The sequence below is a fragment of the Nannobrachium achirus genome (genome assembly GCF_963921795.1).
Source record: "Nannobrachium achirus genome assembly, chromosome: 15".
Lineage (NCBI taxonomy): Eukaryota > Metazoa > Chordata > Actinopteri > Myctophiformes > Myctophidae > Nannobrachium > Nannobrachium achirus.
Window position 1 is genome coordinate 28,182,869 of NC_137822.1, and position 72,089 is coordinate 28,254,957.

The 72,089-nt window shown below is 44.0% G+C and overlaps 1 protein-coding gene across 1 annotated transcript; it reads right to left on the minus strand.

Annotated features, from left to right (window-relative positions):
* Window positions 1-27,902: 27,902 nt before the first annotated feature.
* On the minus strand, window positions 27,903-35,888 carry LOC308299265 (stalled ribosome sensor GCN1-like; the record flags this gene model as incomplete). Its single annotated transcript, XM_080743007.1, has 1 exon — window positions 27,903-35,888. The coding sequence occupies one exon, from the start codon at window positions 35,886-35,888 to the stop codon at window positions 27,903-27,905; it is 7,986 nt and encodes a 2,661-aa protein (XP_080599133.1).
* Window positions 35,889-72,089: the final 36,201 nt, after the last annotated feature.

Below are 72,089 nucleotides of genomic sequence, written 5' to 3' on the forward strand. Positions count from 1 at the left end.
AAATATTTTGAGATGGTCTGTGGCCATTGGCCAAATACATATCATTTTGGGGGTCCTTCACATGAAAAGGTTTGAGCACCACTGACATAGAAACATGGGTTTTTCAAAAAACCTTGAAAGACTTGCACAAATGTTAATGATTTTTCTACAAGCTCGCAGTGTGAGCTTGTATATCTGCTATTTTTCAATAGTTAAAGCACACAATAACGCAGTGAATCCTTGTACCCAGGACCCAGAATTTGGTGCGACACCCCTGCTTGCATGGCCCTTCCCCCAACCCCCAGCCCATGCTCATTGAGCGAGCGGATTAACGTCACTGTTGGCTCTCCCGTTCTCCCTCAGTGGGGGCCCCAGACATTCTCTTCTCTTCTCCTGCTTCTGGTGGAATCTGCCGTATCATCGGAGCATATGCAGGAGTCACCGTGCGGCCAGCTTCATTGTAGGGATGGGGTCAGGGGCGGGTCAGCTCCCAGGATCTACCCCCAAAAAGGAGAGGCCCTGACTTGGCCTGGCCGCATGCCCTGCGGTCTGCACACACACACCCTCACCCCTCCCAGGGTCTGTCCTCCTCATCTGATGCTCCATGGAGGTCAGCAGCCTATTTGCGAGGACACTTGGCTCTCCACAGGGGGGGGGGTTGAGCTATCCTTTACAAGAGGGCCCCATCATCTGGACAGTGACTAATGAAGCTCCCGCTCGGTGACAAGTACTGATGAGCAGCCCGCGGGCTTGGTTGGGGATCCATCGCACCCCTCTGTCAATGACACCAAGGCCTCTCGGACCGGCTCCCCTGCTTTCTGGTCCACGTCCATGTTTTTCCCAATGACCCTAAGCGCGACGGTGGGGGCGCAGGGGGCTGCAAGGGAAAAGAGCGCTTGTTTTCGGTGATGTGGACGTAGGCGCGCCGTCTCAGGCGACCATGAGCCACGCGAGACACCGCCGAGCGAGCGAGCAGTAGCGAGCGAGTCACGGTAGCGAGCGAGTTGCCGTGTCGAGCGTTGCGACGGTCGCATGAGCCGACTCAGCGCCGTTACCAAGTTATGTGCCGTTATTGACAGAATAGTAAATCTTTCTCCCCTGACTTTCGCCACCTCTGCGTGAACACAGCGAAGCGCTCCCTACCTCCTTGCCCACCACTCGCCCCCACCGTTGTGCTTAGGTTCATTGGGAAACGCCAGGACGCTTCTGGTCCTGTCCAGGCAAATCTCTCCCTCTCTAAGGTCTCATGTGTAGATTCTGGGAACCACAGAGTTTGCTCAACAATACAGTGCATGCGGTCAGAAGCATGCCCGCAGCAGCAGGTATAGCTGGACGTTAGCAGCAGGTACGGTTGTTTCCATGGTCTCGCTGGCATTCCACACAAAGGGGGGGGGCCGATGAATGGACCCAAAAGAGCCTGATGAAACATTAACATGGACCGCTCGGTTTGAAGGAGGAGCGGAGCAGATTAAAAGATGAGTGAATTTGAGCTGACACACACACACACACACGCACACACGCACACACGCACACACACACACACACACACACACACACACACACACACACACACACACACACACACACACACACACACACAAAACCAACGCCCAGGATTACACAGTTTAAAGGGGAAACACTGGGTGAAAAGAGAGATTATCTGACATATACTGGTAGAGTATATGACAGTTTATTTACAGGTATACTGGGCATATACCGACATTATTGGGTATATACTTTTTGAGGGATATTCTGGAATATTCCTCTGTATTCAGTGATAATAGGTGATATACTGCCCCCAGCTAGACAAAGGCACACCAGGGGGTCTGGTTCATTCCTTTGACCTACAAATTGACTATTTGTTTAAAGAAAGGGGAGGAGGGCAAACAGCCCCCCTCCCAAAAAGACACATTTTAGTTTACCTTGGATATCCCAAGTATAAAGGGCTTAATTTGCCTTAACTCACATTTTCAAGTAATTACAATGTTGTAAAAAGTAGAAACTTGCAATCTCATGTACTATAATGACATTCAATGATGACTAATTAGAAACAGTTGTATAAATACATTTGACCTTATACTCTGTACTTAGTCCGTTCTTTCCCCCCTCTACAACAAACCTCTTTGCTGAAAATTGCCGATCTACAAGCTCACAATGTGTTGCATCATGACGCATTGTGAGCTTGTAGATCGGCTATTTATTTCAAAGTCTACTGTACATAAAACAGACGCTGTTTCTGACCTGGGTTCAGACAACAGTTGACGCTTTTAAAAGGGGACTTAAGACATTTCTTTTTAATAAGGCATTTGCCTAGATGGTCCTTTTGGATGCCCTGTGTGCTTTTAATTCTTCTTTTTTTTCACTTAATGTTCTTTTAAATCTTCCTTGAGATGTGTCTAATATGTGCACTGTTCTTAATTCATGGAATTAACAATTTTTACCATGTTAGTTCTTTTTTTTATAAATCTTTTGCTGGCTTTGTTTTGCCATTTTAATGTAGCACTTTGAGATTTGTTTCAAATATAAAGTATGTTACAAATAAAATGTATTATTATTATTATTATTATTATTAACACCATGACAAGTACAGTAGCTCAGACCAGGCTTCCTTTATTCTGTCTTAACCAATCACTTGACTTATCAGTGTGAAAATGTGACCAATCAGGTTTCTTGCCACCACCTTTGAATTCTAAGTGCCTCACAGTCTGGCTCTCTGGCACAGTAGTAACTGCTTGCTGAAGAAGACAGAGAGGAGAAGTGTTACTTAAACGAATGGATCATTTTCAAACTTTTCGGTAAGTTGCAACTACTATAATTCTATGTAAGTAGCCTATGTTAGAGACAGGTAATAGTAGAGACATGTAACCATTTCTCAAAGCATAGCAGCTAACTAAAATAGGTGTTTGTTTTGTTTACTGCCAAATTAAGGGGGACAAACATTGTTGATTAGATTATATTAAATTAGGTTGTATTGCTTGTTGTTCTCACATCATATTGTCTGTATTTATCAGTGACCATGTCTTTCAAACCGTGGACTGGAGGCCTTTATAACCACTTTTATGGGTTTTAACCACTTAAACATTGCATTGCATGCATTGTGGATCCATTTTGTATTGTCCCTCTGCACCAAATCTCTTCAACAAACACTGGGTGAAAAGTAAGTGAAATTATAATTATGTCTGCATATGGCTGTATGTGTCCACCAAATGCAAGAAGGCATTTATGCTTAACTCTATAACTTTGTGAATCATTCTCTTTGTTTATAGGAGGCTGTAAGACATTTTCACAACTCGGAAAACAACAAACACAAACTATCCCCGCAAGAAAGGTAACTATTTGTTCTTTGTTGTTCTTTGCTGTATCACTGTGTTATTAAACCAATTAAATAATATCACATATTGTAGGCTAGTAAAAAGACACGCTATTAAAGTGCATTGGCTATTTGAATTGGGGGGGGAAGGGAAAGTGCATTGGCTGGAAGGGAACTGTGGGGGAGGTGTGAGTTGTTTTAGGGGGTGATTTCTTCACAGGAAATGCCTTTTCTGGAATACAAACTAATGTGTTGCTTCTCTCAACAGTATCAACTCACCACACAATCTTGGTGTCATGACACACGTGCTGGAGCAGGTCAGCATTGCTTTTCCTGACATAGATGGTGACTTAATAAAAGGTAAAAAATATATAATTTCCCCATTAATGTCCTGTGTGTTTGTTGTATTTTTTACTCATTTAGCTTTGAAGTAGTCACGCATGGCATGCTGGACCAGTTCCTGTTTTGACTGAGCCTGTGATGTGATGGGAACGTGTCACTGTTACTGCATGTCATCTTTTCGACACCGACTCTAACCCTCACCCTAACCTTAACCTCTGTGGGTGCATGTGAGTTGTCCCTGCCGACCTTGCGTGGAATAAACCCTGTTACTGACCCATAATATCAGACTGGTTATTCTAAATATCTTAGTAGTCATGATACTACAGTGTTCTATTCCTCATTTTCGTGATAACACCTTTGAACTGGTTTAATTAGATTGTGTTTGTACATAAACAACAAAATAAATCCTAAATGCATTTTCCTTGTATTTTAAGCTGCCTGCAGGACCCATTTTGAGTCTTTGAAAAGGAGCCATCGACTGGACCAGCCAGAAAATGCTCTCCGCAAAAAGAAATTGACTATGTCAATGAAGCACCGACAAGAAAGACCAGGGTAAGTTTGGAACTGTTGCTGTTGTTATTATGTTTTACATGTTGTATCAATGTAATAATGGTAATTAAATACATACAATTAATTGCTATTCTATGTTTTACAGTTGCTGACCACCAGGAGTGCACATCTGGAGATGAAGAAAGAGCTGTGTGGTCGCATGCATGCTGGGAGCTGATGTCAGACAAGGATGTCTATGTTGTCCAGTTTGGACGGAGAGGAAATGGGGACACTGTTCAGCAGCGATACACTGCACAGAACTGCTCATTTTTGTAATTATTGTCCCCTTTGTGGGAGCAGAATTGTTGACAGTCGCTGTTACATTTTCATTTCGAACATTCGAACATTTTTTACGCCACCATTTTACAATTTTTTTCCCTTTTTTTTTACAATTTGTTGTTTCTTCTACAAATGTTTTCTGAATGCTGCATACTGTGAATGAATATTAATCTGTTGCACATAGAACACACTGTGAAGATAAGTTACACACTGTAACAAAAGTTAAGTACAGTAGCCTACAGTACAGTAGCAACTACTGGAAAAAATATGCTGTTGGCGTTTGGAATATGTCAAACTGTTTGCACATGTACATCTGAGGATGCTCTTTTCTTTTCCTGTTGCTCTTTTGCCTTTTGCACTCTATTGCACTCCACTTTATTTTTACGTCTTACTACTATTTACTATTTACACCTTTTTAGATTATTATTATTTTTAGATGTGGTTTGCTGTTATTATTTAGTTTTTTGATATACATGCGTTTTCATGTCAAGGATCCCCACAATTGTAATTGAAAACTGACACCATGTATGCACCATTTAAATATTTTGTAACGTTATGCTTTTCTGTTGTGTTTCTCTCAATAAAAAACAATTTACCTGACTGATGCCTATTCGTTCATAAATTAATTCTATGTGACACAGTGCAACACATTTGAGCTTGTAGATCTGCTATTTTGCTATTTATTTTTAATTGGAATACTGAATAATGATTAACTAGAATATCACTTTGAGCTTGTAGATCTGCTATTTTGCTATTTTAAAAAAAATTGGAATACTGAATAATGATTAACTAGAATATAAATATACAATAATATATAATATATAATGGACCCAATGTGGAAGGGGGGTCCACGAATACCCCCCCCCCCCCCCCCCCAATGTGGAAGGGGGGTCCACGAATACCCCCCCCCCCCCATAAACCCCCCTCCCCCCCATAACCCCCCCCCCCCCCCCCCCAGTGTGGAGAGGTCACAGATCACAGCCAATCACAGCTGGCTCAGTGCACATGCTCAGTGAAAATGCAGGTACAGGGAGGGGGAAAAAAATCCCTCCCACCAGTGAGAAATCCTGGGACCTCCGGAGGTGTGATTTCACAGCAGGGGTTCACGAATACTTAAGTAGTGGTACAAAACGGCTATATACCGAACTGAATATTCCTGATTATCTGGCTGAATACCTCATGTTTATGCCGGTTTATTTACTGAATATACCTGTCATAGAATGTAGTATACCGGTCCGATAATCTATCTTTTCACCCAGTGAAAGTAATTCACAGTAAAAAAAAAGGAAAATAAAAACAACCCAAAAGCAGCTTCTTCAGACTAAGGCGTTAACAGAACAGAAAACTGCACGCTGTCACGATGAGGTCTCATTATTAAGTGTTTATGCGGCATAATCCATGCAAAACGGAGAGAGGGAGAGAGAGAGAGAGAGAGAGAGAGAGAGAGAGAGAGAGAGACACACACAGAGGCAAACCTATGGCGAAAGCCTCAGAGTTAATGAGAGAGGTGCGGAGCACCAGCGCTGTTCTACCACTGGCACTGGATCAAGTAGGGCAGACACACACATTCATTATTCACCATGTTCTGTAGCACTAACTACTGTATGTACTGTGGTCATCTCCCAAACCTTTTGATGTTACTGACCCAACAACAAGCAATGCTTAGTTAGTAGTTACCGTTGCCGTCAGGCCAGAAACCTCACATTTCTCTCCACTTTTTATGTATCGTCGTTGTCGGGCGGAAACCTCGTATCTCCAAGTTTCAAATTTGTACGTTTTTTCGCAAAGTAAAGCCCTGCTTCATCATACAAGGCAGTCGCACAAAAGTAGTGAAAACAGCAGATCTACAAGCACACAACGCCTCGCGGTGCGAGGCGTTGTGTGCTTGTAGATCGGCTGTTTTCACTAGTTTAAATCGTTTTTAAAACGAAAAATGCAAAACGAACGGTTTTGGACATACAAGGTTTTTACCCGACAACATATTGTTTGCATAAATGAATGCCCTCGTTCAAACAAGTGTCACACAATAGTAGTGAAATTGCCTGATCTACATGCTGCATCGTGCTGTGAGCTTGTAGATCGTCTATTTTCACCATTTTATTTATTCATTTAAAATATCGATTAAAAAGCGTTTTGGACATACAAGGTTTCCGCCAAGTTATAACAGAAGTCAGAAGGCAAACGGTTTCCAGGGGATCCAGTAGGCATGAGCTGCATGTTGCTATGAGGAGACTCCTCTAAACTACTGGTGGGGTAGAAATGAATAAATAACACATAACCTCACATAACTTCTCGCTTAAAATAAAAGCTTGAATGGTGTGCTAGTTGAATGCGTGCGTGCGTGCAAGAGCTAATGGCGTGTGCACTCTTAAGAAGACCAGCGCTTCTATGTTATACATCTTTTTAAAACAGACTATTGGTCAGCCAGTGTTAAAGCATTCCTTTAACCACTTAAACCCCATATACATGTACTTTGTTTACAATCTACAAGCCACATTGTGAGCTTGTAGATTGTTATTCTTTTAATAAAATCAGACAATTTGAATTGAAATTGAATTTCTTAAGCATTTAAAAAACACATCCAGTGTGAAGTGAGCTGTGCTATTTATGCGTTAATATCATTAAGCGTCCCGCGAAGCTTGTCCAATGTGACCCTGGGCGACCTTTTATCGGGAAAAAAGTATATTTAAGTAAAAATGTGAGTAGTTTTTCCACCACCGCCAACGGCGATAAAACAATGAATGATCAGAGGGGCATATTAATAGCAGAAGCATGGATCCCCCCCCACCACACACTCGAACCCTGTATAAACCTATAGTTTACCTTCTTCACTTTCCCCCGGTTTGCCGCTTTCTCGTAATGTGATTTATCATGGGGAGGATGTGGCTCTTTAGCAATTCTTTTTCACGCCTTTAGTGTTGGGAGGGCCGTTATTCTTTAATGTCCCTACTTCTAAATATATCCATTTTCCTAAAGAGCTGGTAAGGAAAACTACAGGCTCTCCCCTTTTCTCTTTCCCCACCTCCATCTCCCCCTCCTCCTCCTCCTCCTCCTCCCACCCCGAAGCGCTTAAAGCTCAACGGCAGGGATGAGAGAGAATATTCAATTTTTATAGACGATATACAAAAGAAAAAAAAAGGGGAAAAAAATCGTGCGTACAACCAGGGAGGCCGTGGCACGCTGTTGTTGCGCGCTTGTGCTTTGTAGCTGAGTGCGCGAAGAACGGCGGGAAGTGTATTCCTACCCCCCCCCCCCCCACCACTTCTTTTCTCTTCGTTTCTTCTCTTTTTCTTTTTCTTCCTTCTTTGACGACAATGAGATTAGAGAGAAACGGAACAGAAATATTTCTGCAGGAGCCCCGAGTCCTTATTAGTCTTTTTGTTATACCAACAATCCTGTTTGCTTGCTTGATTTATTTCAGGGGTGCCCAAAAGGTAGATCGTGATCTACCAGTAGATCACTAAGGGTGTGCAGGTAGACCACATGACATGCCTCTAAAAATATATAATTAAAATATAAAAAGAATATGTCAATATTACATCAAGAAGGGCCTGTCAGCTCCCTTCATGGCTTCTAAAGTTGGCAAACCTCCAACGCAATACTTTGTTCAAGAGTCAGTAGCATTATAAAGAACCCAAAAACCTACCGCTTCCATACAGAATGGGATGAAGACATTTCCCCCAGTATTTCCCATTTATTTTCCCCCTTACAGTAAGTGTGTTTGTCTAAAATGTAATGCCAGTGCTGCTATTCCAAAGCCCCCCTCAGGCCCTCAGCTAAAACATTTTGGATGGGTAGATCATGTTGAGCCAGTCATTTTAAAAGTAGATCTCATGTCAAAAAAGTGTGGGCACCCCTGATTTATTTCCACTTTTGTTTATAGCTTGTTGGAGATCGCCTGAACTTCATTTATAGCCCGATTTATACACCCCGTCGTATGACGGTGCCCTGCGCCGGGAATAGCCGATCTACAAGCTCGCAGCGCTGCGAGCGTGTAGATCGGCTATTTCCGGCACCCCCTTGGCCCACGTGGAGGCCCCATGTAACATTACTGTAGGCCTACATGTGTGCGGCGCGGTGAATCTGTCTGCTCTTTTACTAGCGATTCGTGGGTTATTTATGACACTGCTGGCATGTCATTCCCAATGCATTGTGGGGTGTGCAGGGGTGTCGCACCAAATTCTGGGCCCTGGTTACAAGGATTCACTTCAATTATTTTGTGCTTTAACTATTGAAAAACTATTGATCTACAAAGCGGCACTCTTGTATATCTTTTTTTTTGAAAAAACTACGTTTCTCTGTCAGTGGTGCTCAAAACCTTTCAAGTGAAGGACCCCCAAAATGATATGTATATGGCCACGGACCCCCATCTCAAAACATTTTGTTCCGGGGACCCCCCAGAAGCAAAATTTGAGTTACAAATGTTCCCTTTAAAAATACATAATATTCAAAGATTTGCACACATTTTCATGAATTTTCAAAAAATAGCAGATCTACAAGCTCGCAGCGCGGCACTCGGTGCCGTGCTGTGAGCTTGTATATCTGCTAAGCCTGGCCTCACACAATGGCCCTCTCAAAAGACTCACCCACATCTACTGTTTCACGCCCATTGCACAACGTGTTTGGCTCGCACTGCGGCATGGGAGAACTCTCCCATCTTGTCCCGGCGCTTCACTTCGATTTTCAAACCTGTCTTTTTTTTTTACACTTTTTTTTTTAAGTCTGCGGACTTCACCCTCTATAGCCAGTGGCTAGATTCTGAAATAAACAAGCGAGCGCGTCAGTTTCTGACATCTCAATCCCTTTGTTCTTACTTCTTCAAAAAAGAGAGAGGAGAGAAAAAAAAGAAGAGGGATAAATAGAATGGTGTCAAATGGAGATAGAGACACAATTCAGGCGAACAATAACGCAAGCACAAGGATTTTAGGACAAAAAACTAATCACGTTTTCCACAGTGGGATGGAGAGCATAACAGAGGAATTTTAACCATTTTCCCCCCCTTCCCCTCAGATCAGCCTCAGTGTGGGGGTGTATACAGAGAGAGGATGGACCCTATAGGATTGCCCTATTTAGATTCCCATACAGTTTGACTTGAGCCTTTTTCCATCCATTGTTCATGACTGGAGATCTCTGCCACTGCACAGTGTCTGCTCGTTGTGTGCACGGAGCATCCAACAGACTACACGTCATGTGAAAAAGAACAGCCACCGAGAGAGAGAGAGAGACAGGGACGTGCAGAGAATGTTAGAGAGGCAGAGGCCTTTTGGTGAAAACATCGAAAATAGCAGACCTCCAAGCTCACAATGCGTCGCAGCGCAACACGTTGAGCTTGGAGGTCTGCTATTTTCTATACTTGATTTCTACACATTTCTTGATTTCAACCCAAGATGCTGCATTCAAGTTCAGGAGAGTTTGGACAAGGCAATTCTCTTGAATGCTGCCTTCAGGTATGGCATGGAAAGAGGGCATTTGCATTCATGGTCTGGAGAGGGCACTTTTTACAGACTGATAAAAGGGCAGGGGCTCAAGCCCCCTTTGATGTCTATGTGTGCACGTGCCTGGAGAGAGAGAGAGAGAGAGAGAGAGAGAGAGAGAGAGAGAGAGAGAGAGAGAGAGAGAGAGAGAGAGAGAGAGAGAGAGAGATTTTCCATCCATTTTTCTGCCTTCTCTCACACTCCATAGCACCACCACCAAAAATCACACATCAAACATATGGAAAATTCCTCCTAAGTGTGGCAGAAGGCATATAAATTGCCATTAGCTCTGCACCAATGAATAGGCTAACAGACAAGGCAGTATGTGTAAAGGGGTGGAGTCCTGGAGGGCCAGCTCAATGTCTCAGTCTTGTAAAAAGAGTGACGGTCTGGTCCGGGGAGGTTAGAAACTTTAAAAGACTCTCGCCATGTACATTATAAATAGGTGATGGGGGCCAGGGAAGGGGTTCTGCAACCACCACACATACTGTGTCTCTCCATGTGAGTGCTGGTGATTCCCAAGAAGCTAAAGAGGGAATAAGTCACGTGTGTGTTTTTACCTATAGCGCCAGCATCTACTGTAAGCTGCCACTGACTAAAAACATAGGCTACATACTGGGGGTGCCCACCGGCCTACTGGTCCAGGCGCATGCCAGTTCGAATGTTTGTTAGTCCGAATTAAGAATACTATGCCTAACTCTAACCCTAACCCTAACCTTAACCTCAGTAACCCTAACTAAATTCGGACTAATGAACCTTCGGACTAATGAACCTTCTGACTTATGGGCAGTCCCCATGCATGCCACTTGGGCATTGCCACATAGGCATGGATGCCTGGCCGCGTCACCAGTTCGATTACCGATCTGGACGACTTTTGCCGCGTGTCACTCCCCATCTCTCCCCCCATTTCCTGTCGGCCCACTGCCCTATTAATAAAGGCATAAAAGCCCCAAAACAAATCTTAAAAAATAAAATAAAAAAACATTCATAGCCTACTGTAAATAAAATAAAAAGTTCAAATAAAGATGATTGTTTTGCATATGGATAATGGTAAAACTAGGCCCTTAACAGCCAAGATGAATGCTTCATGACACTTTCGGGTGAGCTATTGCTGATCAATCAACATTCGGATGTCACATGTGACGTGTGAGCAATGTGCACGGCTTTACATGACACAGGAACGTTGCTAATCACAGCCGGGATACACAGATACATCCACCAAATCCATTCCTCTCCTGACAGTAACCCACTAAACATGGGGGAGCGAGATCTGGGTGGCAGAGCGAGGGCTCTGGCGACTGGAGTGTCGCGTGCGCGAGCGACGTCTGCCAAAGATAATAAAGTATTTTCAATGGACAACATGCTATTTCCGTCGAGCGACACATGTCGCACGACACCGCAGCCACCGGAGCATAAATCAGGCTCTTGCTCAAGAGTGTCTCTCTCTCAGGTCCCGGCCCCGGCACGGTAGGAAGAGCGACAGCAACAAGAGCTGTCAGCGCCGGCAGGGGGCGTCACACCAAATTCTGGGCCCTGGGTACAAGGATTCACTGTGGGCCCCCCATGAATGTTAACTATTGAAAATAGCAGATATACAAGCTCACAGCGCGGCACCGAGTGCCGCGCTGCGAACTTGTAGATCTGCTATTTTTGAAAAAATCGTGAAAATGTGTGCAAGACAACCTATTTCAAGGACCCCCAAGATGATATGTATTTGGCCACGGACCCCGATCTCAAAATATTTAGTTCCAGGGACCCCCAGAAGCAAAATTTGCGTTAGAAATGTTCGCTCAAAAAATACACATATTCAAAGATTTTCACACATTTTCACAACTTTTCAAAAAATAGCAGATCTACAAGCTCGCAGCGCGGCACTCGGTGCCGCGCTGTGAGCTTGTATATCTGCTATTTTTCAATAGATAAAGTTATAAGGGCCCCCCTCCACCTTGGGCCCCAGTAAACTCAGTCCCACTTTCCTACCCCTTGTGACGCCCCTGAGCGCCGGTGTGCATAATTACCACCCAGATGGATGGTTCACTCCTGTCTGCTCCCCAACCGCTCCTGTCCATTTCTCTCTCTGATGAACGAGGTGAGAGATGGCACCCTGTCATCGGGGGCCGCGTCGCTACCAGCGGGAACAGTAAATCTCCCCAGCTCAAAGTCACCCCCAGTTTGGAGGGGTGGTGGGTGGAGGGAGGGGCTGAGAAGGTGCCCCCTCCCCCATTCCTGCTCAGTCCCACCCAACCCTCAGTGGCGGCCCCTGCCTCAAGCCTCCATAACCCCCACCCCTCAACCTGTAAGTACAGTCAGGTTATTTACTGTACGAACCACTGTGCAAGGTCGTCATCGCCTTCATCATGCATAATTGTAGGCCCATTGCATCTTCGCTCCTACCGTACATCACTTTTTATGTCTTTAAAGTTATGAATTTTTAAATCGGTTTTGTAAAAGTAAACATCAATTTCTCTAGTCCAGACTATTCCTTGTAAATTCCGTATAATAGAGCATATATGTATTACTCCAAAACATTCCTCTATGGGGTGGAGCTGGGATGCTGTAGAGGTGGAAAAACATGCAGTCAAAAAGTGAGGAATTGTAGATCAGTGTTTCTTAATATTTCATTCCAAGAATCCCCAGTTTGATATGCATTAAATAGGCCATGGAACCCCATTTGATACACTAACAATATATGTTTTAATCTCAGAGACCGCAACCTAGACTCTAAAATCCTCTGCGTTCATTTAACTCCAACAGTGTATAAATGGAACCAAATTAAAGGTCCATTTGTACACTGTCGATAATTTGTTTCACCATTTTCAGAGCACTTAACACCAGGGCACAACCGAACACAAAAGGACTTGCCTTTTAGTTCTAATGGAATCTCTTCTCCACTAGTCCTAACATTTTAGTCTAGTTTGTAGTTGTTAGTCAGCATAGCTTAGTTTTTATTTAGTTTTTGTCAGTGAAAAAAGGTAGTCGCCGGAAGTTTTCATGGTAGTTTTAGTCGCCGAAATCAATACAGTGGTCAAGTCAAATCAAATGTCATGATAGTGACAGGCCTACCAACAATGACACCAGCGCGCTCTTGACAAGTGACTTATCACACTGACCACTGCTGACCTACAAGGATTGATACCCTCAATCCATACCAGGGCTGGTCGATATCACTTCAAGTCAATAACACCATTATTTCAAACCTTTGCCTCGATTACAATTAATGACCGAGTTGTAAGCTTGTAGATGGCTATTTTTGCATGCCACCATTGTACAACAAATATAATAGTTTGTTAGTACAAGAAAAAAAAAAGTCAGTTATTGGTTCAAAAAAAGTTTCGATACATTTTCTGGGAATTTCCCACTCCTAATTCATACTGTCTCTAGAGATTCCCCCCAATGATTTGACACCGGGCTAGGACCTGAAGTGAACCCTGCTAGCTCCTCCCACATGCCAGCAAGCATGCCTCAAAAATAAACATATGACATAGGCCTAAGCACAATATGCTTCTGCAGTAAGACGCAAAAGCAGGACGGAATTCGCACAGGATCGAATTCATTTGCAAATGTGACTTGAGTTGCGGTTGGTTGTTTAAGTTGACAATATGTGGACAAAATATTTTCCCAAATATGGATATGAGTGACATCTGACATCATAGATGTCTTATGTTATATAGACCACATGAGACTCACACAATACGTCCATATATGGGCATTCCAAGCTATGGGCTTAATATTGATGACATCAGGGATCTCCATACAGTATATGGGCATATGTCACAATGTGATGTCACAGCAATGTGATGTCATAGTAGGTCATCTAGACATATATCTCCATATATGGGTATACAATGGGTATACAAGGGACAAGGACGGAATGTGATGTCACAATGTGATGTCACGATGATGAACAGGTCAGCAGCTATAGACATTACGTTACTTACTCATGGACGGACAAGATGACAGTTTTCTGCGACCTAACAAAATATCTACTCTCAACAATCAAGATTAAAACAAAACCAACTTATTAATATGAAATACATATTGGATTAAATGTATTTCTTGTATTGGCTACTGGTTAATTTTAGACTTTCTGATTTGTGTACCTTGTTGTACCTTGCTTCTGATTGTTTTATTGATATGCTACCTAAAATCCCCCACATTCACATGGATTCCTCCCACAGCCCGTACCCCTGGCTGCCAGTGCCCTTGACCGTGGCATCAGAGATGGAGCTGGTCCCTCGGTGCCGGACTACAATATGGCTACCCACTGCTCCTAAGATGGGTCAAGTGCAGAGGACGAATTTCCCCACTGGGATCAATGAAGGCTATTTGCTTTTACCTATATCAATACTTCTCAAACTGTGGGCTGTGACCCACAGTTGTGCATGCAAGGATATTGCAAGTGAGCCCCCAAATAATTGGCAAAGAAATGATAAAATAATATTTTCCATGGCGAACACAATGTTCTGGGAACACTGCAATATTCAGCTATCATGTCGGATTAAGAAAACAGAGTAGTGTGCAGAAGTGGATTCCTTGTACGTGCAGTATGAAAATGGAATGCATTATGTTTTTACATGCATTCCTTTGGATGCCAAAAGTAAAAAAAAAACAAAAAAAAAAAGATTCTGTTCAACAAAGATTATTTTTACCAACAGCCAAACATTATCAAAATGTCAGTAAGTCTACAAATCTGAAACTACTTGTTAAGTATCATGAGTCCTTCTCTCAGTATGACCAACATTATTTGGACAAAAAAATATTAAAATTAATTAATTAAAAAAAGTCCTCTCACACATGACTGTCATTTGCCTGGAACACGTGTTCCTAAGAGGGTTCTTACAGTATATCCCATGGAAAACATAGTTCCCACCAATTAATTAATACTATAGCTTAAAAAATGCAAATCATGTCAACCTTACAGTGTTTATATAATATACTTTTGTTGTTGTAACTTTCTTTTTTGGTGAGGCTCTGTTTTTTTTATTGGTTAATTTCTCTTTTTAGTTATTAAACAGTGTTAAGGTGGTTGCACACTGCTGCGTTTTTCGGGCCGAATATCGGAGTGAATTTCGGAGCACGCAAATAAAAAAATCAACCTCACGTTATGTCAGTCACGTTTGCACACTGCCGCCCGTTTCGCGCACCACTCGGTCCCTTGCTCTCTCTATCTCTCTCTCTCTCCTTGCCCTGAAAAACGCATTTCGCAACAAAGAACGCAGCAGTGTGCAACCACCTTTACTCTGATAGGGTTAAGCATGGTTGCTTTGGCTGAGACATGGTTGTTCTACATTGTTTGGGTTAGGCCTTAGGTTAGTTTCATGTCAAAATGCTGTTGGTTAAGTCGATTAGCACATAGAAGAAATTAAAAAACACAGAGCATCACAGATTTTATGATCGTACAGGAGTAGGGGGTGTTGTCCTATTAGTTTAGTTTTGACTGCCTGTTTTAGTTAAGTTTAGTTTTGTTACTTTGTTACTGTATTTTGTATGTCATCATGAGTATTATTTGTTGGGGGGAAAAAACTGTTTATGCATTGAACGGAAGACCTGTATTCAAATCAAGCATTGGCCAACAGGCAGGCTCCATGAAGGCATGCAAGTAATGTATGATCACACTTGACAACTTAAATTCTACTGTATACTGTCGTTGTCGGGTGGAATGCCCAAAACCGGTTGTTTTGCATTGATCATTTAAAAAATTACTTAAACTACTGAAAGGTGCAAGGCGTTGTGTGCTTGTAGATCTGCTGTTTTCAATACTTCTGTGCGACGGCCTTGTATGATGAAGCAGGGCTTCGTCACACAAATCTGAAACTTGGAGATACAAGGTTTCTGCCCGACAGTGACGATATACTTCATTGGCCGGGGTACTCAGGATCCCTTGGTTTCCTTTGGAGCGGTACCTCAGCGCTCCAACGCTTGACTGAATGTGTAGGCATGTCTGTATGCAGTATGCGGCGTATGAGTCTGCTATTTTCGTCAAAAATGTTCTCCTATGCCATGCCCAGAATAGCCATGCCAGGGTTCATTAGTACAAATTGCATTTTATGGCGTAAAATATGCTGTAAACGTTTGATTGACTGTTGGCTGGATTGTTGTGTGGCAATCCATTAATCCACGTATGGAACGTTGTGAGGTGGTCCAGTTGATGGAACGTTGCTGTTTTGAAGCAACTCGTCACTGTTCGGCAGAGACCTTGTATCTCCAAGTTTCAAATGTGCATGTTTTGTTGGTAAATTAAAGCCCAAGCCACACCATGTAAGACTGTTGCAGAAAACTAGTGAAAATAGCAATTCTGCCCCAATAACAGCGAACTGCTTATGTCAGCTTCAATGCTACCCTTCTCTTATATTCAACTACAAGTGACAGCATAATGCAAGTGCGAGGGGAGGAAAAACCTGCCCTGACCCAAATACAGAGCAGGGTCCCCTCACATAGGTGTCCCTTTGATGTTTTTTCTCCTTTCTTCTTTTCTATATCTTTATGCTCTCCTGTTCGACCTCCAAGATGTGGCTTTGCCTTCGCAACTCCCCTTTGATAGCCGTTTGTTCTGCTTGGCTTTGACTGGGGGAAAGGGACCTGTGTGTAGAGGAGGACCCAGGACGTCGACGACTTGAAACGCTGTGTGCACTGCATGCGCGCCGTTTCCACCTAGACTGTCTTTATCGTCACTGTCGGGCAGAAACCTTGTATCTCCAAGTACGTTTTTTCGCAAAGTAAAGCCCTGCTTCGTCGTACAAGGCCGTCACGCAGAAGTAGTGAAAACAGCAGATCTACAAGCACACAACGCCTCGCACCGCTTTCACTAGTTTAAATCATTTTTAAAATGATAAATGGAAAACGAACGGTTTTGGACATACAAGGTTTCCACTCGACAACGACGTTATGTATCTCACTCTCTGTGACTGCAGTGCGGTTGCTTCAGATGCCTCAGAGAGTGTGTGTTTTTGTCATGGAAATGGCGGTGTGAAAAGGCGGGACGGAGGGTTACAGCGAACGAGGACGCATTTTTTGTGTTTGTGTTTTTTTGTTTATTGTTTTGTGTTTGTGCTGCTCTGGGCCGCGCTTGTTCTCGACGTTCACTCCCCCGTCCTTTGCATTCTGGCGAAGTTAGAAACACTACAACCACCCTCCCAGCCTTTTCCCTTTTTCCTCTCCCCCTTTTTCTTACTTTCTCCCGTGCTCCCGTCTTCGCTCTACTTCTCAAGAAATAACCTTCTATTGCCTTTCCCGGTCCCAGAGGACCCAGAGATAAAATCCCTACTCGGTCTAGGGGCTCTGTGAAGACAGCGGAACGCTTCTCTTTTCTCACAGTCACAGCTCCAGGCAGTATGGAAGCCTCTGCCCAGGCCCCCCATCCCCCTTCACCACACCCTCCCTTCCTCCTTCTAACTTTCTTTTCGCTAGATATAGGAGCTTTTCTCAGCAAGCGTTGGTGTTTGTGCGAGGAGGAGGTCCTAGAGGGACGGAGGGATGGATTGTTGAAGTGTGGGATAGTGCTGCGGAATACATCTAAATCTCTCCCCACTCTCGTTGCTTAACGGCAACCTCCATCCTTCAAGTACTAGGGAGTTATGCTGAGGATACTGCTGTTTGGATCACTTTCCCTTTAAACTCACAGGTCTCCTGTGATTGGTCAGGAAATTTGGCATCTCCATCATTCAATTCACCCTTTGTCAAGTCCCGCCCCTTGTCCCGCCCCTCTTCGCACCCATTGGTTTCTGTGCCTTGGTGGGACAAAAGTCATTTCTCTCCATCCACTAACATTGAAATTCAGTTGCTTTTTATTGTTATTCTGTGAATTCAATTCTCATTTTAAACTTGGTTTCAGTAAAAAGGAGCCTCTCGGGTGCAGTATAGTGACTGGGCATGTTTTTAAATGTTTTTATTTCTCCAAAAATGATGTTTTAGCGGGATGTTTTGCTGGTTGGTCAGTCAGGGACCAATCAGAAGGCTGACAAAGGGTGAATTGGTCTCCTCCTACATGTAGTTCCATTCAGGCAGTATTTTGTCAGTGCCGAAAACATAGCTAAACAGAACCGGATTGAATTGTACGAAATCTAAACTAAATGAATTTAACGGAATTGAAAGGAAACAAATGAAAGCTAAACAAAACAGAGCAAACGGAATTGAACCAAAAGATACACTGACATTACTCAAAGAAAACAACCTCAAATAAACAACATTTATTAGTAAATCTTCGTCCCCCCGACTTTCGGCACCTCCGTGCGGTCCAAGTGAACGCAGTGAGCGCTCCTTACCTCTGATTCAAACAAAGACAAAGCTTCGCAAATTAAGCCCATGCATTTGGCAAGCGTGTGCATGCCGCCATCTTTCTACATCCTGTCCTGAAATGGAAATGACACCAGAATTCTATGTGTTGTAACAGAGCGGGGGGTGGGTCAGTAAATGCTATTTGTTGGGAAACTAAAATTACCAACAGAAAACAAACTAAACCAAACCAAACTAAACTAACCTAACCTAAACCAAAGTCATCTAGTGGCAGAGATCGGCCAGATGAATCAGTTGCCGGATCCGGACATGTCTATTTGTTTAATTATGAACCCTCAATTTGTCAACTGCCTGAGGATATACAGTACATGCTGAGACCTGTTGTAATGGTAATGACTATCAGCATAACATGATTTATCGAAGGTGCTACGTGCAAGCAGTGGTAGTAGGAATTACAATAATATCTGCTCATAATGGCCTGGTGTGTGTGTGGGTGAGAGAGAGAGAGAGAGAGAGAGAGAGAGGTTCAGTAGCTCTGGCCTGAAGCAGTTAGGCTCTGCTGTTTGTTTAACCTTATCAGGGGTTGTCGTCCACGCAGGTCGGCATGGAGTGGATTTCAAAAAGGAAACCCCATTTATTACCTTCATGCACAAGCTGACTTCCCCGAGATATGAGCCCTGTGCTATGAAAACAACCGCTCAATACGCAGAGTTATTTGAGTAGATTTTAAGCCTTCTCCAGTTATGTAATTGTGGCTTATCTTAAACTCGTCTGCGTAGACCTATCCTGATGTTACTGCAGCACTGAAGCTGGTACAGGCTGGGATGAGCAGAGAATCATGACCCCATTAAAAAGTTCTGAACCGTTTCTTTTTTTCTTCTTCATTTTTTAGATATTTGGTGTGTTTGGTTATTTTGGAATTCACCAAGGCTTCGGAAAATAAGCATCCCTCGGAAAATGTCAATATAATACACACTTAATAATATGGTCTTATAATTGGCTGAGTATAGGTTTCTGGACTTTAGGTCTTTTGGGTCGTTTAAAAAACCCCACAAAAATAACATTCGAACGATTTCTTGTAAAAGACCCAGAATCTGCAGAGATAAGGAGTTGGTGGCCTATTTGTTTGACCTCCATTCATCATTGTTGATACTTTAGCGTTTCAAAAGACTAGTCTCAACGGTAATGATCTCCAACGAACTGTAGATAAGGGTTTATGTTTACTTGCATACGTTTTATGGTCTGCTGGTTTAAGAAATAAGTATGTTTATGAAATACAATCAGAGCAGAAGAGTAACCTTGGTGAAGACATTCACCCTAAGCACCACACATACCCTTGCAAGATCCGTCCTCATACTTCTACTCCTCGCCTCCCCCTCTGCTTTCTTACAGTCTACTTCACTGAGTAAACATGAATAAGAGCCTAAAAACCCACTAGCCACCCCTAGTGGTTGTTCTGCACTCATCCTCCAAGCAAATCGATGGCTGTGTACAATGCTGGACCATTCTTAGTACATTTACTTAAGTACTGTACAATTTTGAGGCATTTGTACTCTACTTTACTTGAGTATTTCTAATTTCCAATTTCCTTTTACTTCTACTCCACTACATCTCGGATCCAAATATGTCAATTTTACTCCACTAAATGTTTTTGAAAACTTTAGTTACTAGTTACTTTGCAGATTTAAATTATAATATTATAAAACGTAAATTAATCACTTTAGCTCTATTTTATACCTTGGCTATTTTAAAATAGACGATCTACCAGATCACAACCGGTCATGATGCGACGCGTTGTGCCCTTGCAGTATTGCAGTATTGATACTTTCACTTAAAGCTATACTGTGTAAGATGCCCAACTAGTGGTCATTAGCCCTATAGCAAACCGCGGTCGCGTCCGCGTCTTTCGGCCGTTTTTCGTACCTTCAGACCCCCGCGTCTGCCTCCACCTCGCTGAGATCTATCTTTTGAGGGGTCCCTTGTTCCTGTGCGTTCAGTAATTCCAGAGATACGGACTCCTTCACCCTGCCTGGTAGGCGAAATTACCTAGAGAAGGGATGGTACAAACGGGCGACAACAAATATGGCTGCCATAGCGACCCCACTTCAAGATGCGCTGTGATTGGCCGGCAGTTGTATAACCCTCGCTGTGATTGGCCGGTAGTGTGATGACGCAATTTTGGCGCGAGACCCGGTCCCCGGCAAGGATCGCAGTTATAGAGAAGGCTTTACAGGCTGAAATTCACGGAGTGGGTGTTCTAAAACTTTAGCGATTTAACAGTTAGGACAATTTTAACATTTGTTTTATAAAAAAAGTTACATGGTACAACTTTAAGTAAAGAATGTGAGTACTTTTTCCACCACAGTTCTGGCACCTGCCCAGCAAATCGAACGCTATGTGTACAATGCTGGACTGACTGTAACAGAAACAACAACACCACTCCCACGTACTGAGAGAACAGTAGTGGCTCTGGTCCACACATCTCCTACACAGTCCAACACAGTGTCCTCACACATTATAGAGCTGGGTGGGATTACAGTGTCAAAGTACAGTGAGAAGCACAAGATGTTTCTGCGTTCCTTTTACAATGTTGTTATGTCATGCTTCCAGGGGCGTCACACCAAATTCTGGGCCCTGGGTACAAGGATTCACTGTGGGCCCCCCTATGAATTGAAAAATAGCAGATATACAAGCTCACAGCGCGGCACCGAGTGCCGCGCTGCAAGCTTGTAGATCTGCTATTTTTGAAAAGTCATGAAAATGTGTGCAAGAAAACCCATGTTTCCATGTCAGTGATGCTCAAACTTTTTCATGTGAAGGACCCCCAAAATGATATGGATTTGGCCACGGACCCCCCCATCTCAAAATATTTAGTTCCAGGGACTACCCCGGAGTTACAAATGTTCGCTTAAAAAAATACATATTCAAAGACTTGCACACATTTTCACGACTTTTCAAAAATAGCAGATCTACAAGCTTGCAGCGCGGCACTCGGTGCTGCGCTGTGAGCTTGTATATCTGCTATTTTTCAATAGCTAAAGTTACTAGGGCCCCTCCACCTTGGGCCCTAGTAACTCAGTCCCACTTTCCTACCCCTTGTGACGCCCCTGCATGCTTCTGCACCCCCGGCGGCATCACATTCATCCTTATGACCTCCCACAGTCCTCCTCGCAAATTTGACATTCGTGGGACCCGGGCCAGGGCTGCCTTGGCATGTTGCCCGAACAAAACAAAAAAGGAGATGAAATCACGCACTCAACAAACCCAACACTTGTTTTCTTACTTATTTTCATTGTTTTGCCATATAATTCCCACTCCTAGAGGGGTCTATTTTTGTTTATGGAGTATAAATATTATATGACTATTCCAAATGAAAGGGAAAGAAATGCTCGCAGCACAGAACTCATACCAAATGCAAATATCGGATTAATACAATAGCAGGGGGTGCATGAAAGTACTTGTTTCGAATACTAAAGACAATAAATATGTCAAACTTATTTTAAAGATGATTCAAAGGTTTTCCTAGTTACCATATGAAGAGATTTGAAGGCAAATCAACCTAACCTTTACCCTGAACAGATTTCTGCACACCCACAGTGATATCCTCAATGTTCATTTATCCATTTGTAATTCCAAGAGTGTACAAATTGTAGTCTCAAGAGTTAGAATTAGGAGGACTTTACTGCGCACCTGCAGTCCTTGTCCTTGTTTTAGCCACCGTGACATACTGTACAGTAGGAGATATGTACGATGTATTGTTTGTACCTCTGCCACAAAAAGCCAAAAAGCCTTGGTTCAGTGCCTCAGTGTGACTGTTGTCTAGACACTACAAGTTCATGCTGAACTACGTTCATTATAACCTCAGCCTGGGTAAAGGTTACATCTCATGGCTATTGTCAGAGATACTGTATGCGTTTTAGGTACAGGTGCATGCTGGGTCTTCAACCCGTTAGGATAAGGGTTCCCAAACTTTTCAGGCTGTAACCACCCAAAATAATCCCAATAATACCCCCCCCTTTCTGACAAGGAATGGGGGGAATTGCATTTAGTTTGACTCGGTTCCAGATAAATATTGTAAAAATAGCCAAACTTGTATATGGTAGGCCTGTCACAATACCATAATCACCTAATAGTGATTATTCGAGATAAGCACACTTATTTTACATAACTGTCATAATCGTTTCCATGTTGAAAAATGTCCATTATTTGCAAATATTACAAATGCATTTGCTGAATTCGAAGTCGATCTATAAGCTCGCAAGGCATCACTTCACAACATGCTCTGAGCGTGTTGATTGGCCATTTCCACCATTTAAAAAAAGTCTTACGCAGCCAAAAATAACAGAAATTTAATTTTTGTTTATATATTTCCCAATGTTGAATGCCATGGTCTGATGTTCAGTGCCGAAAACTATTAAAATGTTAATCGTAAATTATTTGTATGACAATTAATTACAACTGTCGCAATATAGAACTGTACATTCATGTGCCTAATTTCCCAATACAGTTAATTGGTTAATTCTATATAGTCTTAAAAATATTTTAACAACTTTCAACCTATTTTGGCCATGTAAAGGTAACAAGGTTACAAATGCAGTTTTCTAGTAGAAACAGTAGGATTACTAGTATATTGTTACAGAAGGTTGTCAGATCTCTCAGCAATGTACAGTCCTACAGATGAAAAGCAAACGCTGAAAAGGCTTTTTGTTCCCCACAGTTTCTGTAGAGGAAGCATAGCAGTCATTTACCAAGAATGCAGTAAATATGGGCATTCAACGATGGCTACATCTTCATCGCACAGACCTGGATCAAACAATGTCATTCTTTCTCAGTCAGGAAATACTTTGAATACTACGAATACTTTGTCTGTGGAAGACGGCCAGGAGATTTACCATATCACTGCTTGAGTAGTCCTAATGTATTCAATATAATCCAATAGATTTAGAGCAGAGGTTTTCAACAGGGGGTCCGGGACCCCTGGGGGGTCCTCAGAGTACAGGGAGTCCTCCAAATATTTGTGTGATAGGAACTTGTTTTTTCCCCCCCTTTCTTATATTAACCACTTGAACCCTAGCGTCCATATTCTGATAACTTTAGCCAAAAATAGCAGATCTACAAGCTCACAACGCCTCGCAGCACAATATCTGAAAACACACATTAACATGAATCCAAAATACACTGTTGATTGTACTGTCAAACAATGAAATTATATCAATGAACAGATTGTTGGGGTCCCTGCTTCATCTCTCTCTCAACTAAGGAGTCCTTGGCCTGACAATGTTGAAGACCCCTGATTTAGAGTAAAACAAGCTGAGTGAGTAATTTATTTTATTCTATTTTAGTGTTATATGCAATTGACCACTTTCAACCTATTTTGGGAATGTGATTCACAGTAGGTGAAAAAGATTTTTGTGTTTTGTTTTGAAAACAAAAAAATTGAAATGGCAGATCTACAAACCTACAACACGTTGTGATGAGCCGCGTCGTGAGCTTGTAGATCAGCCATTTCATTTTACCATTTGTCATTAGACAAAGTATATAGGGCTTAAGTGGTTAATCGTCGGTAATGAAGAGAGCTCAAGTCACTTTTAGTGTTTATGTTCTGTGTGGATGGCTTCCTATTGACCTGCTGATCCCATGCCCCCCTGCTGCCCTCTGGCCATACTCGGGGTCCACAAAGTCAACTGGAACAGAATAAACAACAAACATACAGCTTGGCCACAGATTAGAGAGAGTTAAGTCTGATTTAGGACCACTGGTTGGGGCTGGGGCGGCCAAAGCTGAAGGTCCCAGGTTCGATTCCTGGCCCCAACAATGTCGATCGAGGTGTTCCTGAGCAAGACCCTTAACCCCTAACTACCATCCCTCCATGGTCAGCTAGGTCAGTGGTTCTCAACCTGTGGGTCAAGACCCCCAGGGGGGTCCCCACATTATTGTGGGCGGTCCCTAGATGATTAACTTAATGTGTAACATTGTTTTCTCACTCAACAGTGAACAAACCAACATAAGTTTTAAGTGTAGAGAGGGTATCTGCACATTTCTAAAGTGACAATTTAAGGACTTTTAATACATCTAAGGGGGCGTTCTCACCCAAAGTCCGCTTAGAAGGTCCGGATCAGGGACCAAATGTTTACATTGTTGCATTTTGAATTTGGTCCGGTTAGCGTTCACACAGGACTTTTGTTAAAAGAACCAAATATGTAAACAACTGACACGTGGTCATACAGTCGGCTGTTGATCTATTGACAGAATAGGCTATTCCTATGGAAAATTACTATGGCCTATTCCAATTAATTTTGTGTTATTAATCACAGCCGCTTCCTATATATCTTTTTTTAAAGAAGCGAAACTCACGCATTTCAGGCAGTAATTAGCGATGGGTGGGTGGAGGAATCTCTCTCTCTTTCTCTCTCTCTCTCTCTCTCTCTCTCTCTCTCAAAACATAGCCTGTATAAAGCCTTCTCCTTGATTCATTTAACAATAAATAGCGCAAGAACGCGTGAACATAATAAGCATCACCGTTTCCACATCAAATCTCTCTCTGTCTGTCTCTTTCTTTCTTTACAAGCAAGTGAAGCAACGGGTCCATAATGATATTTCCTATCCTTATCAGGTTGGAAATGTGAAGCTAAATGAATAAATAACCTAAATAAAAACAATAAAATAATGTATAATCCCAAATGTTGAATCGTGTGTGAGCCATAACTTTATATGCGGTGGCGCATGCTTAAAAAGAACATATTAATGTAACGGGATGCTAATTGCAGATCTGCTCTTTTTAACTACATGATTCATTTAGCCATGAAACATAACAGCCGTGCATCGGACACTCGGACAGTGTTGTAAGCTTTTAAATCCGTTATTTTTGTGCACCGCACCCGATGACATGGACATACTGCCGTCCCAGCAACAACGTGAAGAGTTTGACTCGTGCACGCCTGTCCTCAGGGAACAGCGAGAGAGCGAAAAGAGAGCGAAAATCCTAATGCCTCGAAAGAAAAGCCAAGTTTGACTTTATTCTGTGTTGTGGTCGTTTGGATGGAGGTTGTGCGCGCAGCGCGCCCGCCGCGCCGCCTCCTCCTCCTGTGTTATACACAAGATGGTGACCTTACTTTTATTTGTGACTGTATTTGTGTCAAAACAAACAATGATCACCGTGTTCACAGGGAGAGGAGATGATACAATTATTAACGTGTAGCCTACTGCAGGTCATGAAGACATATCAGCGGTCGGGTCATATCAATAATGATTCCCGTAAGAAATTCATGCTTTTAGAACTAATTATTAATCCAGCTTCACAACTGCAATTAACAAAGATTGATGAGTGTAGTCTCTTGTAGCCGAAGTTACAATTGCTTCACGAGTAGTCGTTTATTATTTTTTCCATATTGTTTTTCAATGAACAACACACAATGCAGGATGTAGGCTAGTAGGCTGATCAGACTTAAGTTTGGTCCTCTATAAAGTCCGGCTCCGTTCACACCAGCAGAGGACCGGACCATGGTCCGTTTGGAAGGGGACCGAGTCCTGCCTTTTAAAGAGGACCATGGTCCGGACCAAACAAGGGGACCATGGTCCCTTTGCACGTTCACACCAGCGGACCAAAGGAGAAAGAGGACCATGGTCCCTTTTAAGCGGACCAAATAACCCTGGTGTGAACGCCCCCTAAAATGACAAATCATACATTGGTCAAATTGTCAAATACTATAGGCAGAAATTGTGAAGATAGCCGATCTATATGATCCGCTATTTCCTTCAACTCGTGCTCGTCAGGTTGGGGGAGACCCCAGTTAAAATGTGATTATTTTGGGGGTCGCAGCCTGAAAAGGTTGAGAACCATTGACCTAGGTGACGCTGAAAAGGTTCCCCGTGGGATGAAATATGTATAATTTAACAATATTACAACAATATTATTTGTTATGCTTTGGCAGAAATAATGTTGTTTAATTTGTCACGCATTTTCGAACGGAAATACCCATTTTAGTTGAAAATACAATTACGTTATTCTGCACGTCACTTCGTCACTGAAACATAAAACAGACCCCAAGGTCATTTCAGTTAGTTAACTGAAAGAAAAATAACCGAAACTGTAATGTTTACAAAAGTAAATAAAACTAAAATCACAGCGCAAATTTCCTGTCAACATAAACAATAGAGGGTAACAGATGTAACATGCTCAAAACGCACTGGATCCTAGATCTTCTATTTTCGATATTCATACAAAGAGTTTCAGACAATTTCCACCTATATTGACATTGACAATACCGTATGTTGCCATGCTCAAAATAGACAACCCAGGTTGAGAGTGGTTAACTGTCACACGCACACACACGCGCACACGCACACACAAACACACACACACACACACACACACACACACACGCGCGCGCACACACCAGGGACGTGCTGGCCATTGGGAAAAGCAGGACAACTCTCGAATGGACGGTTCATTCCCGGCCAGTCCAGGCCAGCCATTAGGAAAAAATGTAACTGTTTGCACAAAAGTAATAATTAAACTGTTTGCACAAAAGTAGTGAAAACAGCAGATCGTGTGCTTGTAGATCGTCTGCTTTCACTAGTTTAAATCATTTTTAAAATGATAAATACAAAACAAACGGTTTTGGACATACAAGGTTTCCAACGACGAAATATAACTCCTGTAATTGGCCCACTGGCTTGTCACTTGTCATGATCTGAAATGGCAAATCTTTGAGTAGCAGCAGCGCTATAGAGAGAGATCTCTCTCTATAGCGCGCAATGAGGGCCTCTACAACTCTTTTTCCCGGGCTGAATCAGGGGCCCAGCATGTCCCTGGCACACACGCATCCTGCCTGCAGACGACATCCTGTGAGGAATGCGATGGAAGGAACAGAGGATCACAATGCATTTCACACCCCTTGAAATCACAGGTCTGCTGCGGAGCTCTCCCAGGAGCATGACGATCATGTGTGACCGTGACTCCAGTCCATAAACACTGAGAAAATACAAACACAGAACAGACAGGCAGAACTGTGATTTCCCCCCGAGGGAGCTCCAAAGTAAACTGCTGCACATCGTCGCTGTCGGGCATAAACCTGCTCTCCATATTTCAACTTTTTTATGTTTTTTTTTTCTTCTTTTCTTTTTTTAAGTTATGCCCTGCTTCATTGCACACGCTCATAACGACATGTCGTGAGCTTGCATAGTAGATCTATGATTTCTTTTGTAGATGTGCGATTTTTTACATTGCATTTTGCAACCGTATAACTCAGTATATATATACTGTGCGCGCGCGCGCACACACGCACACACACACACACACACACACACACACACACACACACACACACACACACACACACACACACACACACACACACACACACACACACACACACACACACACACACACACACACACACACCTCGTTAATGTTTTTGACAGTAACGAGTTCATTAAGAGCAACCTGCACACTGTGGAATAAAATATACATTACAAACATGAGAACATGGGTTCATATACCATGAAAACATTCTGAAGAGAAACTGACATTTGGGTAAGGAATATAAGGGAAAGCCAGTCCATGCACTATTCTACTCTTATTGGGCCTACTCGATTCCAGGAAAAGTGTAAAAAAAAAAAAAAGTATCTGGGCCTTTGGGTGTTCTCATACCATGATGTATTACATCAGCATGACATCAGTCGAGCTCGGGTTTGTTTGCTGCGGATTTCTTCTTCTAATGATCAGTCCTGTCCCATCACGTTAGGATGGTGTCATCTATTTCTTCATTGGAATCTGGGAGGCCGGCTATCTTCTTCAGAGAGCGGCGGTGACATTCCGACAGCAGGCTGTTACTGGTGGAGTCCAGGATGGCTGCGACAGCCAGCATGGTCTCCTCCCCCTGGCGCAGTCGAAGCATACTGACGATGGCGCGTTCACTCTGGGCTCGGACGACGGAGCTCTTGTCCTTGGTGTTGTCCAGTAGACTCTTCAACAGGGGCTTGACGTGGCTGGCGTCCAGTGCGGGTGTGGCTAGGTCTTTAAACACCCACCAGAGCACCCGTTCTGACACCAGCCTGATGTCACTGGACTGGTTCCGGAGACACTTGACAAACTGGGAAATGACACGCTGTGACACGCCACCGCTCCCCGCCGTCTTGAGCTGATGCCTCATCAGATAGCCCATGGCTCTAATCCCACTGTTGGAGACGGGGTCTCTGTCAGCGGTAGCGCCGGCTAGGCTGGCGTCGCTCACAGCATCGCTGTACTCCTCCACACACAGCCGCTCAGGAGCACACTTGACAGCAACGGCCAGGGCCGTGATGCGACCGTGTTGCACCGTCCAGTCCACACCTGAAATGTCAGCCAGTACGTGCTGAAGTAGCACAGTCCTGAGCTCGTCTTCTGACAGGAAGGCACACAGCTCGCCGACACAGCCAGCTGAGCACATACGAGTTGCGTCCTCATCGTGTCCCAGCATGCCAAGTAGCATGGTGGTGATGTTCTTGCGGATGGTTGGGTCCACCCTTGACCCCGCTCCCCGGATGACAAATCGTAAGGCTTGGAGCATGGTCTCCCTGACTCCTGAATCCCCTGCATTGCGGATGGCAGACAGCTGTTCTGTGAACAGTGGGTCCACCTTGGTGTGGATGGACACCAGCTGGCCCAAGGCCTCAGCTGCTCTCAGCCTCACAGCACAACTGGAGTCCTGCAGGGCCTTCAAGAAGGTGGTCTGGAGCATGGGTAGGAAAGCCTTCAGGCCAACGCCCACCTTTACCAGGAGCAGGGTGAGTGTGTCCAACAGTGCCGTCTTCACTGTCCATGAATAACGGTCTCCTAGGATACGAATAAGCGGTCCAGCAATGTGGACCACTGATGGGCGCAGGGCCTCAGGCGAGGTCAGTTTGATAACTTCTCCCAGTGCTTTAGTGGCCTCCTCCTTCTGCTCGGGGCTACCCATCAGTACACCTTCTCTCAGGACAGGCAGAATGCAGGTCACACCCTTCTTGGGCAGACAGAAGCCAGGCAAGTGTTGGCCTTTGACATCTGCGGCGACCCATCTGAGGTCTTTATGCAGGTCAGTGATCAGAGCCAGTTGGCTACTGGCATCCAGTTTCTTGGTGATAGAGTTGATGGTGTCCCAGCTCTGTATCAAGACCTCTGTGTTGGGGTCACTGAGCAGGCAGATGAGGCCTGACAGCAGTGTGGTTGTGTGGGTGCTGTAGTCAAGACACGTACGGGTGACATAGGTGTTGAGCATGGTGACGGCAGCCTGCCTGAGACTGGGACGTTGTGTGGCCTCCAACAGGTCCTCTATAATGATTTGTTGGCCCACCTCATCTTCCACGGAAAGGATGACAGTTTGGCAACTGCACAGTTCCTGTGCCCCTTCCTCAGTGTTGAGTTTGTCTTTGAGGGAGGAGAGCAGAGCGGGCAGAATGGCCCTGAGGTGGAGCGTCAGTGCGTCTCCAGACAGGAAGGCCAGCACACGCGTGTTGACCGGTGGAGCTGTCAGCTTTGGTATCAAGTAAGACAGCAAAGGCCGGCTCTTCATTGCCATCACCTGTTTCAATCCATCCAAGGCAAACTCGGCTGTCTCCTCTTCATCCAGCTGCTGGAGCAGGGCAGGTACGATGTCTTCCAGAGCCTGGTGGCCGAAGGTAGCGTGGAGCTGCTCAAAGGTTTTGGCTGCTGCCTCTCGTACGTCCATGAGGGGGTCACACAGAGCCTTCCTCACAGTGGGGAGCACGGATTTTGAGAACATCAGCACCGCATCCTTGCTTGTGGACTTCATGATCTCACAGAGGCTGATGCAGACCCCCTGTCTCTCATTAGCCTTGTCAGAGCGGAGCCCTTCCTCGAGAATGGGAATGATCTCTGGGAGAATCCTGTCTCCCACTTTCCTCAGCAGGTCGGTCAGTGCCCGTGCAGCAATCTTTCTCTTGTCAGGGCAGGTGGAGGCCAGGAAACCCAGCAGCAGGTTGACGAGGGTGGGGAGGATTTCTCGGAGGGTCCGGGGAGTGTTAGTCACAACAATCTTCCACACGTGGAGGGAGGCCTGTCTCACCACCAGCTGCGTGTCTGTGCGTCCCATGTACAGACCTGAGAAGACACGGTTACGCCGCTCTGCACCAAGAGCAGCGATGATTGCCTTGTTGGACTGAGCAGTGCCAAAGTTGTCATCCTCGGAGGTGGTATTTGTTGTCATTTTTCCTGTCACTCCTGAGACATGGAATAACAGATCACCCAGTAGCTGTACGGAGCTGAACCTGATTCTCCACATATCATCAAACAGGCCCTTTTCCAGCTCAGGCAGCAGCAGGGCAATGGCCGTCTCGGCATACATGCTGATGATGCGCTGGCCAGCGAGCAGGGCTGTGCCTCTCACATACTCGTTCTCATCAGCCAGAGCCTTGAGAATGCAGGGGATGATGGGTCCAACATAGGGGGTGAACTTGTCTCCAAAGGTTAGGGGCAGGTAGATGAACATCATGATATAACCATCTCTGACATGGGAAGCGATATCCACCTTGCTGGCTGTCTGCACCACATCTGGCATCAACTTGTCCAACTTCTCCAATCCCAGGCCAGCCATCACCTCAGCCAGACCTTGGGCAGCTCCAGAGCGGTCTACAGAGCTCTGCTCAGAAGCCAGGGTTTCCATGAGCCAAGGCAGCAGGTCATCAGAGGCCGTCTCTCCCATGCCCTTCACTATGGCCCCCAGCGCCCTGGCTGAGACTGTACGCACGTCTGGTACTGGGTCCAGTAAAGAGGTCTTGAGTCCAGGAATGACACTAGGCAGATATGGAGACAAGTCCTTATGGTCAGTGAGGGAGGACATGTTGCCAATGATCTGTGCGGCCATCTTGCGAATGTCGGTGGAGCGGTGCTGAAAGGCCCTCTGGACAATGGGCATTATAAAGGCCAGGGAAGGAGCATCGATGAAATGGACAAACTTGGTGTCTAGCAGTGTCTGCAGGCAGTTCTGCGTCTTACGCGATGGGTCAGTGAGGGCTTCCAACAGGATGGGAAATATAGCCAGGATCTCAGGGTTGCGCATGACAGAGCAGATCTGTTGGAAGGCCTGCTTGCCGGCCTTCTGCACCTTCTCATGGGAGTCGGCCAGCACTTGTGTCAGCTTGGGCACGATGCTGGGCAAGCAGGAGGATAGCTGCTTAGGAGCACAGTATGTCATGGCACCTAGGAGCTCCACAGAACCCACTTTAGTTCTCCAGGACTCCTCCTCCAGGGCTGCCAGGAGAGAGGGAAGCACCAGCTTCATACCATGGGCACTTATATTCCTCATTACAGCCTTGGCACAATCATCAGCAGCCTCTCTAACATACTGACTTCCATCCCCGAAGCAGAGCAGGAGGTGAGGAAGCACATGGATGATGTAGGGCTCAAACAACTTCCCCAACACGTTACATAGCATCTCAAAGGCAAATAGGGAACCTTCCCTGCTTCTAAAGTTCTTGTCCTGGATGGCATCAGTCAGAGTGGTCATGATGTTCTGCTGTTTGAGGGACAGAATGCCCATGCCTTTGACTAGGCTGGCCAGCCCGTAGGCCGCGCCCTTCCTCTCAGAATAATTATCACTCTTCAACAGCAGCTGAAGCAGGTTTTGTATGATGCCTGCAGCATCCTCCTTAATGGCAGGGACCAGTGCTGGCAAGCAGCTGGCCACAGACTCTTGAACCTGTTGTGACGGAGTGGAGAGGGTTGTCATAAGCTTGGCCACAATGAGCCGAACCTTTGGATCCATCTTGATGTCCATATGTTTGGCCAGGGAGCCCATAAGGATGACCACACTCTGTCGAACAGAGTCGTTGCTTGCTTCTTGGGGGGTGTTCTTCAGAAACTCCTCAAACACAGGTAGCAGGGAGCTGACATTGTCCTCTCCATGTGTGTTGAGTGCTGACAGGCCAGCGTCTAACATGCAACGCCGCACCTCAGGGTGGCGATCGTTCAGTGCATCTGGCACAAAGAAGTGGAAGAGTGGAGTAATCTGAGCCTCATCCAAGTACTGAGACAGCTTGTTCAGAGCCAGGGCAATACCACACCTGGCCTCCCACTGGTCTGGTGGAGATTCGGAGAGGACTCTGCCCATGGCATCCAGGACTGGAGGTGGTCTGTAGAGCTTCTTATGGTAGAGCTCAGTGAGCTGGCCGAGGACGGCAGCTGACTGGCTTCTATAGTGAGACACAGCGCAGCACAACCCCTCGGCTGTGGCGGAACGCACCACCTCCTCGTGGTGGGTGACATCAACAATCAGCAGGGGTAAGATCTCAGGAACCAGTTCAAGACAAAGAGACTCCCATAGCTTCAAAGCCTGGGCTCTGACCCCCTCCTCAGTGTCAAACCTGGCAACCCACAGTCTGTGAAGCAAAATCAGCCCACTGGCCTCTGAACTATCTGTGGGCAAAACAAACTCCATGTCCAACAGTCCCCGGAGAGCAGCATCTCGTACAGAAAAACAGGGTGACATCAGAGCATCCATGACAACGTCTATCTCTGGCTGCTCAGCCGCAGCACAGCCTTTCTTGCCTCCAGCACTGCAACACAGCGCTGTCAGGCACTGAGACGCAAGCACCTGGATTCTGGGGGTCGCCGTGGAGATGATCCTAGTCAACAGCAACAGCATGCTGACACGAGGCAGCAGCTCTGGGCCGTTCTCGTCTATGAGCGTGTCCGTGCTGTTCTCGCCTGCCCTGAGCTGGGCGTGCACGTTGATGATCTCCAAGGCTCTGATCCTGCCCTCTGCCTCCCCTGTGCTGCCTGAAGACTGCCCGAGCATGGTATTAAGCAGGGGGAAACAGAAGGAGAATGCTGGGGCTGACAGTGGAGCCACAACAGTCCTGCCCTCTCTGGTAGGGACAGTGTGGTTGTGTAGCAGTGCAACCGTGCGCTGGAGGGCTAAGTCCAGGTCCTCCTGCCCCCACTGCTCGTCTAGATCACACTCTGGTTTCAGCATCCGTAGGGTCACCTGACCTATCAGCACAGCTAGACTGTGCAGGTGTTTGGGCATGAGGCACACTCCAATGTCCAAAAACACATGTCGGAGGCGTCGAGCAGCAAGAGGGGATTGGAGAAGGGGTATCAGGACCTGGACAACGCCAGGGAGATGCCAAGGGATCTGTGGCGGTCTCTTCTGCAGAGATCCCTCTAGCAGTCCCACAGCACACTGAAGCTCCGTGTCTAGCCCTTGAAGTTGTTTGCGGATGGAGGCTTCTTTATCAAGTTGGACTTGCACAATCTGCTTCTGTTTGCTGGTGAGCTGCACTTCATCCTTAATGCGTTTCCTCTTGAGCTCCTCTCGCAACTCGAGCTCCATGATTTGGTCCTTGTAGGAGTAGGCTTTGCTCTCTCTTTTAATGTTGCCTTTCTTGGGGATTTCCTGCTGGGCACGCTGGATGATGCTCTTGTCATAGAGCTCTCCCTCGGGGCTCAACATAATGGCATACTCCTCCCTGGTGACCTGACACAGAGCTGGACTGGACAGCCACGTAATCACCTGGTCCATCACCCGGGGTAACAGCTTGGCGGGTGACAAACAAGACAGGGCACCCACCGCATTCTTCACTGCCTTACTATAAGCATTAAACTCCAGAAGACGATGTACAATAGTCTCCAGGTTTCTCTCTATGAACTCCTCTGCCTTGATATTCATAGAGGACAACAGTAGGGGCCAGAGGCCTGGTTGAGCTGCAACTATGGAGGGGTGGTGAGTGACGATGAGGATCTCCATGGCCATGTTCTCAGCCTCTGCTGGGTTGCCCCACTGGCTAGTGGCAGAGCAAACACGCAGCGCCTCCAGCAGCACACGAGGGGGGATGTAGCTGCGACCCACGTCCGTCAGTTCTCCTGACTCGGAAACCAGGGCATCCTGGGGCAGCACTTTGTGTTTGTTGATGACAACACAGACTTCTCCCAGGAGGCTGTGGGCAAAGCTGGATCCTCCCAGCGAGGAGAGCAGCTTTTTAACGGTCTGCTGTGCTCTCTTCCTCACGTGCCACACAGGAGACAGGAGCACGCTGACAGTGGCATGATAATACATCTGTGATTTGCTATTGTTGAGCCTATGGGCATGGTCCAGGAAGAGTCTCTCGCACAGCAACAGCACCGTGCACAGAGTGTCCTCATTTGCCTGGGAGAGGAATTTCTCTGTGGTGAATAGTGGCTTGTTCTCATCCAAGATCATGTTCCAAAAGCCAGTAAATGTACTCTCTGTCTGCCTCTCCAGCAGAGCCAGTCGACTCAGGAGAACAGAAGCTGCCACACCCTCTGAAAGCAGAGCATGTTGGGACCTCTGGGCAACCGCTTTCTCCACTGTTTGAAGGAGCAGGGGCACCAGGACAGATGCCTGTCCAAGCGTGTCATCTTTAAAGGCCCCCAGCATGGCCTGTAGGTAGGCGTGTCGGACAGGGGAGGTGGAAGTCTTGAGGGTGAAGGCTTTCTTGATCCAGTCCAACAGAGTGCTGGGGACTTCCACAGTCAGACGGGCAGTCCACCGGGAAAGCACAGACACGGCATGTAATAAGGTTCCCTCGTGGACTTCTTGTAGCAGATAAGGGATGAACATCACAGCCACATTAGAGCTAAGAGATTGACTGGCGTTTCCCAACAAAGCATGATGGCTGCAGCTGGCGATCCCTGACAAAACGCTTATTTTCTGGGTGAAAGCCGTGAGCTTTCCCTCTGACCCTCCGAGGACTTTAAAGAGGTGTGTGACGATGTCCTGAACAGCGGAGGGGTCGCTGCAATGCTGGCTGAGGTTCTGCATGGCCAGGACTGCCTCCTCCATCAGCTGGGGGTTATTAGCCTTCAGCTGGTTGGCGATGGCCTTTCCTAGATCCATGGCATATTGACTGAGGTCAAGAGTCACTGAGGCAAGCAGGCAGGAGATGATCTGCATGGCGTTCTCTGGGCTGCGGAGCATGCTCTTGTGAAGGGCAGGCAGTAATATCGCCGTAAACTCGGATTGGGACACGTGGCACATTAAGGATCCACATTTGTCCAGTATGTGTTGCTGTGTCCTTGTCTTGCTTGTGACGACCGTCTTCACATACAGATCCAGTAGGGCATTCTTATGCTTTTCGATGGACCCCATGTCTTTCTGCAATGTGCAGAAGTCCAGACACACCCCTAGCATAACCAGAGTGGTGGGACTCTGGTCAAGGCTCAACAAAGTGCTGATGTACAGATCAACCAATCCAGGGCTTTCTTTCCAGAGGTGGTAGAGATTCTTGATGGTTGACTTCAGGGCAGTGACCTGAGCTCCTCCCACCACCTCAGCCAGAAGGCGACTCTGGACCTCCACCATGTTCTTCCACACAAGTCCTTCTCTTTTCTCTGGAGACGAAAACACGGTGCGACACAGAAGGCAGGTCCAAGTCAAGCCAGTAAACGCTGCTGAGGCTGTGCTCTTACTGGGCTCACCATTCTTGGTGATGATCCCACTGTTTACAAGGCAGTGGAGGAGGCTGGTTGCCAGGAGGTCAGGTTGTCTCTTGGCCAGCAGAGAAATGACAGACAGAAGCTCTCTTCGAGATGCAGCATCCCTATATCTGTATGGGGTGAGACAGAAGAGCTTGGATAGGCCTTTCATAGCAGACTCTGGGAGTTCTTTGCCACTTAAACATTGCTTCAGTTCTCCCAGAATCTCTTTGCGCTCATTTACACTGGCTGTAGTCACTTTCACAGCAAATTTCTTTAGTGTATCTGAAAGCGTGTCCGATGCCATCTTGCTGGGTGGGTCTGGATGGGTTTTATAAATATTAGCTAAATATTTAATAAATATTTAGGAAATGCTCTCTCACATTTCCTGGTTTTGGAAGTACAATGTGCTCACCCGACAGTGGCAATATATATTGGGTGAAATGGAAATGGAAAGAGTGCTATTAGGGGAAGGGAATTGGTTGTATGAATACTATTAGGGGAAGGGAATTGGTTGGCTAGGATCACAAAACTAGTGGTGTCCAATCCGAAATTCAGAGATACCTAGCCTGTGTGGTTCAGATCACAGACCCGATGGGCTTGATGATCCTGAATGAAGATTGTTGAGAAAACTGCCAGGATCCTTCAGTGGGATGAGCCAATCTATTCATCTAACTGAGCTAGACTGCTTTTATATTGTTGGGCTGTGTGAACTGAGTGAGGTCACAATGAGCCATCCATGCCCAAGTATGGAGTTCCAGGTTGACCAAAAAGTAGCTGATCTTCAAGTTCATTACACGTCACAACACAACACGTTGTGAGCTTCTAGTAGATCTAATTTGTCCAATGTTCGCTAGGGTTCATGTGGTTATAGGGTGTGCCAAATGTAGTTCTAAGAGCGGCCATTTCTTGGGTAAACACAGCCTTACACAGGTGCTCTGATTAGACTATAGAATTAGTTCTATGCAATCAAACAATTGAAACACCTGTGTTTTGACCCAAGAAATGGCCGCTAAGGACTACAATGACGTAGCCGCTGGCACACACTATAGTGGCAACAATTTAACAACAACATTCTGAAAACTAGAAAAACTGTTCAGACTACAAAACAGTGTGGGCTTGCATGGAACGAAGATCTACCCAACGGGCACTCCAACATATATGGGCAAAAAGATCTGCCTAACGGGCACTCTAACATTACTTCTCCTACATTCAACCCCTCGAAGATTTGTGAGAACAACGATTTCATGTGGGTGGTGTTCTAGAAATACTGTTCCTACAAAACGTATTATTTATATCAGGTCGCACTTGTTGGTGGTGATCTCACCAAGAACGCTGCTCCTTATTGGCTAAAGGCCCTGCCTTTGTACTGTCTGTAATTTTTTGGAGGAGAATAAAATGTGTCTATTAAAGGTGATACACCATGCATTTAAAAAGTATTTATGTCATATTGTTTATGTCCCAAAAACGTTTTTCAAAAGGTTTGAGGCTAAATTACCACTCCTGAATAGAGAGCCTCTCTCATTTTTGAATGGCTCTCAGATCATTTCAGCTGCAGTACCACCTTTGGCCTGAACTGTGCCACCCCCCCCAAAATCCTTTTGAAAAAAAGAATTCTTTTTTGAAAAAAAAAAAAAAAAAGTTTTTTTTTGTGATGACGTCACAATCGGCAGATGACGTCACAATCGGCAGCAAATCTGGACAGCCTGTTTTGAGAACCCGTGGGATACTTTTAACCTTCGCCTTCTCAAAACCAGAGAAAGACACAACGGTCAGAAATGGGACTTTGTGAGGATAGAAGGTGCTAGTGGGACCCCAAAAAAAGGTTTTAAAATAGGAAAAGTGAAATTTCATGGTGTATCACCTTTAAGATTTGAGAGAACATACTGGTCTCGCCTGTCAGCGAGCCCACAATTTACAAATTATGATAATTTTGCGCCAATGTGATCAGCAACAAAGAAAAAAAATCACACCCAGTGAGTGGTGGTATTAGTTAAACCAGCGGAGCATTATGAAAGTCTGACGTCTCATTAGTCTGGCATGCGGTTAGGGTTCTTAAAGATATGTTTTGGGGCTTGTATGCCTTAATTGATAGTAGACTGACAGGAAATGGGGAGAGGGATGGGGAGTGACACGCAGCAAAGGTAGTCGGGATCGGAACTCGAACCAGCGACACGCTGTCATGCTACACTGAGCCTATTGTTAGTCAATGGGGAGAGTTGGACGAACGCAAGACACAGGGACGGCATCCACTGCCTGTATCTATTACAGTATAATAACTATGAAAGGTTAATCTGAAGTACCTATTTTTGTGCAGTATAGGCTACCCTTTTTGTTTGTTTTTGTGAAGGAAATGTGTTCAAACGCAACAGATTGAGAAACCATTCTGAACGCTGCACATGCATGCTCAATGCTCAATGCTCAGATGGTATACATATTCTCACAAACACCTCTCACAAACATAGCCACCACGTCGAACAAACGTGAAAATGTACAACTGTCCACATTTTAAACATGCCACTCTTTGAACCGCATTTATTTCAATTTAACAACATCTCGCCTCACGCAGAGCAGCCAGTCCTGACATAGTATTCTGAACATTCTGGCCAGTGCTGAAACGTCAAAATGATCATCAGGGTATCTAGTTACAGAGGGAGGGAGGGGGAGGGAGGGGGAGAGGAGCTGAGCAGAGTAGAGTATCGAATTACAACAGAGGGGTGTGTGTGTGTGTGTGTGTGTGTGTGCGTGCGTGTGCGTGCGTGCGTGCGTGCGCGTGTGTGTGTGTGCGCAAGCGTTTTTTTTTCTCAAAATTTTTTATTTCAAAAATTTTTTTTTTTCAAAAAAAACCTTTTTTTCTCAAAAAACTTTTTTTTCTCAAAAAACTTTTTTTTCTCAAAAAGCTTTTTTCTCAAAAAAAGAATTACCCATATTTGGCCATTACACACACCACACTGCCGCAACATGGCGGTGAAGGCCGCGCAGCGGCCTGAACTCTAGACTTTTGCGGCCCAAAGGGCCGCAAACTTCTAGTCTATCTATAAATGCGAGAAGTCTCTGCGTGTGTGTGTCTGCGTGTCTGCGTGTAATCCGCGTATCTCGAGAACCGTTCGTCCCACCGGCTTCAGATTCGGCACGCGCGTTCCCCCCCACGGCACGGAGTGCAGTGCCGGGCCTCGACCCGACCCGGCGCGCGGTTTTCCCTAACCGGCGTGAAACGTTCGGAATCTCCTTATTGTTGACATCAGGCTGTTCCGGAGGAAATCGGCGCAAGCGCTGACTCATTGTGACATCACATCATAAAAGGCTCTGACATCACGTACGCCACATGAGTCAACAAAAAATGCTATGGTTACGTATTCTGATGTTCCTATATGGGCATAAAAGGACACAGGCAAACATATGGTCAAAACGGCTCTTATGACAACAGGCATAATGGGGTTTGCATTAAAGGGTGGGGCATTCATTCCCTATTTCAAATTCGGCACGCGCGTTCCCCGCCGCAGCAGGTAGTGCATTGCCCGGCCTCGACCCGATCCGATACGCGATTTTCTGGAACCAGCACGAAAGGTTCGGATTCTGATGTCTGACATCAGGGTTTTCCGGAACCGGCACTGTGTCTGCATAGATCTCCATTTATGGGCATAAAATGGATGCAGACAGACAGATACGGATATCTCCATATATGAGCATAAATGGACACAGGCAAACAGATGGTCAATACAGGTCCTACAGAGATCTCCATATATGGGCATCAAAACGGGTCCTATGACAACAGGTATAATGGGGTTTGCATTAAAGGGGGAACCAGCACTGTGTCTGCAACACAGTCGGAGGCACAGACAGATACAGAGATCTCCATCTCCACACACACACACACACACACACACACACACACACACACACACACACACACACACACACACACACACACACACACACACACACACACACACACACACACACACACACACACACACACACACACACACACACACATCTCCACTGCTCAAAAAGGGTGGAGATGTGAGTATTGCTAAATTGTGTCACTTGAGTCTTGGATTATTGCATGTCTTTTGTAATGTATAGAAAAGCAAACACAAACACAGCTTCTTGAGTCATGTCACCCGAGGTGATGTCCTTCTTCAGAGTATTGTCTATTAGACTGAAAGCTGTTTAGCGCTAAATAGCCATCTGTTTACTAATAGCTCTGACCTTTCAAAGGACCCTTGGCCCCTTCCACACTCTCCCTGGTCCCTGCCTACGTGTGTTTAGAGCAGTGGTTCTCAAACATTTTCACTTCAAGGACCCCCAAATTGATATTTGGCTTCAGACACCCATTTGAAAACACTGTGTGTCAAGACCCCCATGAGAGCTAATTTGTCAACATGTGTCAAACATTTTCAGAAATGGCAGATCTACAACCTCACAACTCGACACATTGTGAGCTTCCTGGTGACCCCTTGGAACCCCGGCATCAAGGACCCCTGGGGGTCCTTAACCAATGTGAGAGAGAGGGAGAGGTGAATGTGCATTCATGTGCGGTCATTTGCCACATCACATCTATATCCTTAAATAGCCCTCGTCGCGTGGATTGTGCATGTGAATCCTGATCATTATGAAGCAAAGAAAAGGGATTTTTTGGGGGAGGGGACTATTAATAAAAATAACCCTACGGCATATTTTACTTCCCATATTCATCAGTTTCCGTTTTAAGCAGTGAGTTCATAAATAAGGCTGCAGTCAAACAGCAGTGTCAGCCCCTCATGGCGCACCGTATGCAGAGGATGTTGGCAGAGGAAACGGGAGCAAAGAGAAAGTAAAAACGTTGCACAAGGCCAAGCGTTCAGAGTGCTGGGGCCAGCGCTTTCAGTTAGGCTCTCATCTTCTTCCATCCGTTTGCTCGGCGACGGAAGAGCGTCTTTTTTAACATGATTATTAAATCACCCAGTAAATCCAGAACATGTTGCGTTGCCGTGGATGAAGGCCGACAATTGTGTTTTTATTGTTGTCTCCGTCGGTCGCGAGGAGACCTTCGCAGATAGCCGCTCGATATTTTCTTTTGCGGAGGGGAAAGAAAAGGGGAGGTTTGTGTCAGATTATAGGATGAATCTGAGGTATAGTGCATCAAGCCAGCCTGGAGGCTGGATATTTTCAAGGGTCTTCGTTCATTGTCTTTCATCAGGCATCAAGGCAGGCACCCGGGGAGAAACACGGCAGATAATATTTGCAGATAAAGACCTGGAGAAGCATACTGAACAGTATATTAGATGTGTCTTCAGGTCCTGTCAACCAATCACCACAGAGAAGTCATGCTGTGTTTCTTCCCATCTATGCCTTGATGCCCAAATGGAGATCCACTGACCGATATGTTGTGAATAAGCACTTTCACCGCTTAACCACATATTTTGAAAATAGACAAGCAGTGTATGGCAGGGGTCTTCAACAGGGGGTCCGGGACCCCTAGGGGGTCCTCAGAGTTACTACAGGGGGTCCTCCAAATCTTCCAATCCTTTTTATATTAACAACTTGAACCCTAGTGTCCATATTCTGATAACTTTAGCCAAAAAGTAGCAGTTCTACAAAAATAGCCGATCTACAAGCTCACAACGCCTCACGCTGCGAGGCGTTGTGAGCTTGTAGATCGGCTATTTTTAGTAAAGAGGTTTGGTGTAGAGGGGAAAAAGAGCAGACTAAGTACAGAGAGAAGTTTATTAAGTATTGACAGTTCAAGTGGTTAAATATCTGAAAACACAAAATGACATGAATCCAAAATACACCTACAGTACGATCGTGCTGTCAAACAATGAAACTATATGGAATCTATGATAAGATCGTGGGGGTCCCTGCTTCATCTCTCTCTCAACTAAGGGGTCCTTGGCCTGAAAACGTTGAAGACCCCTGGTCTATGGCATACCCAAAACTGGTAGGCCAGGGTTAAAGTGGCTCAGTATTGGGGGGATTACTTTTCAGTGCGCAGATACAGTACTGTATATGTTATCCTTTTCTAGTTATTTCTTGATGTGCGGTAATAGTAGCCTAATGCTTTCCATGGTTCTATTTCCGTCTATGGGTTAAAGTGCAGCGCTCACAAAAGGAGCCAACCACTCTTACTTCCTGTTTGTTCAGATGGTGCTTGCTACCTTGCAACGTTGTGGGGAACAGTGTCTGAACAATCACATCTTCTGCGTCAAATTTAACTAAATAGTGTAAAAAAAGGACTCTAATGGGTCCATTTGGATCCTTTGCATTTTTATATATTGTTTTAACCGGTAAGAAATTATAATAATTGAGACTGGTCTCTTTTACAAGTGTAAACTGGCCAAGTTTGTGTTCATTTTACACTGAGAGTTAATGGGCAGCATACAGATAACCAACGTGACCCTTATTGGTCCATTTTGTTACTACATTTCAGCCATTTGAAAATAGCCGATCTACAAGCTCACAATGCATCACGATGCGACTCGTTGTGAGTGTGTAGATTTGCTATTTTCAAAATATTTGTATACACGTCATACATTTGAAAACTTTTGAAATGGGACATTCTGCATAATGATTACTTTCTACTTTCTGTACTTTAAAGGAGTAGTTCACCCCCAAAATGATTTTTTTTCCTATTGATTATTCACACAATGGAGACTTGAGTTCAATAATATCTTTTAGTTTTTTGTCGCATTCCTAAGACAATCATTTGATTACAATAAAACGACCCACATGCATTTGGGTCCCCTTCCGGAATCAATGGGGGTAAATTTACTACAATCAATTTTTTGTCTTTGGAATGCAACAAATACAAAAATATATTATTGAACTCAAGTCTCCATGGCGAGTGTAATCAATAGCAAACAAGTCATTTTGGGGCTGAACTACTCCTTTAAGTAGATTTTGATAACAAGTCAATAGGCTACTTTAGTAATTTGACTCACTATATTTTGAACTGCAGACTTACATACATACATTTACTTAGGTAAAACATTGTAGTACTTTTTCCACCATTGCTGTTTAATGTGTGTATGAATGTGTATTTCCTCACAGGGCAGGGTAGGAGGAACCAGTCATGTGCAACCTGTGTATCCGTTCAGCGCCCACATGTGTGAGTCATGCAGTCAGTCTTATTTGTTGGGCTCTTTCACTTTTCTCACCTACTGCACATGCACGCGCGCACGCGCACACACACACACACACGCACAGGAAACGTGTTACTTTTGTGGGTTTTGCACAGGACTTGGTAGCAGGATGGCACAAGGTCACACACACCTCTCGGAGTCAAGCAAAGATCAAGCAAAGATATTTTCTCTGATGAGTTGTTGATGCATAGCTACCTCCCACGCACGCACGCACGCACGCACGCACGCACGCACGCACGCACGCACGCACATTGACTGTCTCTCATATTTGCATCTCTTTCTTTTTCTCCCCTTACTGTATCTCATCAACAGGGTATTGTTGATTTCGTCAACAAATAAAAAAATATTAGGGAGGGACTAATGGAGAAGACAACTAAAAGACCAGTCATTTTGTGTTTGGTTGTGCTCTGCGGTTGCATGCGCATGTGTATGTGCTGCGACGAGTTGCGACGCCATCAAGGCCCACCAAAATACATTTTGGTCGACAAAATCAACTGTAGATTTAGTCGACTAAAACTAGACTAAAACTAAAACATTTCAGATGACTAAAATATGACTAAAAGTAAATGTAATTTATTCAAAATACTATGACTAAAACTAAATCTAAATCACACCACGTTGTGAGCCTGTAGATCTGCTACTTTTGGTTTTAGTTTACTGTAGATTAAAAAAGAACGCACCACAAGGAAAGTGCAAACTCAACTCTGTTTTATTCTATTCTAGAGGGTCGAAGAGGTTCAACTGAAGTGATATTGATGAAGTGATATTGATGGAATTCCAAATACAAGTATTCTGCGGCACCCTGGGGTGCCACGGCACCCACTTAGAGAAACCCTGGCATACTGTAGCATACTGTAGTGTATACTATTTATTAACCTCTATTAAACTCTTTTCACCTCTCCCTCCACCTGAATACCAAGCAGAATGCCTTATTTGTTCAACTAATGAGTCCCTGGCTTCTCTGTACACTTTGGCCAATAAGACTGCTAATTTTCTGAGTGGAGTTATGAGGGCTTGGAGCCAAAAACGTGTCAACTGACATCTGGGCTGAAAATCAATTAAAAATAAATTATTTGATGAAACCTACCCCCGGTCAATGCAACGCATTCAACGTAGCTGAAATCATTCATTCATTCCTCAGAGCCTGTATAAATAAGTAGCTGAAGATTTAATACCCAAATATTTATTCCAGTTTTGATTTTAAACGGCGGGCCTCAAGTGTGCTTTGGACAGGTATTCGGTCTCTTCTGTGAATGTAGTCGAAATCAGGGCACGGTTAGCCAGGGGCGTCACAAGGGGGGGGGGGGGGGGGGGGGGGGTTGGTTACACCCATGCTGTAACCAAAGGTGGAGGGGCCTGGAATTATTTCATACGTTAGCTATTGAATAATAGCAGATATACAACATGCTTGTAGATCTGCTATTTTTGAAAAGTCAAGAAAATGTGTGAAAATCTTTAAATATATGTATTTTATAAGCGAACATTCGTAACTCAAAATTAGCTTCTGGGGGGGGGGGGGGGGGGGGGGGTCTCTGGAACTAAATATTTTGAGATGGGGTTCCGTGGCCAAATATATGAGCACCCCTGACATAGAAACATAGGTTTTAAAAAAAATAGCAGATCTACAAACTTGCAGCGTGGCACTCGGTGCCGCGCTGTGAGCTTGTATATCTGCTATTTTTCATTAGCTAAAGTACCCAGGGCCCAGAGTTTGGTGCGACACCCCTGCGGATAGCTGACCAGATTGTGCGGCGACCACATACGGCAATTGCAATATCCCAGGTGTGATCCTAGCCAGAGACCTGTGTTGATGCCTTTCACCTGATTCTGCCCTAGATTTCTGCACGTCTCCCTATAGCTGTAAATAAAACATGCTCTGAATGAGATTAGTGGGCCAGCATTACAGTATATCGTTGTTAAATCCTTGTATGTCCAAAATCGTTCGTTTTGCATTTATCGTTTTCAAAAATGATTTAAACTAGTGAAAACAGCCGATCTGCAAGCACACAGCGCCTCGCACAGCGAGGCGTTGTGTGCTTGCAGATCTGCTGTTTTCACTACTTTTGTGTGACGGCCTTACAGGGCTTTGCTTTGCGAAAGAACGTACACATTTGAAACTTGGAGATACGAGGTTTCCGCCCGACAACGACGGTATGTCGGTCTTCAATGAGGGATTCTACATTACATTAATTCCTTTCTTTAAAAAAAAAAAATGCAAGTGAACATTGTTTAACCCCCGTTAATAAAGTATTCAATCAATCAACACAATAGTGCCTGAACATGTGCCGCCGCAACCACTAACACACACGCACACGCACACGCACACGCACACGCACACGCACACACACACACACACACAGTTAACTTTTTCCAGTACTGTTAAAGTGGAAGCCGTGCTGTGTGTATATTCATGGCTCGCTGTTAATCATTCCGTTTATTTTCCCAGTGTGTTCCAGTCTGTTGCTGGATCCCAGTGTCCCTCCTTCACACATATCTCACTTATAGCTTGTGACTGTGGAAACGGCGATGAACACGCGCGCGCACACACACAAACACTTAAACACATTTGTATCTGCACACTTACGTCCCGGTGAAAGAGGCCAGTGTTTTCTGTCTGTATAGCCTACCTTCTGAAGGTGCCAAAGACGCAGTAAGCCATACTGTGTGGCAGAGTATGCCCAAACACGTGCATGCTCCCTCACACACTAAAGGTCGTTGCACACTGCTGCGTTTTTCAGGCCGAATATCGTGAATTTCTGAGTACATAAATAAAAAGAATCAACCTCACGTACCGTATATGTCAATCGCTTTTGCACACTGCCGCCCGTTTCGTATTTATTTTCAGACCAGGGTTGATTTTTCCGATTTTCGTAACTGTCACCACTGGGTCTCTCTCTCCTCTCTCTCTCCTTGGCCTGAAAAATGCTGTAGAGGATTTCGGATTTCCAAAACGCAACGAAAAAAACGCAGTGCAGTGTGCAACCAGCTCACTGCACTGCGGCCAACGACTTTTGTCTGAATGGCTCAGGTTGTCAAAACGAGTTAAAACAAGTTTATTTAAATTTTTACACTAGATGGCGCTGTCCGCTAACCTAAGGGTCACCATTTGTTTCCGGGGCTCTTTGGACACCACGTGACGCGTCGATCACATGACCGAAAGAAAAAGAAAATGCTGTTCCAAGCCTGTAGGAGCCGGGGAAAAAACATTACGTCATGCATTCCTATGGGATGATGTAACTAAACTGCGCTCTACACTATAGAGCTTGTATCTCTCAAACGGATTGTCGCTCATGGTTCAGAAAGGCGCCAGTGGGCGGATCGGGCGACACATATGATTTTTCAAAGGTTAGTGAAAACTACGTTTTAATTCTGACAGTCTATAGGGCCCTATTTTTGTCCATGCCTTACCCTTTATCCCTAAACTCTTTAGCCATTTTTTACTATTTTGAAAAACATTTTTAAATATTACAAATAGCTGATCTACAGGCTCACTCACAGTCACAACGTGTCAAAATCTTTGTTTTAAATGTTTTTCAAAATAGTAAAAAAAAGGCAAAATAGTTTAGGGATAAGGCATGGACGAAAATATAGCTCATTTAACGTGTTAATTTTCAAAACAAAATGTCACTGACTCAAATAATCGTAAAACACAAAAAAAGAAAATCCCTGCTGGAAACTCAATACAATCCTATGTACTACGCTGAGCTCGACGCGTCACCTGAACATCCCTGAATCGACCGCATGCATCCCTAACGTCTGCCTGACAACGTGCCTAAGCCAGGAGATGGTTCCCTAGCAGCGGTGGCAGCGGCAGCTTAATGCCTCAACAAGCTTCATAATGGATTAGAGTACATGATAACGATCACACAAACAATCCATGGCTCGGCTCACTGCTGTATCGTGTGATCAAACACAGAGGTGTTTCCTGTCCACGCCACAGGGCTCGCCTGTCAACGACGGGCCATGTGCTTTTGTTGACAAAAGCCTGATTTGTGCCTCGTCGTATGACAGCGTCAAATTAGGGACGATCTACAAGCTCACGGCGCGCCGCGGCGCGACCACACCGCAAGCTTGTAGATCAGCCATTTGCGCCGTACGACTCGGCGTGTATTACGCGTTATGTCCTCTGAGGAGCAGCTGATAAGGCTCAGGGGCTCAATCCCTTCCACTAGCAGAGCCCTGCACAAGAGCACAGATTCATCAAAACATATGTGATGTTGACGTTGTGGCTGATGGAGGGCCCTGATATCCTTTCTTCTGGTCTTCATTAGTCGGAGGAATGGGGGGAACGCAGGGGGGTTCCTCCTCTGCCGCGAGGGACCGCCGCTCCGCAGTGGCTCCGCTTTTCCCCCGCAGGCGAATCGGTTTTCGAATGGAACAGAGCTAACGCTGTTTTGTTGCCCATCAGATCTGGCAACTCTCGGGGCCAGTCTAGTATAGGGTATGACTGCATATATGGCCCCTTTCAAGAGATGTGGAACATACTGTAATGGTACACTTCTTATGTTTCATGCAGGAACATGCTGGGCCCCTGATTCAACCCGGGAAAAAGAGTTGGAGAGGCCCTCATTGTGCGCTATAGAGAGAGATCTCTCTCTCTAGCGCTGCTGTCTACTCAAAGATTTGTGACAAAGTGACAAGCCAGTGGGCCAATTACATGAGAGTTATATTTCGTCGTTGTCGGGTGGAAACCTTGTATGTCCAAAACCGTTTGTAATGTATTTATCATTTTAAAAATTATTTAAACTAGTGAAAACAGCCGATCTACAAGCACACAACGCCTCGCACCGCGAGGCGTTGTGTGCTTGTAGATCTGCTGTTTTCACTACTTTTGTGCGACAGCCTTGTATGATGAAGCAGGGCTTTGCTTTGCGAAAAAAATTGCAAATTTGAAACTTGGAGATACAAGGTTTCTGCCCGACCGTGGCGATTTACGTTGTTGGTCGCCCAGCCCCCAAAATGGAACAAAGGCCGACATTTTATTTTAATGTTTTTCCTAATGGCCGGCCTGGACCGGCCGGGAATGAACCGGCCGTTCGGGAGTTGTCCCGCTTTTCCCAATGGCCAGCACGTCCCTGGTTTGATGACTGTGTGAGCAGAATCGTCCCCCGAGTGCTGCACTCTGTTGCGGAGAGTGTGACTGGGCTTGAGGAGGTTCTGGCATGTGGTGTGTCCTCATGTGAAGTATAGAGGTTAACCTAGATAACAAGCAACACAGACAGGCTCTAATTATGGCCTGGCTTTCATAGGGGTCTCAGGCGTCTTATGGCTTGGCTATGTCCATGATGTCAGTCATCTATGACGATGCCACTGCTACTATGATGTCAGTAAGTCATATTTGGGCAAGGTTCGCAGCCCAATCCAAACTGACTTACTGTGAAAAGTAAAATAAAGTAAAACATTTTATGTCATAAAAAAATATATATATACAGTACTATATCGTCACTGTCGGGCAGAAACCTTGTATCTCCAAGTTTCAAATTTGTACGTTCTTTCGCAAAGTAAAGCCCTGCTTCATTATACAAGGCCTTCGCACAAAAGTAGTGAAAACAGCAGATCTACAAGCACACAACGCCTCGCGGTGCGAGGCGTTGTGTGCTTGTAGATCGGCTGTTTTCATTTTTAAAATGATAAATGCAAAACGAATGGTTTTGGACATACAAGGTTTCCACCCGACAACGACGATATCCACAATATGTGAATGCTGCATGCTGCTTACAGGCAGCATGAAGAAAGCAATTTGGCAATGATACATCGGTTTGCAAGATTAGCCCTGGACTCAGACAGACAGACAGGCCCTCTTCTAGACAGCCCGCCTGGCCACCTCCCAGGAGCCAAGGCGGATAAGCGATGCAGTAGATGTGAGTAGAGGAAAGACAACACATTGTCGTGATTCAAATGCCATCAACAGTTCCACTTTGGAAATGACAGAATCATTGCAGTTAATCTTGATTGTGAATGTATACAGAAAACCACTTGATGCTAACCGTGAAGGAACACTTTCCCTAACAATAAGGAGAAAAGATATTTAGAGGCTCTTTTACAAGTTAAACGTGTTATAGGAAAGATATCTCTGAGAACCACTCTTTAAATGCAGAAAACTAGTAACAGGGTTTGAAAACCATTTGTGATTTTTGTCTTCCAACCATGTTAGATAAAAAAGTAACTCATTGGACATGACAGGTGAGAAGTCAGGCTTGGCCGTTATTCTTCAACATCACAGTCAATCAATACACAGTAAAGTCATACTTGCCAACACTCCTGGTTTTAGCAGGAGACGCGTACGGCTATACAGGAAATTATATTTTTTGCGTAAAAAGGTTTCTGGGGGAGGACCCCCAGACCCCCTCACCAAACGTATCCATTCCCACATTCATTTAACCATAAAACGATCATGTCTGTGTATCAGAACCTTGTCTTTACTCAGTGAAATCCCCCTTTTATCTTTATCTTTTTTTTTTTTGCTTAGCTTGTTTTATTATTTCTTGTGACTTTGGGTATCTAAAAGCTCTATAGAAAAGTATTACTATTATACTTAAATTATACTATTATTATACTATACAGTATCTGTGGTTATACTATAATATACAGTATCTGTGATAAAAGGGTTGTGTGTGTGTGCACGTGTATAAAATAATGTTTAAAGTGGTCAATAACCTATCACTATATAATGCATGCAAAGCACTATAATATAAACATCTAGATTATACAAGCCTTCTATCAGTCTGCTCACTCGTTACCAGTTAGGCCTACAAAAGCAATCACTTGATAGAGTAACCTGAAACGGCTGCTGCTGCGTTTGTCCAATCCTCCATCAATTTGAAGTAGAAACCCGCTGGCGTCACAGGCAGCCCCCCGTCTCCAATCTACTTGACCATAGATGAGTCAGCTAATTTAACTAAATGGACCAGAGATGTTAATCTGTAAGATAGGCATTCAGTAAGGGAGAAGCATTTGAATTGTATTTCAGCGTTCACATATAAATAAGCCAGATGGCCCACTGGGCCTATTTGATTGATTAATGCTGGCCTTGTGGCATGGAAGTACCCATTCTGTGTTTTAGGAGAATAATGTAAAATGCTTAGGTTAATCAAACTAATGAGTACTCTACTGAATATTTCAAAACCGGCCCTAAATGAAACCTTATGGTCTTGTCAGGAGATTTATGGACGTACACTTAAACAAATCCTGAGTCAATTTAACAATGGACCTTCAACAATCAGGAGCGTGCACACACACACAAACGCACGCACACGCACATGCACACACACGCACACCCACACAGAGAGAGAGAGAGAGAGAGAGCTGTTCCCGGGGCAAAGCTCAGTGTCTGCCCACTGTTTTAATAGTTAGGATGGGTCAAATGCAGAGGACAAATGTCCCCACGGAGCTTCATTTAACCTAGAATCCACAACAGACCATCATCTTTTTTTTTCTTTTTTGTAAAGCGCATCAAAATGTCCAGTATACTGGCATGAGCTTGCTGACCTCTCAAGGTCTGCTCTCTGAAGGTGATGATAGAATAGTTAATGAGAGAGAGAGTTGGCAGAGAGAAGAAGCAGGGACATCCACAACCTGTTCATAGATTCCATATAGTTTCATTGTATTTTCACATAAATAGTGCAACTATTGTCAATAGCGGAACTGAAACTAGATTCTTCTTAGCCCCGACATGTTGATGCAAAGCTAATGTATGGTTTTGTAAGGCAAATGTAACATGGTCACAAGGCTCTAGTATATGATAAAAATCTAAAAAAAAGCTCTTATGTGCAAATATTTATTTGCATTTGGGGCACATAGCAGTTTCCTGGCTTCCTTGTTCACACTTTTGCATTCCCCTCCTCACACCTTCATGATGACTCGAGGCGCATTGCTTTTGACAGCACATTTTCATGTAGTTTTAGTCATAGTCTTTTGAAATAAGTGTCATAGTTTTAGTCATATTTTAGTCATTTTAAATGTTTTAGTTTTAGTCTAGCTCGACGAAATCAAGGCATGCCACCGATCCGATCTTCAGAACGGATATCGACCCGTTATCAGCCAAAAATGGTAGGTCGGTTCAGATCGCAGCAAAAATGATAAAAATGTGCGTTTATTCTAGTTTTATTTTATTGTATTTATTCATTTATTTATTATTTTAAAAATGTATATATCATATTTCATGTATAAATAATTTATATCTATGTGCTATATCGGATCGGTATTGATTCTGCCATATCGGTAATCGGATCGAAAGTGAAAAATCTAGATCGCAGCGTCTCTAATCAATCAACACTGCTCAGTACAACCACCACCAGTCCTGGTTCCTGAAGGACGCTTGTCGAGGCGCAGTGCCGTGTAAATGCACTCCTGCAGGGACATGCAGAGTATGTTAGAGAGGCCTTTTGGTGAAAATATCAAAAATAGCAGACCTTCAAGCTCAAGAGGTTGTGAGCTTGGAGGTTGGCTATTTTCAGTGCTTGATACCACACTGAACTAACCATCATCAAGTCAATACTGGAGATGCTGCCTTCAGGTATGGCATGGAGAGAGCGCATTTGCATTTCTTTCACCATAGTAAAAACTGCATTCATGGTCTCATTCATGGTCTGGAGAGGGCACTTTTTACAAACTGGTAAAAGGGCAGGGGCTCAAGCCCCCTTTGGTGTCTATGTGTGCACGTGCCTGCCTATACATTTATCCAATATTCATGCATTGAGTGGCCAGGCTGTTCCCAGTCATTAGTGCACTTTACTGCCTCTGACGTCCCTGTTTGAAGCTCATCACAGAGCCAGTCACTCAAGACATGTTTCGCCTGCAAAAATCATGAGCCTGTCATCTCTTACGGTCCCTATACACCAGTGGTCTTCAACGTTTTCAGGCCAAGGACCCCTTAGTTGACAGAGAGATGAAGCAGGGACCTCCACAACCTGTTAATAGATTCCATAATAGTTTCATTGTTTGACAGCACAATCAATCATCATTGTATTTTGGATTCATGTCAATTTGTGTTTTCAGATATTTAAAGGTATATTCAGTGATTGTATTTCATTCAAATAAAAATATAATTGGTACATTTTCCATTCATTCTCCTCACTAGAATGTGTGCTGACCATATAAGGACTTCCACCATGGCCCGTGTTACGAGCATAGCTAGATTCTGGTTTCAGAGGTGGCCAGCCAGTCCTCGACCAATCAGGGTAGAGTATGGCCGTAATTATGTTATGATGTTTAGTTATGATGGTCAAAATAAAAGTTTTGAGAACCACAGTTGCTCTGAATTAAGAATGTCTGCTAAATGCCTAGATTGTAAACTACTGAACTCATAAAATGCCACAGTCTCGTCGTAAATCAGTATCATACATATCCTGAAGCTGGAGACATACTGTAGGCCTAGCGATATTCAGTGATTGGGTCTAATGATCAAAACGAGAACATTATAATGGTGTAAACATTCTATAAAAAACTAAACATTTGACCCCCGGCCACTTTCATTATCACTGAATACACCTTTAACCACTTGAACCGTCAATATGTAATAAACTTGACCTTTCACTCTGTACTTATATAGTCTGCTCTCTTTCCCCTCTACACCAAAGCTCTTTGCCAAAAATAGCCCTATCCCGGACCCCCTGTTGAAGACCCCTTCTATACACGCCACTTCACAATCCCCCCCACCTCCACCCTTCCCAAACCGGCAAGAGCACCTTCTCAACATCCCATTATCCTACAAGGCCTATATATATATAAAATATAAAATCTGTCCTTTTGTCATTCTGTCCTCAATCATTTCTCTCCTCAGTGGGTTGACCAATCGACCTGAACTTGCACTCTTTATAGTAGTACTAGTCCTGTGCCCGGGGGTGTGCACAGTGTATGATGAGGGATTGAATGTAGGAGTCTCAGAAGTAATGTGCCCGTTGGGCAGAACAGTCACCATTACTGTCCAGTTGTGCAATACCTGTTGAATCAGTCTGTGATGTCAGTAAATTTGGGTATTGTTTCAGCATGCGGCTGTTACCATATGGTGGCGACACTGTTTAGTATCAGTGATGTCAGCATGCTCATCTCCAAATTTGGACATTGTTAAAGCAAGCGGCTGCAGTGTCGCCACCAGTAGTAGTTTTCTTTATTCGGTCTTTTGTGATAGATTAAAACAATACAGTTCATTGTTTCCCTTTCATAGGGAGAAAAAAATAAAGCAAATCAGACCAAAAGGGTATAAGCTGAGCTTATTATGCTTACCCTTTTAAACGTGTAAATAAACCATGGTAACAGCAGCCACATGCTGAAACAAACAATGACCAAATTTAGAGATGAGCATGCTGACATCCACCATGGTAACAGCCGCTTGCTAAAACAATTACCAAATTTGGAGATGAGCATGCTGACATCACTGATACTAATCAGTGATATCAGCATGCAGACAGATGGCAGACATCATCTCCAAATTGGGCATTGTTTCAGCAGTCGGCTGTTACCATGGTGGCGACACTGTTTAGTATCAGTGATGTCAGCATGCTCTTCTCCAAATGTGGCCATTGTTCCAGCATGCGGCTGTTACCATTGTGGCGTCACTGTTTAGTATCAGTGATGTCAGCTTGCAGACAGATGACAGACATTCGTTAAATTAATAGATATGCTTTAACTGGGATCTCTCTCTCTCACACGCATGCCGCAAGCGTAAACACACACACACACACACACACACACACACACACACACACACACACACACACACACACACACACACACACACACACACACACACACACACACACACACACACACACACACACACACACACACACACACACACACACACACACACACACACACACACACACACACACACACACAAGCGGTCAAAGTTATATGAGCAACCAATAGCAGGCAGCAGACCCAAGGCTGGGCATGTGTGGTCTAATAGATAGACGAGACGTGGTGCTCCGATGTGTGTGGTCAATAAAGTGCTGAAGCTTTCATCACAAAATGGTGATCAACTGTGTCAAGCAACAACCCTCTGCGTGCTACAGTGGCAGACGGGGACTTTTATACAGCTGTGTTCAGTGGTGGGAAAAGTACTAAAATGTTTTACTTAACTTACTGTGTTACAAGTAAAAGTCCAGAATTCACAATTTGCTTGAGTAAAAGTACAAACGTATTGGTATCAAAATGTACTTAAAGTACCAACAGTAGAAAGTACTCACTATGCAGAATGTCCCACACATTTTCAAATGTATAAAATGTATTTTGATGCAACACCCCTGAGCATGAGTATGGGAGGGTGTGAGCAGATTTTAACAACAGTTCTGGGAGCAACCTACTGTACTGTAAATAGGGAGGGGAGCCAGAAGACTTATTTTAACAATCATTTCAAAAGGAACCTAATAAAAACAACATGGATGACTGGTCCGAGCACATACATCAGCAATAAGTAGGCAGTGTAGGAGAATTTTTCTCTTTTTTTTTAATCACTTGAGACATGGATGTGAATTGTGGATGTAATGTCAGCCTTCTGATTGGTCCCTGACTGACCAATCAGCAGGCTCTTTCTGCCATGTCCCACCCTGGTTCCGTCTTTTTGCCAGACCCATGAAATGGGTAGGCCTACATAAGCAAATGTCGGTCTGTCCGGGTTTTCTATATAAAGGGTATATATGATGATGACATGATGATGACATGCCTACAAAAGGCATGATGTCATAAATGATGATGACAGACAGGGGGTCTGGCACAACCAGGTTGACCTGGTCTAGTTTATGTTGAATTTGCTAAAACATAATTGTTGGAGAAATAAAAACATTTAAAAACATGCCCTGTCACTCACTATAATGCCACTGAGAGCAAGACTACCTGGCTGCAGACACTAGGGTCCTGTTGATGTCCACGGGAGACAGGAACATCAACAAGTGGCAGGAAGTGACCTCACACCTCTTTCTTGCTCTACCCCATGGAGGTTAAGTTTAGGGTTAGGGGTAGAGTTGGGTTGTCTAAAAGATAAAGTTTAGGGTTAGGGGTAGAGTTGGGTTGTCTAAAAGATAAAAGATAACATGTACACATAGCGACAATGCGGCTCAAAGGGACTGTAGTGCCTTGGACTGCAAGGCAGAGACGTCACGTGACCTCCACAAGCGGCATGAAGTCACTTGACACTGTGAGGTCACTTCCTGCCACTTGTTGATGTTCCTGTCTCCCGTGGACATCAACAGGACCCTAGTGTCTGCAGCCAGGTGCTGCTCACTGAGAGGCTCATTTTTACAGAAACCAAGTTTAAAGTGAGAATTGAATACACAAAATAACAATAAGAAGCAACTGTAGTGGATGGAGAGAACAGACTTTTGTCCCACCAAGACACAACAACCATTGGGTGCAAAGAGGGGCGGGAAAACAGGCAGGACTTGACAAAGGGTGAATTATAAGTATTTTGTGAATTACACTGGCACTGTTTTGGAAATGGCTGCTTCAGTCAGCTGTAGTGTACAGTATATTACAATATTAAGTTGAATCTTATGAATAACCTGCTTGACTATCAGACCCATCTTTTGATATTGCCCGAGGGCTCTCTCTCTCTCTACCCCTCTGTCTCTCTCTCTCTCCAATCAAATATAGTCTCACCCAGGGAAATAAGGTAAAAATATCACAATGTTCAGATGTCCTATTTTCATATCATTCACCGGGTGTGTGGTAGGGCATTCACCAAATATTTGAATATTCCAATATCAAAGTCACTATTCAACGGTGTTCACCAAAGTCGAATATTCGCTTATACTATTTTATTGTTTTCTCTTTAAAAAATATATAGTTTATAAAATTGGCTAGATAGGAAGAATGAGTTGTCAATGCCCCTGGTGGATGAATTTCTTAATGCTCTATACCAGGGGCCGTGACCCCCAAAATAAACATATTTGAACTGGGGACCGCCGGGACCCCCACCCTGACAAGCACGTGGAATTGTAGGAATTCTCGGTTCCACAGATAAATATTGTGAAAATAGCAGATCTACATGCTCACAACGCCTCGCAACCCGAGGCGTTGTGAGCATGTAGATCGGCTATTTTCACAATGTTCGCCTCTTGCTTACTTAATATTTAACAGTTTGGCCAGCCCTATCGAATATTCGACTATTCGAATACTTTGAGCTAGAATAATTCGAATACTAAAAATCACTATTCGTGAATGCCCTAGCCTAGCGTGTGGTGTGATGCAAGAAGAAAACGAATCACCTAAAAGACAGCGAAGAAAGACCCTGCTTCAGCTCAAAGAGACGGCTGCTCACATGCACGCACCCTCGCGCCGTAACATGTCACAAAACTGTGAATAAATGTCTGGAGATCAAGTTCAAATGTCTCGTTCTGTCACCGTTTTATTGTAGCCGGGCCCGCAACAATAATGGATACTTAATTGCCTACCAGTAAAACCGAGGCTAACTATAACTCTTCCCTGCAGTCTGAAGGCCAAGTTGAAGTCCCGGGCCCTTTCAGAGGCCAGCTGTTGGCTTCCCCCTGCTTTTCTCTTCCTCCTCGTCTTTGTTTGTTGTCTGTTTTTTTTTTTTTTTTGTCGGAGTGCGTTGTGACACCATTTGTCTCCATAACAAGTCTTGGTAAACATTGCTTCGGCAGGGCCCACCTGCAGGAGCTATTATCACAGGCCCTGGTGCCGCTCGCCGCTCACTGTGGGGCTTCGCTATAGGACTGCCCGCAGAGGAGGAGGTAATTAAGGCCTGGGGAAGAGCCATAAATCTCCATAAACTTCAGCTACAGCCACTCTCTCCCCCCAACTCTCCCTTTGCCACTCGCATAATGCACAGGGGCGTCACATGGTGGGAGAAAATGGGACTTAGTTACTAGGGCCCAAGGTGGAGGGGGCCTTAATTATTTTATACTTTAGCTATCAAAAATAGCAGATCTACCATTTCACAGCGTGGCACTCGTGCCACACTGCAAGCTTGTAGATCTGCTACTTTTAAAAAGTCGTGAAAATGTGTGCAAATCTTTGAATATATGTATTTTTTAAGCGAACATTTGTAACTCAAATTTTGCTTCTGGGGGGTCCCTGGAACTAAATATTTTGAGGGTCCGTGGCCAAATACATACAGGTCCTTCACATGAAAAGGTTTGAGCACCGCTGACATAGACACATAGGTTTTTTTAAAAACCTTTACAAGGATTTTAAATATTCACAGACTTGCACAAATTTTCAAGATTTAAAAAAAATAGCAGATCTACAAGCTCGCAGCGTGGCTCTCGGTGCCGTGCTGTGAGCTTGTATATCTGCTATTTTTCAATACTTAAAGCACAACATGTGAGTGAATCCTTGTACCCAGGGTCCAGAATTTGGTGCGACACCCCTGATAATGCATCTTGTTCTCAGCAGCCCCCAGAGAGACAGGCCGAGGGGAGCGAGGGGAGCTCCCTGTCTCCCTGTCTCTTCACAGCTACACCGCTCCATCTCAACACCCATCTGTGGTTGAGCAAGGGAATGAGCAAGCTTTTTTGGGGGGGACAACGCTAATTGGCAACGTTATGTTGGCATGGAATTGCCTGAATTACTTTCGCTGGCCTCGTACTGACATAGAATTATTTGTATTTTGCATTTTATTGCGATTTAATTGACTTCAACCTTGATCCACCTTGTCCTGTATCCTGTAGATACTGTTATTATTCTTTATCGTGAACTTTTCTTCAGTTGCTGACAGAGAGAAACTTTACCAAACTAATTTTTCTAGGAAATAACTGATTTGGTTGCACAGTGTTAAGAAAATTGGCTGTGATGATGGTGTTGATGTATTGCTGCTGTATCACAGCCTGTATTCCTTTTTTGCAGCTTTAGTGAGCTCTATAATCTTTTTTTTTATAAGAAGCAGCAAGCCACTGCGGACCTACAAGCCCACAATGTATTAGGGATGCACCAAATACTGTGCTTGTAGATCAGCCATTTCCAGTGCGCAGCACCGTCATATGATGGAGCATAAATTAGGCATTACTTGTCACAGAGATCTTAGATGTCAGCAGAGTAAATTGCCAAACTGAAAGGAGACTGCCAAGGAGCCACGTTTGCTGAATCAAGAAACTGGGCTCTCTCTAGTGACAGTTTCATGTTAGCATATGAATGCTAAAGCGTTATGAGTTATATGAATTATAGAGGCAGGTTCCATGTCATACACATCTCTACAGCATGTTGTGAATGTGCTCTCCACCGAGCTGGGGGAAAACGGTTGGCCTTTTTACTCAAAATGCTAAGGGAAGGCAGGGCCGTCAATTGGGTATGGCAGGGGTGTGCAGCTGCCATGGTCCAGGGGGGAAAACAAAAGTTACTTTTAAATATAAATCCATGAATGTCTCTTTGTCTATCTGTGCTGGTTATTATGTTCTTAAATTACAGTAAAATAACTACAAATGCTACATTTTACAAAATGGTCACTTTAACAAGGTATATTCTCCACACTTGCATTCTCCCCATCTTGACAGAATGGTATATTCCCAGGTTCCGCAGGTCAGCTGCACAAGTGCAATGCATTATTGTTAATTGTGGCACTTTACTAACATGCCGAGTTTAGCTGCACTTGAACAACCGTTCCAGGCTGCCATATCCAGCCCAAGAAACCGTAGAAACGGGGGGGGAAAAATGTACTTCTTAAAATAAATGTATCATGCCTGTTGCTAAGGTACGGCAACATGACTGGTGTCTTGCACGCGCGCCAGTCATGTTGCCATACCTTAGCTTTTTCTGAACTGACGCCACTGAGGGAAGGATAGCCTGCCAGCGCATCTCGGTTCATGGGAAGCCGCTCTCCTCTCACTAATCAGACAGGACATGCAACGGAAACATTGTTCTTGAGAAAGGAAATGCCTGCTTCCTCTTTTATCATATGCTTAAGGACATGCACCTCTGTAATACCGCTGATGTATGGCTTTGGTGCCACCACCTACAGAGAAAATAGGTGTGTGTGTCTGTGCTGCACGCGTGTGCATGTGTGTGAGAGAGAGAGCTACAGTAGAAGTAGGAGAAATATGGGCTTAGTCAAGAGATTCAGTAGCCAACACAAATAAAACATGTACAAAACATCAGACGCCATCCCAGAAAATTGTAGAAACACTTGTCTGCTTGAAGCTCACTGCGTTTGAGCTAAATAGCTCTGTTGTATCAATTATGCTACATACAATCATGCAGCAAGCACACATGCTATATATATGCACTTAAGTACATAAAATGTTACATGCATGGTAAATACTGTATAGCACCTTTATCTTAAGTGCTTGACGATGTGCTACATTCACCTTTTTTCGCACGTGCGCGCGCGCACGCACGCACGCACGCACGCACGCACGCACGCACACACACACACACACACACACACACACACACACACACACACACACACACACACACACACACACACACACACACACACACACACACACACACACACACACACACACACACACACACACACACACACACACACACACACACACACACACACAGTGGTGGAAACCATGCAAGGCTGCTCATTGAGAGCAGTTAGGAGTTCAGTGTCAAGGACGCCAGGATGAATTAACTACCCCCAAAAGTATTACATTAACCTGGATGTGTTTTTTCCTGTAGTTTCTGATGTTGTTTACTTAAGCCGCCCTATATACGTAATTGTGATGATATATAGCGAAGATAGTTTGGCGATTGTTCACCTATTATGGGTCCTAGAATAGGGACGCTATAGGTTTCATGTGGTTACAGTCAAGCATAATAACATGAAATAATAATTTGTTTGTGTGATTTTGGAGGCGTCTATCCGTGTGCGGGTACAGTCTGCCAGTTGCGGTGGTGTAAAGTAATTAAGTAGCCTACATACTCAAGTACTGTAATTAAAGGGACTACACCATGAAGGTGGGGAGGAGTGTGGGGCCAAAAACTGTCAGTCCTCCCATTCAGGACAAGGTGGTACTGCAGCTGAAAATGCTCTGAAAGCCAGGCAGAAAATGACAGGGGCTCTGTATTCAGGAGTGGTAATTTAGCCTCAAACCTTTTGAAAAACGTTTTTGGGACACAAGCAATGTTATATAAATTATTTTTAAATGCATGGTGTAGAACCTTTAAGTACAATGTATTTTTACTTTACTGGAGTATTTCCAATTTTCAGTACTTTTACTTCTACCCAAATACATCTCAGAGGCAAATATTGTACTTTTACTCTGTTACAATTATTTGAAAAATTACTACTAAATTACTAAATTACTAGTTACTTTGATTGCTCACAATGTGTTGCCATGCAATGCATTGTGAGCTAGTAGATCAGCTATTTTCATTTGAAAACTTGTTAAATGGGACATTCTGCACAATGAGTACTTTCTACTTAACCCATTTAGGCCTAAAATGATTGGATGCTTTAACTATTAAAAAAATAGCAGATATACAAGCTCACAGCGCGGCACCGAGCTTGTAGATCTGCTATTCTTGAAAAGTTGTAAAAATATGTGCAAATCTTTGAATATATGTATTTTTAAAGCGAACGTTTGTAACTCAAATTTTGCCTCTGGGTGGTCCCTGGAACTAAATATTTTGAGATGGGGGTCCGTGGCCAAATACATATCATTTTGGGGGTCCTTGACATGAAAACCACTGACATAGTAGTCTCTCAAGAACAGACCTTTTCTTTGACGATGGCTTGCCAGATTGCTGACATAGAAACATATAGGTTTTTCAAAAAACCTTAGAGGGATTCAAAAGACACTTATAGAATCCGGTCAAAATTCTAATTTTCACGATTTTTCAAAAATAGCAGATCTACAAGCTCGCAGCGCGGCACTTGGTGCCGCGCTGTGAGCTTGTATAGCTGCTATTTTTCAATAGTTAAAGCATAAAATAAGGATACACAATAATGTGTACCCGTTCTAAGTAGGCTACATTTTGAATTCCAGACTTTTACTTGTACTTAAGTGAAAAAATGTAGTACTTTTCCCACCACTGGCCAGCTGACCTGCTCCAAGCAGGCGGACGCCACAGATCTCGGTCCTTGCCACCGCACGCTCGCCGGCGCATGGCGGCTCACACATGCAGCAGTGTTGTGAGCCTGTGTAGATGAGCTATTGTGGAATAGTGGAGGGTTAAAGTGGTTAACCACATGAACCCGTCTGTTCTTAGTAAAACAGACATGAGTTACAAATGTACTTGGACTGCCTTTTCTCCGTTTACGCAAAATATCTTGGCCAAACAAGTCTCTCTTGTAGAGTTTGTAGATCTTGGCGAACGTTCCCCCCCAGAATATATGCATGGGGTTCAAGTGGGGTATCAACTCATTTGGCTGGGGGCCCCCCTGGAACACCCTCAAGGACCCCTGGGGTGTCCCTGGACCCTACTTTGAGTACTGTATACACAGTGGCGTCAGTTCAGAAAAAGCTAAGGTATGGCAACATGACTGGTGTCAGACACCAGTGTCAGACACCAGTCATGTTGCCATACCTTAGCAACAGGCATGATACCTTTTTTTTAAGAAGTACATTTTATTTCATTTTAATTTTTTCGGTTGTTCAAGTGCAGCTAAACTTGGCATGTTAGTAAACGTGCCACAATTAACAATAGTGCATTGCACCTGTGTAGCATTTTGTCAAGCTGGGGAGAATATAATTATAATACCTTGTTAAAGTGACCATTTTGTTAAATGTTGCATTTGTAGTTATTTTACTGTAATTTAACAACATAATAACCAGCACAGATAGACAAAGAGACATTCATGGATTTATATTTAAAAGTAACTTTTATTTTCCCCCCTGGATACCCCTGCCATACCCAATTGACGCCCCTGTGTATACTCATGCATAATAATTAGCAATTTAACTATCCGTTTCTTGTGTTAAAAAAGAAAAAAGAAAATAACACACAATGTTAAGTGAGCGGTGCCTTTTGTGGCCACTTGTTTTAGTTACGTATAGTGCTCAGTGTGAATGGCCCTTTATGCTGCTCAACAGCGCCACTTGAATTACGTCACCCAGTGGTATTGCACGCCATGCTGCAAACATAGGGACAAACATATAGGGACAAACATACCCACACACTCAGTCAAGCATTGGAGCACTGAGACACCACTCAAAAAATGCATATTAATTGTAGGTAAGAGTACAATTCACCATCTCCACTTTCCCACTCAGCCTCTGTTCCAAGCAGTTTCATCACAGCCTTTTTTTAAATTAAATGTCAGTTTTGTGCTCAGGGCTCTCGGTAGACGCTCGTCTACTGAGCTGTGAGAGGTGACGGCCTGAGCAGTGAACTGGTCCGTGCCTCATCTGTCATTTACCAACAACCCCCCCCCCCCCCCCCCCTTCCTCTGCACACAAAGAAACCACCTGTCACATCACAAACACCTACACGCTCACTCTGAGTTATTGACGTGTGTGTGTGTGTGTGTGTGTGTGCGCGGGCGCGTGTGTGCGCGCGCAGGCGCGCATGTGTGTGGTTGCAGGCTTGATTGACCACCTTAACAGTGACCTGCAGAAGCAATGTTTCTGTGTGTGCTGGTAAAAACCACATGTGGAGGAGGTGGGAACTCAAATCTTTCGGTTCCTTCACCTCCCCCTCTCTCTCTCCTCCTCTCTCTCTCTCTCTCTCTGTCCGTCTCTCTCTCCCTCCCTCCCTCCCTCCCTCCTTCCCTCCCCCCAGCCTCTCCCCTTTAGTGGTGTGATATCACTTTACCGGGTCACCAGATTTCCCAGAGTCACGGAGGGGACACATCCCTCACCTCTTGCCTTTTTTACCTCTTGAACTGACAAGAAATTTCCCCTGACACGGGCCCATGACTGCCAGCTGTCATTCTCACCTCCCACTTATTAAAAAGGGAAGCCAAAGATAAGGTAGAAGAAAAGGCGGGTTTAGTGCTGTGAAATCCTACGTTAACGTATCTGCTTTGTAACTCCCAAGAGTGTACAAATGTTAACTTACATTCGTACACTCTGGGAGTATCTCTCTGTAGTAACGCTTACTGTGTAGGGAAAGCAGTGGCGTAAAAAGTACTCTGATGTATTACTTAAGTAAAAGTGTCAATACTGCAACGTAGAAATACTCTGTTACAAGTAAAAGTCTGGACAAAAACATTCTATTTAGTAAAAGTACAAAGGTATTGGTATCAAAAGTATTTAAGGTAACAAAACTATAAAGTAGGCTACTCATTACGTTTTCAAATGTATAAAAATCTTTTGAAAATGAGCTTGTAGATCGGCTATTTTCAAATGGACGAAATGTATACAGAGCTGAAGTGGTTAATCATTTGTAACAAAAGTCTATAAAGTAACTAGTAACTAAAGTTGTCAAATAATTGTAATGGAATAAAAATATAACATTTGCCTCTGAGATGTAGTGGAGTAGAAGTAAAAGTACTGGAAATTCGGAAAAACTCCAGTAAAGTAAAAAATACACCAAACTTGTAGCGGTCCAGACGCCTAGGCTGAAGTCTAGCCTGGCAACGCAGCACAGGTTTCATAGGCGATTCTAGCCTCTTCTAGCAGGGGTGCAAGACTGGGTTCCTCATGCGCGGGTGCGAACATTTTCGGATTTTGTACGGTTTATTCTGTTGTTTAATGGGTTTCTAAGGTTTATTTTTTACCTAATTGTAACACAATATAAACTGTACTTTTCTAGACAGCATGAGCATATGTCTATATGATTTATTTACTTATTTTTGCAACAACTTGTGTGTAAAATACACTTAAGAGAGAGGCTTTAGGAGCAGTTCACCACCAAATTCGCCACCAGAGCTAAATAACAGACACTTTTTTGCCCCGTGGAAATTCGTTGCTTGTGGTAGCTTGCAATGACTTTATGAGGTTGTTCACCCCCCTGGCGGCCAGGGGGGTGAACCCTTAAAATCAAACCCTTAAAATCGCCTATGGGTTTGACTCCCGTTCCCGACGATCCTAGCTGCTTGTCTCTCCCTATTTCCAGTCTGTCTCTACTGTAACCTATAAATACAAGCCAAAAAAACCCTAAGGGACACCCCCAAAATGACTCTTTTCTTTTTTAAATCATGGATATTTTTTAGTTTTTGTCTCATTCCTAGGCCAATAATTTGAAGAGACTCTTTAGGGAACAAAGCAGGCTCTTTGTGTGTCCATAGGGAACCACTGCTGGTCATCAAATTATTGGCTTAGGAATACGACCAAAAAATATGGTTCAGGCGTCTTTGCACGAAGTACAACCAGAACGTCTAGAATGAACGAGGGATATTCTGACGGACACAGGGTGAGTAATCGACAGAGAACACGTCATTTTGGGGGAGAACTACTCCTTTAAGTACAAGTACTTGAGTAAACGTACTCAGTTACCATACACCACCACTGAGTGAAAGTAAAGAGGCCGAAGCAACAGAGGAAAGCTGATAAGCATCGAGGTGTGCTTGTAGTGCAGCTCATCTAACATTAATGGCAGAGTAATTGCTTTGTAACGGTAACACTTACGCGACCATCAATAATGAGCGGTAGAGAGGCAGGTGTAGAGTTACCTGGCTCGCCATGAAGGGGCCCACTGTGTGCTAGGGTATCCAGCCGCCCGGATCCCGGGCTGAATGGGGCTGCAGTTATGTCGGACAAATATTTATACAGTGTCGGGTTGCTGGAACATTCTAACTAGGGGGAGACAAGAATAGGCAGGGTGATTGAGAAGTCAAATACACATGTACTGACATTTGGAGTTTATCTAGAAGAGGATCTGAACCACCAGATAATTCGCCCATCAAAGAGCAGGAAATGTAATTGGAGAGAAAAAGGCTTCCTAAACGTCAGGATATAACCACATTTCCCTCCAAATGTTTTCTGTTACAGTATATGTCAATAATTAACAATTTTATATATATCGTCGATGTTGGGTGGAAACCTTGTATGTCCAAAACCTTCCTTTTTTGTTATTATTTAAAAAATAAAATAAAATAAAATAAAATAAGTAAAAGTACTGAAAATTGGGGAAAACTCCAGTAAAGTAAAAAATACACCAAACTTGATTTAAAATAGTGAAAATAGCCGATCTACAAGCACACAACGCCTCGCGATGCGAGACGTTGTGTGCTTGTGGATCTGCTATTTTCACTAGTTTTGAGTGACAGTCTTGTATGATGATGAAGCAGGGCTTTACTTTGCGAAAAAAAAAACAACAACATACAAATGTGAAAATTTAAGATACGAGGTTTCTGCCTGACAGCGACGATATTTCTCGTTGCTATCAATATACTGTACTATAACGTTGTCTGTAAAACAACCATTCAAGTAAAAGCCTCACTTTCCTGCCAGCAAATATTTTGTCTTTTGTCTTTTTCCTTTACGGGGGATTTATATGTCATTTTGGAATGACTGTTTGTATACCACAGGGAGCTGTAACTTGAGGCAGGTCTTACTTTTGCACAGGTTTATGCAGGAATTGGATCAACTATGTGAAGACGATCTGAACCGAGACATTTTAACTTAACTTTCCAGCTGTTTGAGAGAGAATAAAGAAAGAAACCCTGTCTGGGAGAGATTGTAAAGGACCCTTTTTAAGTTTCAAGATGTTACATGCTTCCCCCTCAAACTCTCCGTGGAGCAGATATTTTTAGCTCTGCACACAGCAGGGGTTTCTAAAGGATGTCTCTCTGTCCATTGGATTGTCTATCACTCTGGTAGCTCAACAGTAATATCTCAGAAACTACTGGCTGGATTGCACTCTGGTGGATCAACTCTACTGATTTTGGATTTGACCCCATGACCTTTCCTTTTACAAATCATACAAATGCAGGACAACTCGTGGATGTTTTATGGTATACTGCATGACAGAAATAATGTAATCATACATAGGTAATTTCAAACATGCAAAACATTTACATAGGAACTGCACACCATCTTCAAAGACCTTCGGCAGATGCCTGAAGAAGGTCTTTGACCGAAGCGTTGCATTCCTAATACATAAAAATAGTTTTTTGGCAAGTTGAAGATGGTGTGCGGGTCCTATGTACATTTTGTGAATGTTTGAAATGACGTTGACCCCTGCCTACGCACCCATCGCTAAGCTTTAATCAGGTGTGCATAAGACTCTGTTGCCAATCATACATAATTAAAATGGAGGAATCATGTGTCCAGGTTATATAATGCAGCATAAATATAATTGTTATTTTATAAGCATGGACATGTCTTTATCAACATACAAAAAAGAAAGTCAGAGTTCAGGACTGTCCCACACTGTACGGTCACGCTACAGGTGTCCTTAAAATGTCCATTTTAAGATATCTCAAAATCAAATGGGTAGAATTAAGCTAGCTGTACGGATTCATGGTCCCTGAAGGATGAACCTTAATCATTTGACTGACGGTATTAATCTTTCTGGTAGCGCCACCCTCAGGCCAAACATTGCCACAGTGTAGCCAGTGGGGTTTTCAGACTCTTAAGGGGAACACAGACCGGCTCCGGAAGTGCTGCGCGAATTCTTCACTGCACGGCAATGCCGAAAAATAGAACAGTGGCGTATCGGAGCGGCGAACGAGGCGTGACCACGCGCCTGCGCCCGCCTGACGCTGCCGGTGTGGGTATGTTCATTGAAAATAACGCGTGCAGCTGTTTTGACGTGGGCCTTCCGCAGTCGGTGTGTATCCCCCTTTAGCCTTGTTCATGAAACAGGATATTCTACAAATGAACTAGGGTAACAGGTAAGAATGTAGCATCTATTTCAATAACATGCTTCTACAAAAATAGCTTATCATACAAAGCATCTATTAAAATAGCCAACAAACATTAAGTTTACTCTAAAAGCAGCACTATGTAACTTTTTATTAATAAAAAGGTAATTTTGTCCAATCTGTGTGTAATTTATACAATTGGGGTGGTTGCATTTTGTCTCCCTGCTCTTCTATTGAAACGTTTAATTAGATTGTGTCAAAGGTCAACTAGACAAAGGATCCGACACTGAAGGTCAAGATTCAATTTATCCCCTGAGCAAGCAGGCAGGCTCTATTAGAGCACTTGCGCAGGAAAACCTGGTTCAAATCTGGGGCAGAAGAGGAAAGTTAGTGCAGCTTTAATGATTAACCACTTAAACCCTATGGGGCTTTTAAGCCGTGACATCATTTTGTAGTCAGACCTCCAAGCAGATTTATTATCAATATCTGTCCCTCGCTATTTCAACAGATCCGAGACAAAAATAACGACTAAAGTATAATTCTACCACTTTCCTTTCAACAACAAAGAAAAGAAAAATTAGTAAATAGTAAAAATAGTAAAAAGATTCATGGGCGCTGGGACCTTTTGGCCCCAAAAGTTCTCCTCTGCCTACAAAATGATGTCAGACTTAACAGCCCCATAGGCTACTTCATTGGCCGGGGTCCCCCAGTGATCTATACTTGATCAACTCCATTTTCCCTCTACACCAAATCACTTTGCCAAAAACAGTGATCTACAAGCCCATTGTCGATAACACACTGTGAGCTTGTACAATGTGCCGTTTCAACTCTTTGGTGTTTACTGTTCTTTTCCTGATTTTTTTTCCAGCAAATGCATTTTTTCCACCGGTTTCTTTCCCTGCTTTGCTTTTCTAATTTGTATGGAGAACAGAGCTTATTTTTGCAGAAACTAGCAAAAATAGCTGATCTACAATTAACATTTTCTGCACATCCTCTGAAAGTCTACTGTCTTGCCAATGGAAGGACACGTGAAGTTTTTAAATGGCACATCTGTACATCAGCTATTTTTGCCAAATGTTCACCCATTATGATATAATGGTGCGCTAAGGTCCATGGTGTTAAAATGCTTTATTGTATAGCATGCTTCATATGGAATTTGATGATGTGATACAAGTCAGATTGCCTTGATGTGACTAACCTGAAGGTTAAATGAAGTTTAGAGCCTTTGCCGAACGTTCGCCTGGTGTGACAAGCCCAGAATCGGGATAACAGGGTTCATGTTGTTAAGTAGTTGTAAAGAATGAAACATTTAGTGGTTCGATAGGCCAAAGACAACATCCGTTCTAAGATACCAATCAAAGCTGCTTAGCCGGTGTTCCAGGCCTGCTTGTACTGCGGCTCATTGAAAGTCTGTTTCTGCTAAAGGTGACTGGAACCTTGAGTCCTGCCAGATTGCATCTCGCTCCTATGCACGTTTGAGGGAACGCTGTATATCAATTTCAGCCTTAACTTTTTAACCCGGTTTCATCAATTTGATAAATGCCAGAGCAAATCCCTTCACTAAAACATGTCAAGTCCATGAGTAGTTTGGCTTTAGATCTCAAAGAAGGCATGGAGTGTATGATTCATTACATTAAAAATGCTTTTGCGCAATCTGGTTTCTATGTGACTTTTTTCCCCAAGGTTTTCTCAGCGCGAGTGCACTCAGGATCGAATGAAAGGAGAGAGATACAAAACTATGCATTCCTACGTTCCCTCTGATGCACGTTCCATTTCATCTCACCCCATTACGCTCCTGCAGCATTGAAACATTAGGTCACAGAGTTGCAGTAATAGCCACACACACTACAAATCCATGTAAGAGACCTCTTGGAACACAGCTTCAAAACGAGACTCTCGAGGATGACTGTTTTATGTCTTGAGAGAGATCACGGACAAGGGACTTGGTAGTATTGTGTAAGTATTGTGATGAGACCGCTATGGGGGGGATATGAGCGGGACGTGTAGGCTGCCCAGCATCGCACAGTGATCAAGGTTCTGTACAGTGTAGGGATGGGACGATAAGCGATATTATTGTATATCGTGATAAAAATTGTACCGTTGAGATTTCATTCATCGTGATATCGTCCTCCGTCACGCATTGGGTTCAATAATTCACCCTTTATTTGCTGAGCTGCATATCCGGTACCACTTAAACCCTTTAGAAGGTAAAAGGTACTTTTTTTTCACTCTCTATCAAATGTCTTTGCCAAAAAATAGCCGATCTACAAGCTCAAAACGCGGCGCAACGCGACACTTTTTGAGCTTATAGATCGGCAATTTTTTGGCAAACGTTCCGCCCAAGGACAATGGATTTTGATTATCGCGATAACACTGTAAATCGCAATTTCTTTTGTCACAATAATCGTGATATGACATTTTCATATCGTCCCATCCCTAGTTCTGTGACCAGGTGGCGGTGCCATAATGACCCCTCACCCCCAAATACCCACACACCCCTCTGAAGCTCCCCTGGGAACCACAGCTGTTGGGGACCTCTCTCTGAACTCCAGGCAGGGGGTCTACACCTCACTCTTGCTCTCACATGCACACACGCACGCTGGGGCGTCACACCAAATTCTGGGCCCTGGGTACAAGGATTCACTGCGGGCCCCCCATGAATGTTAACTATTGAAAAATAGCAGATATACAAGCTCACAGCGCGGCACCGAGTGCCGTGCTGCGAGCTTGTAGATCTGCTATTTTTGAAAAATCGTGAAAATGTGTGCCAAGAAACCTATGTTTCCATGTCAGTGATGCTCAAACTTTTTCATGTGAAGGACCCCCCCCCATCTCAAAATATTTAGTTCCAGGGACCCCCCAGAAGCAAAATTTGAGTTACAAATGCTCACTTAAAAAATACATATTCAAAGATTTGCGACAAAAATAGCAGATCTCCAAGCTCGCAGCGCGGCACTCGGTGGCTTGTATATCTGCTATTTTTCAATAGCTAAAGTTACTAGGGCCCCTCCACCTTGGGCCCTGGTAACTCAGTCCCACTTTCCTACCCCTTGTGACACCCCTGCACGCATGCATGCACAACTTTGGCTCAAACTCCATCCCTCCCCCCCCCCCCCCCACAACTTCCTAGACTGTGAAACCTGTAACCAATAGCTTGATGTGAGCTTTTTAAGAGGGCTCAGTCCAACCCCATACCAGCTGCCCTGCCTGGTAAATAGATCCAGCAGACGGGGAGATCACCTGAGAGCACTGGCCTGGAACTCCACTACCAAAGCTACTCAAGTGTCCTATTGCCTGCTCTGTACTCACAACAGCCTGCATGGCTGTTGTGAGAGAGAGGAGGACAGAGGCAAAGGCCTTGGGAAGGACCCTTGAGACCTGGGACAGGACAGAAGAATATCTTAAGGACAATAAAAAGAAAGAAGGAGTGTAGCTCTAAGAATCTCAAAAACGTGTGAGGATATTATAAAGGCACCGTGGGACACAAGCTGAAATAAAAAGGGAAGTCATGAACACTATTGCAGACCAACTACAATTCCTGAACTTCCTGTAAATAGATTTCAAGTCATTTGGACTAATTTGCATCGAATTGTGTCCTTATTGGCCACGTACATGTTTCCTAAGCCTTGCTTCAGTTTAATTTGATCTAATTATCTTTTTTGTTTACTTCATATTTCATCATTCTGATGAGAAATCTGAATAAAAAACGTATTTTCACAGGTTTTTGCCACAGACATCAGCCCTACTGAATGGTCCATGTTCACTTATACTGTAGTGTTTGAAAGCTCCTTAGTTACTAGCTTGAGACACGTATACTGTAGTGTTTGAGAGCAACTTAGTTACTAACTTGAGACATTTATATAATAACCCAACTATACAAATACAGCAGTTTAAAAATGAAAACCTTTGAAAATGTCAGTGTAAAATCAAGTAAATAAATACAAAGAAAAATCGACCATTATATTTAATGTCCTTCCACTAATTCCTTCCACTATTCTACAAAGTAACAACCGAGTGTTCGTTCATCCATTGGTAACTCTCTGAATTAAATTTAAACATCAGCGACCATTACTGTCGCTGGTAGCTCCCTCCTGGCTTCGTGCTCCTCTCAGCATCAGGATATTAAATCAAATAAAGACAGGATCAGTGGCAGCAGCTGGGCCACGCCGCGTGGGGCTCGTTGGGAGTCATTAACAAGCAGTGACTAATTGCTCTCTCGTTCTGTAGGGGATTCAGGGAGCTCTACTGGGGCCTGCTCACCAGTCCCCCCCACCTCGCGTCTCATATCTGTGTACTGTATCCCTCTCCATATGTTTACTTTACTTTAGTTCTTTGCTACCCTTTCCTTTTTTCTCAAACTCTCTATTTCGTCGTCTCTCTTTTTGTCTGCAGGTGGAAAAAGTACTTGCGTCTTTTACTTAAGCAAAAGCAACAATACTGCATTGTAGAAATACTCCGTTACAGGTGAAAGACCGGGATTCAAACTTTACTTGAGTAAAAGTACAAAAGTATTGGCATCAAATTGTAGTTTACTAAAAGTAGAAAGTACTCATTATGCAGAATGCCCCATTTCACAAGTTTTCATATGTATAAAATGTATAAACATCTTTTGAAAATAGTATGCGACGCGTTGTGAGCTTGTTGGTTAGTGTGTCGGTTAATGTATTTTCAAACGCCCAAAATGTATGTAGGGCTGAAGTACGTTTTTGTAATAATAGTCAAAATCTACAAATTAACTTAAGTTTTCAAATAATTGTGGTGGAGTAAAAGCATAATATTTGCCTCTTAGATGTAGTGGAGTAGAAGTAAAAGTACAGAAAATTGGAAATACTCCAGTAAAGTAAAGAAATACCTCAAAATCTTATATAGTACAGTACTTGATTAAATTTACTTTGTTACTTTACATGACTTCTTTTTCTTCACTCTCCCCACCTCTATCCCCATTTATCCAGATCTATCCAGGCTCACCATCACTGCCACTGTGTGCCACATGTTGCCGATGAAGGAGCGAGATAAATTAGGAAAGGTCCATGTGCCGTCCCTCTGGGTTTTGCCATTAAAAGATATGTCCTTGATTAAGTGTGTCAGATTGTACGGTCTCACTTAAAGCTGAAAATCTCTGCGCGTGTATGTGTGTGTGAGCGCGTTTGCGACGTGCGTGCGTGCCGCGTGCGTGCGTGCCCTCCATGGGCGCTACTTGTGTGCCCATGGAGTGGCGAGTGACATGCCTTGCGTGTTGTATCATGAGGATACATCCATGAGTTTGTGAATTAACCTTTACTGCACCTACTGTAATACTGTATACTGTATACGTCCCCTGTATGCTTTCCTTGGGTGTGGACATAAGTACTGTAAATGGTTAAACTGTGTGTATTAGTTAACATGGTGTGTGTGTGTGTGTGTGTGTGTGTGTGTGTGTGTGTGTGCGCGTCCGTGCGTGCGTGCGTGAGTGCGTGTGCTGAGGCTCCTGGTCTTTGTCAGCTGTTATAAAGGAAAATCTATTTAAACAAACAATAAATCAAATATTTGCTCACTGACTGCCAGTGCAAAGTCTATGTTAATGACCCTGTCCCTGATTAGGCTATAGCTATGGTCTCTCACGGATAGATTGTATTCAAGGCATTCTCGTATAGCTCTGTAGTCACAGCGGCGCAACGGGTTAAAATGTCAATCAAGACAAAAGGGACACTGTCTCATTTTTAAAATGCATTATTTATCACCATTCTAATAAAAACTCAAAAAGAAGAGGAGGGGGGGAGGGGGTGGGGGGAGACAGGAGTCA